General features: G+C 32.8%; 4 protein-coding genes across 9 annotated transcripts; 2 read left to right on the plus strand and 2 right to left on the minus strand.

The window, feature by feature from the left end:
• Window positions 1-11,397: 11,397 nt before the first annotated feature.
• Window positions 11,398-18,196, minus strand: LOC125830050 (delta(12)-fatty-acid desaturase FAD2-like). Of its 2 annotated transcripts, none has more exons than XM_049509268.1 (2): window positions 17,994-18,196; window positions 11,398-12,807 (listed from the first exon to the last, which is right to left on the minus strand). In XM_049509268.1, the coding sequence occupies exon 2, from the start codon at window positions 12,794-12,796 to the stop codon at window positions 11,642-11,644; it is 1,155 nt and encodes a 384-aa protein (XP_049365225.1). In that variant the 5' UTR covers window positions 12,797-12,807; window positions 17,994-18,196; the 3' UTR covers window positions 11,398-11,641. The 2 variants fall into 2 exon arrangements, with proteins under 2 accessions (XP_049365225.1, XP_049365226.1); XM_049509269.1 differs by having other exon boundaries at window positions 11,398-12,802; window positions 17,990-18,117.
• Window positions 18,197-26,269: 8,073 nt separating this feature from the next.
• Window positions 26,270-44,545, plus strand: LOC125830040 (uncharacterized). Of its 5 annotated transcripts, XM_049509255.1 has the most exons (14): window positions 26,270-26,577; window positions 32,704-33,015; window positions 34,624-34,803; window positions 36,322-36,457; window positions 37,139-37,470; window positions 37,703-37,832; window positions 38,706-38,834; window positions 38,964-39,008; window positions 40,217-40,293; window positions 40,852-40,948; window positions 41,034-41,123; window positions 41,234-41,284; window positions 42,783-42,848; window positions 44,076-44,545. In XM_049509255.1, exons 1-14 carry the CDS (start codon window positions 26,273-26,275, stop codon window positions 44,226-44,228), a joined length of 2,103 nt encoding a protein of 700 aa, XP_049365212.1. In that variant the 5' UTR covers window positions 26,270-26,272; the 3' UTR covers window positions 44,229-44,545. The 5 variants fall into 5 exon arrangements, 2 of the variants coding, with proteins under 2 accessions (XP_049365212.1, XP_049365213.1); XM_049509256.1 differs by lacking the exon at window positions 38,964-39,008 and having other exon boundaries at window positions 44,076-44,234; XR_007443123.1 differs by lacking the exons at window positions 42,783-42,848; window positions 44,076-44,545 and having other exon boundaries at window positions 41,048-41,123.
• Window positions 44,546-46,008: 1,463 nt separating this feature from the next.
• On the plus strand, window positions 46,009-48,469 carry LOC125830070 (uncharacterized). Its single transcript, XM_049509294.1, has 4 exons — window positions 46,009-46,043; window positions 46,127-46,247; window positions 47,937-48,009; window positions 48,185-48,469. Exons 1-4 carry the CDS (start codon window positions 46,019-46,021, stop codon window positions 48,431-48,433), a joined length of 468 nt encoding a protein of 155 aa, XP_049365251.1. The 5' UTR covers window positions 46,009-46,018; the 3' UTR covers window positions 48,434-48,469.
• A 2,726-nt stretch (window positions 48,470-51,195) lies between these two features.
• Window positions 51,196-53,074, minus strand: LOC125830045 (glucan endo-1,3-beta-glucosidase 8-like). Its single transcript, XM_049509261.1, has 2 exons — window positions 52,644-53,074; window positions 51,196-52,378 (listed from the first exon to the last, which is right to left on the minus strand). Exons 1-2 carry the CDS (start codon window positions 52,979-52,981, stop codon window positions 51,196-51,198), a joined length of 1,521 nt encoding a protein of 506 aa, XP_049365218.1. The 5' UTR covers window positions 52,982-53,074.
• Window positions 53,075-72,089: the final 19,015 nt, after the last annotated feature.

Here is a 72,089-nt window from a genome sequence, read left to right on the forward strand (position 1 = left end):
TTGATTTAATTACAATTTTATGTTAGAAAGTTAATGCTTCGTCGTAAAAAAAAAATTGTGATGCTTACAAATAATCTTGATATTTCATTTCTTATAAACATCCTTTCTTCGAAAATATTGCTCTATACTTTATATAAATGAAGGTAATAATATGTCACATTTCAAAACTTGTTCATGCTTATCCAAAAGGCTAGTGAATTTGATGTTCATGATGTAATAATGTTACTTTCATCAAATGGTATTATTTATAAGTGTTATTGATCAATTTTTTGAATCTTCATATAATAGTAAGTGAAAGTACTCATTTTATCATCGCTTATTTCGAAATTCTTAAGACTGTTGTTGATCTTGCTCACTTTATTTCAAGTACATAAGATGAGTACTTTTATTTAGCATTATATAACATTTGGAAAATCAATCGATAATTTCAAATTGTTTTATGTAAATAAAACTATTCAAATATCAACATTACATTCTAATTTACTAGCTTTTTTGTATAAGCCTGAATGATGTTTTGAAAATGTGACGTATTAAGCATCTTCTATCAACGGGGTTGTTGGCGTCCTTTCATCTATATCCAGGTATGTATTTACTTCTTGTTAACAATAAAATTTCTTGGAATTTTTATAATACCCAATTAGTTGGGTGTGTGAACTTTCACCTTGTTGGTGAGGTTCTAGCTATTCTCCACCTTGTAATTATTCCCTCCCAAATTTTATCTTCCCCCATTGCTTATGTAATAAAAAATTTGATTGCAATAAAGAAAATCATTAAAAAGTATCGCATTATTCACATGAATTAATTACCAAATTAGAACACCAATTGTGTGAGTTTAAAGAACGCATATCCATGATTCGTTTAATTTGTTCAAGAAAATTCAGACGTTAAGTATTGTTTACTGCTAACAATGAATTAGCTCTTAGTATGGCTGGAAAATGTATATATATACCTAAAATTCGTCCTAAAAAGGATAAGAGGTTGTAGCAAATATAATTCAATATTTATATGCAGAATTGATCCTGAAAGGAACTTTTTCTGTCATACTTTCCGATGACAAGTCAATATTTAACAAAAGTAGTTTTTGATGATTGAAAACGCAGATCAAATTCTAAAAATAATCATCACAATAAAGTCACGTGAGAATAAATTAGAATCCACGTAAGGTTATATAAAAGGAGTAGCCGATCTATTGAAGAGCATCTTACGGACTCAATTAGGATTTTCAGGACGCGCAAAACAGGATGACTATAAAAGGAGAAAATTGAAAAATGAAACTTTAGATTTTGCACACAATGAATATCGTTGTTTTCAGCAAAAGGCAAGAAGTGGCAGAAGGAGCGTACAATAGCAGAAGAAAGAAGAACTAGGGTCAGGTTTTCAGTCTAAATAAATTTATTGTTAAAGTAAATTGGAATCATTATTGAATTGTAATAATTCTAAGTTTGAAAGTGAGTCTGCGAGAGTTGTAACAAGAAGTTGTTGTGACTTCTTGGAGAGTAAATATAACAGTTATAGTGTATCGTTGGAGTTGAAGTACTAGAGCTAGTTCCTTAGATTATAGAGTTGTAACCTGAAGCTGCTCTGTGAAGTTAGTGAGAAGCTGTTGAAACTCCTAGACGATGTAGGTCATGATTTTTGTTCCTTTGAGTAAGGAGGCTTTCCCCAATAAAATTTCGTTATTGTGTGTTACGAAGTTATGTTAAAGTACTACAAGAACCAGGTTCTTATATCAAATTGGTGATACAGATTTCATCACTTTCACCAAGAATAATTTAATCAACTTTTTCGAGTTATAATATTTTCCTTTCCATGTTTCATATCCTTTAACATTTTTACTTATCTTTTTGTATCTTCACATAAATTCAATTGTTAAAGTTATATTCATTTTCTCTATCAAATTCAATGTTCGATTTGGATGAGACAAGTTGATTATTAGTTTATAATTATAAATGAATAATTAGCGGAAAGTAAAAGAAATTACCTGATTGAATTCTCAATTTTAACTAAACGCATTTTTGAAAGTACCATTTCCCAAAGTTTTCTAAATGAATTAGGTGTATTTTGTATATTAATATATATATTTGTGTGCTTATATTCATAATTCCATTCTTTCACTTGTCTTTTAATAAATATAGTATTGTTAATGTTAAACTTTAAAATCGAACTCAAATTTTATTTCAATAGATCTCGTGATTTTTAACCCACTTTATTTTATCACTAGGTCACACCCATTAATATTTTATTAATATATATATATATTATAATTGTGGTGACCATATCAATTTTATGTGTATCTTAACTAATTTCACGAAATATATGTTACCTTATACAAGTAATAAGTACTAGATAACTCTATTCACAGTGATAGAAGATGAAAAAATTCATAGATCTAGTGATTTTCAACCACTTTGTTAATAACTAAGTCAAACCTTTAAATATTATAACTAAATAAAAATAAAATAACTTGTATGATTTAATTGCGAGAAAATTACTAATAATAATTGGAATATTCTATTAAGTAATTTGTGTCATTAATAATTTTAGTCAATCTTTTACTAATATATTTAGTCATGGCTTTAACTCATAGAGTATAAGTGTATGATATTTTCATAATATAAATGGTGTAAGTGTTTATATTTTAAAATACAAGAGATGTATTCAGAAATTAGATTATATTAGAGGAATATTTAATTTAATAAATCTTTAATCTCATTAGATACCTTTAATCAAAGATAAGTTGAGACTTTGATTTGGTTGCTATAAATAATGTTTGAAGATTTTTATATTTTAATTAATTTTCCTTCCAATTACATTTTCAATTATTAATCATAACCTAGTAATCCAAAAGTAACAAAATTATGTTTTGGAAAAATTTCAAAAAAAAAAATGGTAACTAGTATTTGGTCATATAATTGGTTATCCCAAGTTTCCAAGTTTTAGAAAAAAAATAGAATTTGAGCCAGATTTTGTATTCGCGAATTTAAAAAAAAAAAAAAATTATTCAAAACAGGCGCCTACTAAAATATTTTATTAAACACCGAATATTTATAATTTTAGACAAAAAATTATTCCTAGTTTGTTGTACAAAATTTATATCGTTATATACATATTTTATACAATTTTTATCCCAGCTTACTCTCCGAAGTCACTGCCAATTACAAGTAGTAATAGTAGTTTTTCGTACACAAACAAATGGTATTTTCACTTAGTTTTCTTCTTCTTTTTTCAAACTCATATTATTTATGTTCGTCGTCATTACTTTTCACGAAATATTTTCATTATAAAATGACAATACAAACTTATGAGTATTTTTAATAAATTCTTAGAACTTATAGGTATAAAACATTTTATTTTTAAAAAAAGTCAAATATATCTCCCAAAAAAATTTGTGGCCAAACACATAACAAAACTTCACCCAATAATGACTTGCCAAAATATTTGTAAATTTGTAGCCAAACACATGGCAAAACTTCACCCATAAATGACAAAGATTTAGAAACTTGTGGTCAAACACATGGCAAAATTTTACTAAAAAATAATTTACCCAAAATATTCTGAAATATATGGTCAAACGCTAACCTAGCATTAGGTAAGTTCATCAATAATTTACCTATTTAAATTTAAAGTTCATATCTCATCACAAATATCATATCAATTTCATTTTTCTTCTATAATTTTTTTCCATGAAAAAGATTTGATTTAATTACAATATTAGGTTAGAAAGTTAATGCTTCGTCGTAAAAAAAAATTGTGATGCTTACAAATAATCTTTATATTTCATTTCTTATAAACATCCTTTCTTCGAAAATATTGGTCTATACTTTATATAAATGAAAGTGATAATATGTCACATTTCAAAAATTGTTCATGCTTATCCAAAAGGCTAGTGAATTTGATGTTTTTGATGGAATAATGTTATTTTCATCAAATGGTATTATTTATAAGTAGTTATTGATCAATTTTTTGAATCTTGATATAATAATAAGTGAAAGTACTCATTTTATTATCGCTTATTTCAAAATTCTTAAGATTGTTGTTGGTGTTGCTCACTTTATTTCAAGTACATAAGATGAGTACTTTTATTTAGCATTATATTACATTTTGAAAATCAATCGATAATTTCAAATTGTTTTACGAAGATAACATTATTCGGATATCAACATTACATTCTAATTTACTAGCTTTTTTGGATAAGCCTGAATGATGTTTTGAAAATGTGACGTATTAATTGATCATCTTCTATCAACGGGGTTGTTGGCGTCCTTTCATCTATATCCAGGTATGGATTTACTTCTTGTTAACAATAAAATTTCTTGGAATTTTGATATTACCCAATTAGTTGGGTATGTGAACTTTCACCTTGTTGGTTGAAGGTTCTAGCTATTCTCCACCTTGTAATTATTTCCTCCCAAATTTTATCTTCCCCCAATGCTTATGTAATAAAAAAAAAATTATTGGGAAAAAGAAAATCATCAAAAAAAGTATCACATTATTCACATGAATTAACTACCAAATTAGAACACTGATTGGGTGAGTTTAAAGAGTGCATATCCATGATTAGTTTAATTTGTTCAAGAAATTCAAACGTTTAGTATTTGTTACTGCTAACAACGAATTAGCTCTTGGTATGGCCGAAATATATATATATATATATATATATATATATATATACCTAAAATTCGTCCTAAAAAGAATAAGAGGTTGTAGCAAATATAATTCAATATTTATATGCATAATTGTTCCTAAAGAGAACTTATTCTGCCATACTTTCTGATAACTAGTAAATATTCAACAAAAACAATTTTTGATGATTGACAACGCAGATCAATTCTAAAAATGATTATCACAATAAAGTTGCGTGAGAATAAATTAGAATTCACGTAAGGTTCTATAAAAGGAGTAGCCGATCTATTGAAGAGCATCTTACGAACTCAATTAAGATTTTCAGGATGCGCAAAAGAGGATGACTATAAAAGGAGAAAGTTGAATAATAAAACTTTACATTTTGCACACAATGAATATCGTTGTTTTCAGCAAAAGGCAAGAAGTGGCAAAAGGAGCGTACAATGGCAGAAGAAAGAAGAACTAGAGTCAGGTTTTCAGTCTAAATAAGTTTATTGTTAAAGTAACTTGGAATCATTATTGAGTTGTAATAATTCTAAGTTTGAAAGTGAGTCTGTGAGAGTTGTAACAAGAAGTTGTTGTGACTTTTATAGTGAATCGTTGGAGTTGAGGTACTAGAGATATTTCCTTAGATTATAGAGTTGTAACCTGAAGTTGCTCTGTGAAGTTAGTGAGAAGTTGTTGAAAATCCTAGACGATGTAGGTCATGATTTTTGTTCCTTTGAGTAAGGAGGTTTTCCCCAATAAAATTTTGTTATTTTGTGTTACGAAGTTATGTTAAAGTACTACAAGAACCAGGTTGTTTTATCGAATTGGTGATACAGATTTCTTCACTTTCACCAAAAATAATTTAACCAAATTTTTCGAGTTATAATATTTTTCTTTCCATGTTTCATATCCTTTAACTTTTTTACTGATCTTTTTCAATCTTCACATAAATTCAATTGTTAAAGTTATATTCATTTTCTCTATCAAATTCAATGTTCGATTTGGATGAGACATGTTGATTTTTAATTTATAATTATAAATGAATAATTAGCGGAAAGTAAAAGAAATTACCCCGTTGAATTCTCAATTTTAAGTCAACCCGTTTTTGAAAGTACCATTGCCCAAAGTTTTCAAAATGAATTAGGTGTATTTGTATATAAATATATATTAGTGTGCTTATATTCATAATTCCATTCTTTCACTTGTCTTTTAATAAATATAGTATTGTTAATGTTAAACTTTAAAATTGAACTCAAATTTTATTTCAACAGATCTCGTGATTTTTAACCCACTTTATTTTATCACTAGGTCACATCCATAAATATTTTATTAATATATATTATTTTTTTTGATAATTGTTGTGACCAAATCAATTTTATGTGTATCTTAACTAATTTCACGGAATATATGTTACATTATACCAGTAATAAGTACTAGATAACTCTATTCACAATGGGAAGATGGGAAAAATCATAGATCTAGTGATTTTCAACCACTTTGTTAATAACTAGGTCAAACCTTTAAATATTATATAATAAAAATAAAATAACTTGCATGATTTAAGTGTGAGAAAATTACTAATAATAATTGGAATATTCTATTAAGTAATTTGTGTCATTAATAATTTTACTCTATCTTTTACTAATATATTTAGTCATGGCTTTAACTCATAGAGAGTATAAGTGTATGATATTTTCATAATATAAATGGTGTAAGTGTTTATATTTTAAAATACAAGAGATGTATTCAGAAATTAGATTATATTAGAGGAATATTTAATTTAATAAACCTTTAATCTCATGGGATACCTTTAATCAAAGATAAGTTGAGACTTTGATTTGGTTTCTTTAAATAATGTTTGAAGATTTTTATATTTTAATTAATGTTCCTTCCAATTACATTTTGATTTATTAATCATAACCTAGTAATCCAAAAGTAAGAAAATTATGTTTGGGAAAAATTTCGAAAAAAATTGATAACTAGTGTTTGGTCATATAATTGGTTATCCCAAGTTTCCAAGTTTTAGAAAAAAAATAGAATTTGAGACAAATTTTGTATTCGCGATTTTATAAAAAATTTAAAAATTATCCAAAACTTTTATATTTTATAAAACACCCAACATTTATAATTTTAGATTAAATTTCATTCCTATATTGTTGTACAAAATTTATACCGTTATATATATATTTTATACAATTTTTATCCGAGCTTACTCTCTGAAGTCACTTCCAATTACAAGTAGTAATAGTAGTTTTTGTACACAAACAAATGTTATTTTCATTTTGTTTTCTTCTTCTTTTTTCGAACTCATATTATTTATGTTCGTTGTCATTACTTTTCACAAAACATTTTCATTATAAAATGACAATACAAACTTATGAGTATTTTTAATAAATTCTTAGAACTTATAGGTATAAAACATATTTTTTTTTAGGGAAAAGACATAAAATCCCTCCTGAACTTGTCCGCACAACTTACTTTAGCACTTTAACTATACAAGTGTTTCTTTACTCCCCTCCCCCCCCCCCCCAATTTAATTTGAATTGAATTTAATTACCCCTTATAGAATGATGTGGCAAAATTTGTATCACCAACTTTTCATAAGCGCGTGAGAAAGGAAAAGACACCAAAAAACTGACACATGCCATCTTTTTATTGGATAACATAAAAGACACCAAAAAACTGACACATGCCATCTTTTTATTGGATAACATACTTAATAACTTATTTTACTAATTTTTAAATATTTTATTTTGAATTAACTTTTCTCTCTCTATATTTCTTTTTCTGCATCTTCTTCTTCAGTTTTTTTCCATTTTTGTTCTTTTTCTGCATCTTATTCTTCATTTTTTTTTCTCTTCTCATAACTCTTTCTCTTTTTTATTCTTTTCATTTAGTTCAAGTAAACATTTACTTCCAAATATATCTTCTTTCACATTTCTTCTTCTTTTCTTTTCTATTTTTAATCATTTCTTTCTTTTTTTTATAAATTTTTTGGTGTTTGATTCACCCACCATTTTTTACGTCAAAGAAGATTATTAGATCTATCAGTTTAAAGTGTTATCAGAATAAAGTTGACTTCCATTAAAAAAAATCGAAGATATTGTTGGCAAAAGATTAACTATGGAGATTTCGCCCAATTCATTAATAATTTTTCAATTTTATGCAAATAATTTTTTAAATTTTTGAGGAAGGTGGTATCATATAACTAAACTGAAAATGCAATTGAATTGAATTATAGTTTGTATATTGAGGAGTAAATTCATTGATGGGTTTAATTTTTGGCTCAATATTTTAAAAAAAATTATTATGGAGATTTAAGCAATTAATTAGGAATTTTGTTAATATACACGTGGACGAATGAAAACGCGTGTGACTCAACAACACTCAGCCTTCAACTGGGCTGGTGATGGGAGGGTTGAAAAAAATCACTTAAAAGATGTTAAGGGGGTATATAAGCACCAGTGTAGTTTAAGTACTAAAGTAAGTTTTCGTGCCAAGTTCAGGGGGATTTTTATGTATTTTTCCTTTTTTTTACAAAAAAAAGTCAAATATATCTCCCAAAAAAATTTGTGGCCAAACGCATGACAAAACTTCACCTAATAATGACTTGCCAAAAATATTTGTAAATTTGTAGCCAAACACATGGCAAAACTTCACCCTTAAATGACTTGCCAAAAAGATCTAAAAGTTTGTGGTCAAACACATGGCAAAATTTTACCAATAAATAATTTTCCCAAAATATTTGGAAATATATGATCAAACGCTAACCTAGCAATAGGTAAGTTCATCAATAATTTACCTATTTAAATTTAAAGTTCATATCTCATTACAAATATCATATCAGTTTCATTTTGCTTCTACAAATTTTTTTCATGAAAAAGATATGATTTAATTACAATATTAGGTTAAAAAGTTAATGCTTCGTCGTAAAAAAAAAATTGTGATGCTTACAAATAATCTTGATATTTAATTTCTTATAAACATCATTTCTTCAAAAATATTGATCTATACTTTATATAAATGAAGGCGTTAATATGTCACATTTCAAAACTTGTTCATGCTTATACAAAAGGCTAATGAATTTGATGTTTATGACGGAATAATGTTAATTTCATCAAATGGTATTATTTATAAGTAGTTATTGATCAATTTTTTGAATCTTTATATAATAGTAAGTGAAAGTACTCATTTTATTATCGCTTGTTTCAAAATTCTTAACACTGTTGTTGATCTTGCTCACTTTGTTTTAAGTCAATCAGCTGAGTACTTTTATTTAGCATTACATATATTACATTTTGAAAATCAACCGATAATTTCAAATTGTTTGAGGAAAATAACATTATTCGAATATCAACATTACATTCTAATTTACTAGATTTTTTGTATAAGCCTGAATGATGTTTTGAAAATGTGATGTATTGATCATCTTCTATCAACGGGGCTGTTGGCATCCTTTCATCTATATCCAGGTATGGATTTACTTCTTGTTAACAGTAAAATTTCTTGGAATTTTGATAATACTCAATTAGTTGGGTATGTGAACTTCCACCTTGTTGGTGAAGGTCCTAGTTATTCTCCACCTTGTAATTATCCCCTCCCCAATTTCCTCTTCCCCTATTGCCTATGTAATAAAAAAATTTGATTGGGATAAAGAAAATCATTAAAAAAAGTATCTCATTATTCACATGAATTAATCACCAAATTAAAACACCGATTGGGTGAGTTTAAGGAGCGCATATCCATGATTAGTTTAATTTGTTCAAGAAAATTCAAACGTTTAGTAATTTTTACTGCTAACAACGAATTAGCTCTTAGTATTGCACGAATATATATATATACACACACAAAATTTGTCCTAAAAATGATAAAAGGTTGTAGCAAATATAATCCAATATTTATATGCAGAATCAATCCTAAATAGAACTTTTTCTGTCATACTTTCTGATGACAAGTCAATATTCAACAAAAATTATTTTTGATGATTGACCATGCAGATCAGATTCTAAAAATGATTATCAAGTAAAGTCGCGTGAGAATAAATTAGAATCCACGTAAGGTTCTATATAAGGAGTAGCCGACCTATTGAAGAGCCACTTTCAGACTCAATTAGGGTTTTCTGGACACGCAAAACAGGATGACTATAAAAGGAGAAAGTTGAATAATGAAACTTTACATTTTGCACACAATGAATATCGTTGTTTTCAGCAAAAGGCAAGAAATGGCAAAAGGAGCGTACAATGACAGAAGAAAGAAGAACTAGAGTCAGATTTTCATTCTAAATAAGTTAATTGTTAAAGTAACTTGGGATCATTATTGAGTTGTAATAATTCTAAGTTTGAAAGTGAGTCTGTGAGAGTTGTAACAAAAAGTTGTTGTGACTTCTTAGAAAGTATATATAACAGTTATAGTGAATCGTTGGAGTTGAGGTACTAGAGTTAGTCCCTTAGATTATAGAGTTGTAACATGAAGCCACTCTTTGAAGTTAGTGAGAAGTTGTTGAAAATCCTACACGATGTAGGTAATGATTTTTCTTTCCTTGAGTAAGGAGGATTTCCCCAATAAAATTTTGTTATTGTGTGTTACGAAGTTATGTTAAATTACTACAAGAACCAGGTTTCTTCACTTTCACCAAAAATAATTTAATCAACTTTTTCGAGTTATAATATTTTCCTTTCCATGTTTCATATCCTTTAAATTTTTTACTTATCTTTTTCAATCTTCACATATCAATTGTTAAAGTTATATTCATTTTCTCTATCAAATTCAATGTTCGATTTCGATTTCGATTTCGATTAGACATATTGATTTTTAATTTTTAATTATAAATGAATAATTAGCGGAAAGTAAAAGAAATTACCCGGTTGAATTCTTAATTTTTAAATTAAGTCAACGCGTTTCTGAAAGTACCATTGCCCAAAGTTTTCATTTTAATTATTTAATTAGTTAGTTTGTTCAATTATCCTAACATCTAAACTTGTGTTAATTAAATTAACAATCAACCTTGCATATTTGATTTACTTGTCTTAAATAAAATTTTGAATTCTCTATCACCTAGCCGTTTTAGTTAATAATTAATGACTTTTATTTCTCACGTAATTCTCCCACATAATTCACAAATTTATTGGAATGGTTTCCTAACGCACCTTAATTTGTTATGTGGCAACTCTTCCATTCTCTTTTAACCTAAAAAAAGTTATTGCATCAATGGTCTGTCTTTCACAAGAAAAATAGGGCACAATAACTAAACAATTGATTTATATTGGACTAAAAGGGTACTAATTTTCAGTAGTGTTATTTTTTGAGATTGGTAATTCATTTCCCTAACGGAACTTAACTGTTTTTCAAAAGTAATTTGTTATTTATGTTACTTTCAAATCTATTTTCTTCTTTTGAACAACATTATCTATATGTGGTTCCCTATGCTTGCACTTTTATTTCAGACTAGTCTTTTTTAACTTTCATGGTGTTCCGCGTAGACCAAGAGCGAACACTCATCGTTTACTCCAAACTATTAGCTTCACTAACACACACCAGCAAGAAGCCGGCCGGTGTTTGTTCACATCATTCGGTGCTTGTTCACACAGGCTTCCGCGCGCCCAGGGTCAAAGCGCGTTCATTGTTGCCTGTATAGCTTTCTAGAGCAGAGATCTAGCAACGCATTCTAGGCACAGATCATTGGTATTGGATGTATCATTAGGTTGTGCCAAGTCAAATCTGCTCCCTTTTTTTTCCGTTGCTGAGAGGATTTGAATATTGTGGAAGATAAAGTATGAATTATAGTCATTGAACTTAAATGGTGTCTTGAAATATATGTTAGGCATATTTCCCTTTACACAAAACATTGTGACTTGGGAAAATAAAGCAGCATTCACAGTTGTCTAAAATCAGTGAAATAACAAAATTACTTAAACGAAAACTGGAATCCACTTTCGATCAAAACAAGCCTAAATTTCAAGAAAATGGAAGCAAATCCCTTCTAGCTGGGGACTTAAACTTACCAGCCTTGCTCATGGTCTAGTAGCAAAGTCTAATGAAGCTTGTTTTTATACCAAAAGACACCCTTGTTTTGGTCACCTTCATCTGGCTCGACATAAACACACTCTTTAGCTTCTCTATACATGGCCTTCCAAATTGATGTCCCATCAAATTGATAATAGTCACCTAATATTGGTTTTATAGCCTTTGTAGCTTCCATTGCATGATAATGTGGCATGGTTGAAAACAGATGGTGTGCTACATGAGTGTCTGTGATGTTATGGAATACCTTGTTGAGAATTCCGTAGTCTCTGTCAACTGTAGCAAGAGCACCCCTCAACCAGTCCCATTCCGATGTGTCATAATGAGGCAATGAAGGGTGTGTGTGCTGCAAATATGTGATCAATACTAGGAATCCATTCACGATGAGTAATGGACATCCGTAAACACAGACAACCCAGGCAAGTCCTTTTGCTGCCACAAGAGTGTAAAGTACATAGAGTACAGCAAATATACCAGCATCAGATACAAAGATCTGAAGGCGTTCACGATCTGTGTAGATAGGGCTATTGGGATCGAAATGGCAAGCAAACCGATCATAAGGTCTCCCTGAAACATTAAACATCAGGTATAAAGGCCAGCCTAGAGTGAGCTGGACAACAAGTATCAGGATTCTTCCTGGTGGGTTGTTGAGATAAGTAGAGAACCATTTCATACTCGACTTCAACTTTGGTACAAATACTTCATCACGATCCATTGAACCTGTATTGGAATGATGGCGACGATGACTATATTTCCAAGAGAAATAGGGAACAAGTAGAGATGAGTGTAGGACAAGGCCAACAGTGTCATCAAGCCATTGATAGTCACTGAAGGCATGATGACCACATTCATGTGCTATGACCCAAACTCCTGTTAGATTACAGCCTTGGCAGATCCAGTAAAGCGGCCAGGCTACGTAGGATAAATTGTAAGGGAGGAGATGGAAATAGTTAGTTGCAACATAGTAAAGGAGAAAGGCAATTACGAGGTCATAAAGAACGAAGGAGAAAGAGTGTAGGACAGATCGCTTGAAACAATGGGGTGGGATGGCTTTCTTGACGTCACCCACTGTGAAGGGTGGTTTAGAATAAGGAACTCTTTGGAGGACATCAGACTGAGACTTGTTGCCCTCAGAAGGAGTGGACATTCGACCTCCTGCACCCATTGTTCAGTAACCTGCATTATAACAAACTCTTGATGTTTTCAAAATTTGAATAATAGATATCAGAATATAACAACAGGGCATGAACTTCTAATTAAAGACGCCAAAAGTCTTGTGGTACCAAAACTTTATTTTTTGTAAGGAAGATTACATCATACATCCCAAATGAAAAAAATCTGAGAAAGAGGGTAATTTGAACTTAACAAGCAGTATGCATATAAATTGAAGATATAAGAGATAGTACCTCCCAATAACAATATGCAATATCAATTGAAGATTATAAAGAGATTGGTATATACCTCTAAATTAATATCTCCAACTCCTTAAAGATACCTTATTGCAAAAAGTTGCATCTAAATAAAACGAAAGTTGTTAAAACTAAGCCCTCACCTGCACCTCAAACCCAAAAGGTAAAAAACTAAAAGGCATGGCTGACCTTGAAAGTTGATTCATTCAAAACTACAAAGCCGACTATGTGCATGGACAATAAGGAAAGAGACAAGCAGCAAGCATATATATATATACACAATAAAGAGAGCAAAAAACTGGTTAAGATAATTCTCCTAAGACTGCTTTTTTGACTTTGTGTATTAAGTATTCCTTAATATAATCAAGTTGCCGTCAAATTCAAGATTAGCAATCAAGAATGGTTCAGCCGGTATTTAATTTAATATTCACTACTTTGAACTTCAAATACAAAACACATGGCATTTGCAAGCCTGCATTAATAGGATCAAAACTTTCTTGGTTTAACCCATGTCCGGCTAAGTTGTTCGGACTCTTCACTTTCAGTGCCGCATCCGTATAGACACAATGTGGGTGTGGGATCTGGTCAACCCGTTTTGGGTACTTGGTGTTGGGTCACTTTGACCAAATTCGAGAACATATTCAATGATTTTTATAATCAAAACAAAAATTAATGTGAAATTGAAGAAAATAAAATACCTTGTATATATAAATTTATATTGTTATTCTCTTTCCTGTTATCTCCTTCTAGGATTCTCCTCTTTATCAATATTTTCTCCTCAAGTTTTCCACATAATATCTCATTATTTAGGTTTTATAATTTATTTTTAGATATTTGAATTATCTTTAGTCGAATTCCCGCATCCATATCCATACATGGATCCGTATCCCTAAATCTTAAAATTTAAATCATAGAGGATCCAACCTCTTGATCCGCACCTGAGTACTGCTGTTTTACCGGTCTCGCATCGGGACATTGGAAATTTTTTTTTGGTTTCCTAAACTGTGTCTATATCCACATTGAAGTCCGACTAAATTCGAATTCACACTAGCACATTGAGGGGTAAATCACTCCATATCATAGACGACTGCGTACCCAAGGGACTCAAACCCGAGACCACTCGTAGTTAAGGATGATGGAGTACTTACCACTCGGTCATTCTCCACAACCCTTGGTGGTCCCTTGTAGTTATTTTTATTCATATATGCCCCTTGTCCTAACGGAGATAAAGGGTCAAACTACAAACAAAGAATTGAGGTAAATTTAACCACTTTCTCAAAATGCAAGAGTCAATTTAATTTTTTCCTTAAAATAAATGGATAAATTTACACTCTTAGATATGATTTTCTTATTATTCTTTCATCACATATTTATTCTACTTAATGGTCTTCTAAAGTAATTAAACTTCAACAATAGAGAAAAAAAAATAAGATTTAATAATTATCTAAATTTATTAAAGTATATACTAAAAATAAATAATAAAATTTTTATAAGAGCCACATTTTATTAAATTAAAATATATGGTAGAGTCGTATTATAAATCGTGCTAAAGAAATATTTCTATTATAGTTCTTAATTTTTCATCACATAGTTTTTCACGTAAAATCACAGATGACTTACTTTAATAGTCTTCTAAAATAGTTAAACTTCAACTCTAGAGAAAACAAAATCAAATTTTAATACGCTTCTAATTTTCTTGAAGTATATACTTAAATAAGAGCCTCATTTTATTAAATTAAAATCTATGGTTGAACCATATGATTAATTGTGTTAAAGAAATATTTACGTTATTGATTTTATATTTCATCTAGTAGTAGCATTTTTATTATTTTAATAAAAGGTAGTTCTTATAATATTTTTTATTATTTATTTTCAATAGACTCTTCAAGAATATTAGGCAACTATTAATCTGGACTTTTTTTCTATATAGTTGAAATTTAACTACTTTTGTAGATCATTAAAGAATCAACAACTAGCCCACCTCTCAACTACTTCCACTAGTCTATATGTATGATATATTCTTTGAAAAAAAAAATTTAAGGATAAAAAGTAAAAATTATTTTTTACTATTATTCTTTTGAATATTTCTAGTGTATTAGTTATGTGCATTATTTCTTATTTGGTGTATTAGCATGCATTGCATAATTTTTTTTAAAAAATATCAATTTACAAAGATATCCTCCACAAATATAATAGAAAAGATATAAAAAAGATTTTGAGGAACAATTAGGTCTTTAATCATGTTAATGCATGTATTAAATCCTTTTGCATTACTAATACTCCCTCTATTTCAAATTAATTGAATTGTTGAAGTATTTCACATCCTTTAAGAAAAAAAGATTAAGACATAAATTAGACATAACTTTTTGTTTTTCCCCTTATTAATTAAACTAAACATTAATTAATAACTAATTCCAATACTAACTAATGAAGGGTAAAATTGAAAAAACATTCTAAAAATAGTTTCGAAAATTGAATAATTAAGCTAATTTGAAAAATAAAAAATGTCTCAATAATTCAATTAATTTGAAATGGAGGGAGTACCACAGATTTTCATGTATTAATAGTAATACACTCTTCAATACACAATAAAGTGTATAACTAATGCATATGTTAAAAAAATGTACCAAACAAGGTACTACTAATACATAAAGTTAATGCATGTATTAGTTCTTTTAATACACTCTACCAAACAAACTCCTTAATATGTACTTAGAGAGATATTAATTACTACATTATAAAGAACCTACGTGGATGGTAATTAACAAAGCTTAAGCAAGAGTGAAAATTAAAGATTAAATAGTGTGATGGACCACATAATCTAGGTAGAATAAGCTAAGAAAGACTGAAATAATTAAAAGAGCGATGGACCACATAATCTGGGGAGCAGAATCAGCCAAATTTTTAATATAAGTGCTTCATTTAATGCAAGAAATTCAATACGCATATATGCCCATATATTTATGTCTTAATTTATGTGACATTTTTTATTTTTTCTAAGTCAAACAGTTTATGTTTAATCAAAAATTTGCACAATGAAATCTTCAAATTTTTTAAATGAAATTTATATATTTATAAACTACATAAGAAGTTCTATAAGTCACAATAATTTACAATTCAAAATATTTAAAAGATATATGAAAAATTTACGATAAAAAATAGACTTGTTTAAATTTCGAAATCTAAAAAATGTCACATAAATTAAGACGAATGGAGTGTTATTATATTTATTAATAATACATAAAAGCATAATATTACAACGAGCAGCCCATGTTCACATAACACTGCAATTTGCACTTAACAATAACAAGTGCCTCTTAGTTAACTAGATCTACACACTAATACTGCCATCACGTGACTGAACAAGATCTGAGATGTCCTAATTGCTAAACAAATAAAACAGAGATTTGCTCCAATTAGATTAACCTAACAAAACATTTAATAGGTTGGCATTAGAAAATCTAATATATATATATAGAGATAAGTGTCAAAAACACAGCTAAGTTATTCCCTTTTTTTGAGTTTCATACCTAAACTATTAAGAGTGTGAGTTTCATACATAAACTATCACTTATTAGTTTGATAAGTGACAATACTATCCTTAATATATTGAACCAAATAATAGATAAAAAATAATTATAATATTACTATACTCTATTTAGTATTATTCTAATATTGGCAACCCGTAGATTCAAAGGTAAATATTTGTCAAGAATCAAGCCATACATTCAAAAGACCATGTGTAGAACATGCAAAATGTGCAACTGCCTGTAGAAATGAGGGCTTACAATTTGGAGTGAATAGTAACTCCAAATGCTACTGCACAAAGCCATGTCCTCCCAATTAATTAATCTTCAATCTCCAATAACAAATATTTGCTTTTATTAGTTTTTAATATCATTATATTTTTATGAGGCAAATACATATACATGTTATCCTTTATTATCCTTTTTTTAAAAAAGAATATATATATATATATAAGCCATAAACTCAATAATTATAGCAGCAAACAATTTATTGAAAAATAGAGTGATAAACTTTATTTAACTTCAAAACAAATGAATTTTAAAAACCTGAGCTCTACAAAACTACTAGTAATAAGAACTCCCAACTATAAAACTTAAATTTTATTTGTCATGTCATATTTTTTTTAATGATTTAGTTGAGTGATATATTTAATACAAAAACTTAAATTGAATAATTTTATTAATACAAAATAAAATTTAATAACTTGGATGAATAAATTGACCTTAAAAACCGCTAACCCGTGATTGGATCTGTATCACTCAGGCAGTTATGTGCTTCAAGATGTATGTAATAGCAAAAATAAAGTAGGAACAAAAAAAAAATTAAGCAAAATCTGGACCACTTGTTCACATACTCAACGTTCCCTCCACTTGCAGCTTTTCACAAGCTAAAACAGGGCAAAAAAGTTCAACTCATGCTCAAAACAATATTAATTCTGCAATAAGCAGATCTCAAATCGTATAAACATAATCAAACAGGCTCGACAAAACTTACATTGTATATATAAAAAGTATTTTTATGAATTTTTATATCTATATATTGATTTTGAACCTCGATCAGAGGTAGGCTGAGTGGTCGAGGGGTTCAAAAATTTCCAAGTTCAAATCCTAGACACTATTCTCAAAATTCCTTAATGAAAATTCTGGATCCGCCACCCTACACAGGTGACTCACTATATCTTGTTCCATCCACATTGAAATCACTATATTTGTCTTAAATATTTGAGCCTAGAGGGTATAGGTATGTTTATAAAAATGATGATAAAGCATGGATATAAAAAGCACTCAACACCATAGATCCATAACTATTGAATAAAAAAATCAATAGGTGATTTACAAAAATACATCACATTGTAAACCTGAGATTCATGAATTTTGAGAATGAAAAGAAGCAACAAAAATCGAAAATGAGAATATAAAAAGGTACCTGGGACAACTTTAGTTGCCAAAATGAGATTTTCTTTATCCTCTCCTTTCTCTGTGATGTATGTATTTGTGGAAAATAAGAGGAGAAAGAATAGGTATTTAAGCTTTTTAGTTTCCCTCCTCCGGAATGAATGCCCTACCCAACGGGTCCAGGAAATAACATGGGGACCACCATCCACTTCCTACTTATTTTTTTATTATTTTTCCACACTAATGGAAATCTCCTAGCACCCACTTCTTTGTAGACTATGATTGACTCTATACAACTAAAATTACACCTTTGTCCTCTTCAATTCATATTTGTATTAGGACCAGAAATTTTATTATTTTATGTGGTACTATTTGACTTGATATGGTGTTTTAAAAAAATTAAAATTTCTAGTCGAAAATAATTCTAAAATATGTGTGTGATTGTAAACATTTCATCAAGGGTAAAAAGGGAATTTTAAAGTTAAATTATTTTTAATTATAGTAAGATGATATTCGTTTTTAGACGGACTAAAAAGGAAAGAATGTCACATTAAATGGGACGCAGGGAGTATGTGTTAGGTAGAAAGTATTACTCCCTCGTCCCAATTTATGTGACTCAAATAATGTAAGTTTGACTGAGAATTTGCTCATGGAATCTTCAATTATTTTAAAATAAAATTTATATATTTGTAAACTACGTAAAAGTACTATAAGTCACATTAATTGACAATTCAAAATACTTAAAAATATATGAAAATTTTACGATTAAGAATAAACTAGTTTAAATCTCAAAATTCGAAATATGTCACTAAATTGGAACGAAGAGAATATGTGGCAGACTATTTGTATGAAGTTCTCTCGTATTTTGCCAAGTAGATTATTGGATCCCATAATGGGCCAAAATTCATTTGTCTTCCTTATTAACTTTTTTTCTTTTTGGTTCATTTTTTCTACTATTTCCTATTATAATTATGAGAAAAGACATAAAGTAACACCTGAAGTTGTCCCGAATTTTTAAAAAGATATTTTAATTATGCTGGTTTTCTATTACCTCACAAAAGTATTAAATACCTTTATAAATAAAGCACTTGACCCATTTTCACATCTATGAGCAAGTGTGTGATTCTCACCCCTTATAATAAATTAATTCAATTTAAAAAGGGGGTTAACCCGATCCGAATCGTTTCAAAAACAAAAATTCTTCTTCAAAGTTCCAATCTTTATTCAATAACCCACAAAATTCTAACTCAAATTCATCAACCCACAAAATTCTTCTTCAAAGTTCCAATCTTTATTCAATAACCCACAAAATTCTAACTCAAATTCATCAACCCACAAAATTATAACTCAAATTCATCAATTCATTTCACAATTTTACTCCTTAGATCGATTAAATGGACTCGGAAATCTGTAGCTATTGCTCATGCTATATACAACAATGACGGCTCTTTCCCTTTCTCCCTCTGTGGGAACAACTTTTCTTGTCACCATAGCTACCCAACTGGTTCTTCTTCTCCCTTACTGCTTCTCCAACTTTGTTACAAAACGACTTCTAATTAATTTTTTGGATTGAAAATTAAATTAAATTCTCATATTTTTTAGCTGATTTCATTAGAGAGGGTGTTGATTTTTTTTTAAAACCTTCAACCAAAGGCTCTCTTGAAATTTTGGGGAAGATGGTGTATTTAAAATGAATTAATTAATTAATAGAGAAAACAATTGAAACGTGATGCTTTTTAATTGGTTTTTAGAAGCAAAATGATACCTTCACGTGTTGTCATCGGCGTGTTCACAAACAGAGAGAGAAAATTGGTCAAAATGATCTATTTACAAAGATATTTAATACTTTTGTGAGGTAATAGGACACCTGAATAGTTAAGATGTACTTTTTAAAATTTGGGACAACTTGATGTGTCATTTTATGTCTTTTCTCTATAATTATTTTAAATTTTGTTTTTCTTATTTTAAATTTTTATTCACGGGTGTGAAATTTAATATTTCTTCTCGAATTCATCTTATTTTTAACATTTTGATATTATTTGTTCTATTTATATTACTAAAAATAGTTAGTTAAAATTACTTGTCAATTAATTTTTATTTTTATTTATAATTCTTTAAAGGACGTGTAAAAGAAAAAGTGGACAACTGATATGAAAGGTATTAGAGTATAAAACTAATTTGTTCTCTTGTTCTTCTCTCAACAATGTCATAATTTCATAAATACTTATATCCATCAAATATTCTCCAACAAGAAAATATAATGAAAAGAGCATCAATAATCTTCATAAATAATTACATAAGATTTAACACAATTTTCATGAAATTCAAAAATAAAAAGCATCCATAAACATTTGTATAGACATGCACTCTTCATAATGACTTATATAGCTGAAGATATGGAAGGACATTACGACTAAACAAGTGCCCGTAATGACTTGTAATAGTCTAACTAATACTAAGACTATCATGACATTAAGGGGTCGTTTGGTAGAGTGTAATGCTAAATAGAGTGTATTAGTAATGGTTGAATTAGCAATGCATGTATTAGTTATGCTTGCATTAATTATACATAGATTATTTTAATGCATTGTTTGGTTTGATACATTTAAAATAATATGTATTGCATTAAAAAATGTTTTGAGGGGTAATTGGGTCTTTTATCATATTAATGGATGCATTAAAACCATTGCATTGCTAATACCTAGAAATTCATGATATTAGCAATGCACACCTTAATACACAATAGAGTGTATAACTAATGCAAGCATTAGTTATATATAGGTTAAAAAAGAGTATCAAACACATTAGTTATACATAGGTTAAAAAAGAGTATCAAACAAGGTACTAGTAATACACAAGGCCAATACATGCATTATTTTTCCTAATACAATCTACTAAACGACCCCTAAGTGTTTGTACCTTTTGCATTAGGTGTTTGTGCCTTTATATAAAAAAGGTACAATTGATCCCCTCTAATGTGGGGCTCTTTCTGGCCCTATTTTATTGGTTGTTGAGCACGTGAAAGGTTTTACATCTCCGTGTAAGTTTTAGTTATTGCCTTTACATATACTCAAATCAAAAGTGGAACCATCACTCATTCTCTCAACTCTTACTGATCTCCATCAGTTTTATACTTCTGCAGCTCATCTCCTTCAAGCTTTAAGTTCGTGGATTTTGGGTTTGACCTTTATTGCTTTCATAGATTTGTGACTTTTAGGTCCTTTTATTTACTTTTTATGCAGTTCTTTCTTGATTCTGCTTTTGTGAAGAAATATAGTAATAAAATAGTTTTGTCTTCCCTTTTGTTAGCTCCACTGATTTTTGAAAAAAGTTTCTTTCACACTTCTTTGTTGTTTCTTCTTTGATGTTTCAACTTCTATAAAGAAATGTTGTACTAATATTTTTTTTTGTCTTTTTCTCTCACTTTAATTTTTTGATTTGTTAGCTTCTATTGCATGTTAGTACTATTATTGTATGTGCTTTGTATTGTACAAAAGGTGTTTGATGATATATTGTAACGAACTTTCTCCCTTTCTTTAACGGTAAACACATACAAATTCTACATTTTAAAAGTCAACACTGAAAATTTTCTGTACTGAATCTCCATAAGAATTATCTCCAATTATATATCTAATTCAAAAATTTACAGTACTTAATCTTACATGTGTGCCTTACCATTAGCAAGAGTTTACAAATTCAAAAGAACTCTAACTCTTGTGGCTCCTGATTCTTCTGTCCCATATTATTGTGAAGATAAAGACATATGTCACTAAGATTCAATATTGAAGTAATGACAGCTAACACTCCCAATTGGACTTGCAAAGTCCAAATTATGGACATGAGCAGACCATGACATAGTTTGGAGAAGAAAATTATATTTCAAAATCTGATTTTGGAATAAGAACAAATACTCTCACTTATTATTATCACATCTCATTCTTTAATCATAAATATATTTTTTATCTGTATCTCACAAAGTTCTCTGACTTTACAGGAGCAACAAATTAGGGCAGCTGCATATGGTGATGATATTGAGTATTATGTAGAGAAGTTTATACTGTTGGATACATATCTAACCTCCGTTGCTAGAGTGGAAGTTTCACTATCTTCGTATGAAAGATTAATACATAAATTTTACTGTCTACTTGATAAAGAAATTTTAGTTGAACATGTCAAATCAAATGACGAGCTTGAGAAACCACTATCTGCTAAATACCATAACTTTTGCCAGTATTACTCAAATGACTTCATGACCTGCTGCATAAATTGGTATATCCCTCCTACCAACCATCAGTTAGCTGAAAATTTATATACCCACGTGTAAATAACTCATATTTCTTTATTACTTATTATCAGATATTGTAGGAGTTGTTCTCCGTTGTGGCCCTTCAAAATATGCAGACCGCAGTCAAAATAGATGTCGTGAGGTTACTGTTGTTGATGATCAGTTAGTAGAATCTTCTGTATTATACATTGTTATTTACGTTTTTAATTTTTTTTTCACCATCTTACGATAGATTCGAGAAAAAATGGTACTGTATTCGTCCTGCTTTTAGAAGAAGCCAATTTCTGCTCACTTTATGAGTGACTAAGGAGAAATTGAAGAAACTAAATTGGAAGCTAAAATGAAAAAGGGTAAAGAGTTCCCTGTAATCCTTGGAAGGATCATTGGAATCTCTCCTTGTCATGACATGCGTGAATTACATTGTTTTACTTAAATATCACTTTTTTATACCATACAGTATTATAGAATCATTCAATGTACACAGATTTATCCTTGCAAACCATATTCAACTTGACAATAAGCATAAATCATACTTATTACTCCCTCCGTTTCACAAAGAATGATCTAGTTTGACTTGACACAGAGTTTAAGAAAATAAAGAAGACTTTTGAATCTTGTGGTCCTAAATTAAAGTTATGTCAAATGTACAAAATTGTCCTTGAATCTTGTGGTCCTAAATTAAAATTATTTAACTACTTTCTTGATACTTGAACAAGGCAAATCTAATTTATTTGTTATGATAAGTAATTAAATAATTTTGGTGCAATAAAGTTAAAATCGTTATTCGTAAAACTAATCACAAATATGATAGATAAAAGAAGGAAAAGAATCACCATGTGTTGTGAAAATTTTGACAACATTGGAGAACTAATATTCTCTCTTACTTTGGAAATAATAATACTATTAATGTTATATTTTGTTCATCAATAAAATTAACTTTAAGAAATGAGAAAAAGAAAAAGAGAAAAGTAAACGACTTTTATCAAATTCCAATCTAAATTTACTTTAACCAAATTCAACCTAGATTAAATAGAAAAATGGAAAGAATTGGGACAAAAACGGTAAAAGAATGACAAGTCATACAAATAAAGGGAGAGAATATAAAATAAAATATAATGTGAGGGTGATGGGAATCGAACCTTGAACTTCAAGGCAAACACAAAGATTATTGTGTCACCTTTTGCCACAACTCCCAGATCACATTTGTCTCTATGGGTGCTCACGGTTAGTATAATATAAATTTATTATAATTTTCTACATCGATACACGAATCTACGCCAAACATTGTGGGTGCATGAGCACCCATAACCATGGGTGTGGGTCCGCCCCTGCTAGTACCTATTGAACACCTAAAATGTTCAAAATATGTACCTATTAAACACAAAATGTTGATATAGAATAAAAAATATTTTTCACTTTTCTTTGGTGCGTAAAGAAATGTGGAATTGTATTTTATTTTATTTTTTTTCAAAAAAACTCACTCTTTTTCTTTTTCCATTGACACTTGGTATTATAAATAACTTTAAACAAATTTTAAAATATTTTTAAAAATAATAATTTTTTAATCCTAAAAAAGAAGCCTCGTCTTCTTCACCTCATTTAGGTTTTCAAAGACAATTGCATCTTGTGTCTATTTTTCTTCTCAAAAAAATCAACTAATTGGATTTGCAAAAAGAAATAACAAAGAAGATTTTTGAACATTGGAGTAAAATATTTAGCTGACATTCGTCCAGTTCCATTTCCTGCCACCTCCAAACAAACATCACCACTCAAATTAAAATACAAACTCATTTAAGTTATAGAAAATAATATCAGAGAATTCGGTAAAATTTATTTGGGTCTTTTGATTTCTCTTTTCGATTTTAAAATGATTATCCGTTAATAAACTCCGTTTCTTCATCACTCTTGTACACGTCTCTCTACATCTTTCTCTCACATATTAGATATGAAAAAAAAATTCTTTTAAAATTTGAATATGTAAGTAATTTGATAAGATGCTAAGTTTTGTGGTTTGAGAAAAGAAATGTTGAAAGGAAGAAGATGAAGAAGAAACGGGGTGGGATAGCGTGGGGTTGGGTAGAATGGGTAGAAAATGTATTTGAAATAATTTTTTTAATTTAAAAATAATTTTTGAGGCCCACTTGCCACATGTCGTCTTTTCATTAATCATTTTGTCATGTCATGAGAGTGTATGACACACACTTTTACATTTTTTTTTGCTGATTATAAAAAATGTCTAATAGGAACAAGTTTTGAATAGATAAAAGTGTTCAATAGGTAATAGTCCTAGTTGAGATGTCTACGTGAAATATGCGGACAACTTTAAAGGGCCGTCGATGACTTAAAAAAGTTTTTCCTTTTTAGGTCTTTTGCTCGCCTTAATGAGAGACACTTTTCTTTCATAATATTTTTTCCTAATTGCATTTAGTTTTTACATTGTAATTTGGGTTAGGCTGTGTGAAAAAAAGTCAAAACATTTTTGAGAGTGATGGAAGAGGAAAAAGTGGATGCAAAGCAGGGGCGTAATTACACTAGGCTTAGAGTATCCAACCAGACACCCTTCGTTAGAAAATTACATAAATAAAGATTTTTTGGACACATTTGAAACAATCAAGTTTCTTAGCCCAATAGTTTCAGTTGTTTAGCTGGAGCCGAGTCCTTTGCAACCTATTGTGCGCGGATTCGATTCCCCTGATTGCACTTTTTATTTATATTTTCAAAAGAGCAACTAATTAATTTCTTTATCATAGTTAATAAATATCTTATTTTAAAAATAATTCAAAAATAATATTATCTATTAAAGTAATCTTAAATTAGAGACCTACAACTTAAAAATTTAAAGGAAAAAAATAAAAAATTAGTAGTCAATTGAATTTTTAATCATTTGACTTTTGATCTTTTTCTTTTTATTAAAAATTTAAATAAAATTTTAAAAGTAATTATTTAATTTAAGGTTAATAAGCAAATTATATATTTTTTACTATAAAGCTACTAAAAATGAAAAAGCCTCATACATAATTAATTTATAACTCGTTTTATTGTACTCTCTATTTTTCATATCTCATTGTTAGTTTGTGTTTGTGAAATTTTGAAGCATAAAAGTGATTTAATTGTAAACTGAATTTTCTTTCTTTTTTTCCTTTGTCTGTTTACTTCCTATTAGATAAACATGAACATTGAAGCTAAATATTATGTAGTGCTTGATTTAAAGTTTTTGGTATATTTTTAATTACAAAAATTAATCATTAATGTTACGTAGTTTGATTTACAAAATTTAAGTGCACTCATTCATTAAATTATTTTTATTACCTATGATATTTTTGGACACCCTTCGTGAAACTTTTAACTACGCCACTGATGCAAAGGATCATACATCTAAATTACCAATGCAAATTTGGCAATACTTTTTGACTTTTTTTTTTTGGTTTCCCACCCGGTGTCCGATATCCACATTGGAGTCCGACAAAATCCGAATTCGCGCCAAGAAGTCCCACATTGGAGGTAAAACACTCCGTACCCAAGGAGGCTCAAACCCAAAACTTTTTGGTTAAGGATGAAGGAGTAGTTACCACTCCATCACAACCCTTATTGGTAATACTTTTTGACTTTACTCCTTGCTAAACATGTTGTACAAGTGAGTATATTTTGCAAGAAAAAAATAAATTAAAGAGTGTAACTTTATAATAGAACCTAACAAAAATGAAATCGTTATTTATTTTATGGTGATTGCTCTTATTAGATAATCATTCTTTTTTTATACTCTGTCTTTTTGTGTATAACACATATTTTTGTTAGTTTGCTCCTAAAGGCTAAAAGAATGGTATCGAAAACAATTTAATTTTAATAAAATGTTACCATGACACAAATATTTAAAAATTTTGTATCAAAGTTAAATGATAATCACTTAAAATGAAAGAAGGAAATACTTGTTACGTGTTCAAAACAAGATAAGTTGTCACAAAAGAATAAGAAAGAAATAGTGATGGCAAACGTTTCGTTTTTCTGAACTACTACTACTACTACTCATGTCTCTGCAAATGACTACTCCTCTACCTTTTCCGCGGTCATCATCTCAGTTACTTTCTCGGTTTTTCACAGTACCTAATTGCTCATCAGTTCGCTTCAATTCCCTTCCTATTGAAATTGAAACTAAAACTAAACCTAGCAGTAGCAGTAGCAGTAGTGGTTCACCGGAGAATGAAGGAATTTCTGGAATTAAAGTGCCCAGACAAAGATATATTGCCGCTTCTAAATCGCAGCTGTTGGATGCTATCACTACCACTATGTTTACCTCACCTGATGAGGCCCATCAATTTCGCCTTCTATCATTGTACTTTTGTTTTCCTTCAATTCTTTCTCTTTCCATCTTTTACATAAATCATATTCACTCAACACATACTGCATTTCTAATGCTCCTACTTTTTAGGTTATTTTTGTATTCACATTGGTGGCAACATTTTGAAGGTTTTTGGTGCACCAATATTACCTGAGCTCTAAGCTAAACTTAAAATAAAAATAGTGAAAAAGGGGCTTTAGCTGGTTCAAACCCTTGTCTTAGGCGGGCACTAGGCACAATTAATTATATCCTAGTTTCTGTCAGTCTCTCAAGATAGATATACATATATACATATGATTTTTTCCGAAGTCGATGGGTGCACGTGCACCCCCATTTATAGGTATGGATCCGCCTCTACGTAAGTAGTATTGGGAAAATCTTACTTCACTACTTTATTGATGGAGAGTTGGGGAGCTACCTTTCATGGTAATAGCTTTTTGTTCTCTAATGTATTTGACAAAGTGTAGTATTTTGTATGCATGTGAGAGATGACAAAGTGTAGTATTTTGTATGCATGTGAGAGGTGTTATTCTCTGTTGGATGCCTATCCAGAGAGGTAAGAGCTCCTTTTATAGTGGAGAAGAGTTCAAATGCTCATTACTTTTGTAAGTGATAGTTGAGGTAAAATGGAGTCTTATCCCTGAGAAGTAGGGGGTGGCTCTGTTTTTCATGGAGCAGCTGTGGAGCCTTGTTCCAAAGAATGGTAAAATAACTCAAGTAGTTCTTCCTCCTTGAATTGGTCTTAACTTAAATAAGTTGACCCATATGATTTGCGGGAAGTATGGCCTATATGTCTGGTGGAGAATATGATCCACAAAGGTTGTTGCTTATATCACTCTTCAAAAAACCCTAACAGTTTCGTGAGGTATGGTAACTAAAAATTGTTAGCTAATAACAACTTAGAAATAGCCATGCCTAAAGATTACTCTTCCATACTTTTAGGAATAAGTTAAAAGTGCTCTCACGTTTACTGAGGAGAACTTCTCCAAGGTTTCACATTTTTGGAGAGGCTTTTTTAGGCAGTCTTGCCCGTAATTGATTAGGTCGCTAAGCATGGGAGATAATATGATATACTTTGTGGTGGGTTTCAAATCTTATGACATAACAAGGATTGAGTCAAGACGTCAGACTTGGTACGATTGGGTAGAAAGAGGTTGCAAAATGATGACAAGAACTAGTTTCATCCAGAAGACAATAGAGTGGCTGGATTACACTCTTTAAGGAGGCTTCCAAAGTGCTGGGGAATTCCGTTAGCAGGTGGAAGCTTCATGACCATTTCACTGAGTTCTTTTGTTTGAGGAACTTTAACAAATATGGTTGATATATAAGTATCATTAATATGCAAGATCAGAAAAGAGCAGTAATCATCATTCCTAAGAGCAAGAGGGCATTCAATACGGGCAACATCAGAACTCAGAAGCAACATCGACAACAGAAAGTTAAGGCCACCTCGATGATCAACATCGCATTTGGCATATCATTTTTGTTAGATTCTAGTTCTTATTTCTTGCATTCTTGTTCTAGTTGTAAGGATTTTGTTTTGATTTTGATTATTGCATAAGATAACCCTAGGTAAACAACCTAGTGGCCTTTAATTAAATTAGAAAGAAAAAAGTTTATATGATGTCCCTGTTTTCCATTTCTATGAATTTGGATAAAAGAATGGATGCTCTGAGAATGAAGTTCATGTGGCAAGGCAACAGTGACATAAAAAAGATTCACTTGGTTAGTGGGATGTGCTAACATGTAGTAAGGTAGTAAGAAGGCACGAGGGCTGGGAATAAGGAACCTGAAAATCTCGAATCAAAGTCTAATAATGAAATGACTTTGGAGACTTGCATCTAATGAGCAATAACTGTGGAGTGCTTTAATCAGGATGAAGTAAGGTGTTACATTAGGCTTTGGGCCTAACCCACACCCCAAAAGTTATCTCAAAGGGAGGAAGATGCAAATGACATTGTGCTCTAACATTTGAAGGAGAGAGAAATAGAGAAATGAGACTTTTTCATTCTTCAACATCCCACCTCACGCCCAAGTTAGACATCTGAGTCGTGGACAAATTTTAGTTTAGGGGCCTAACATCTCGTGGGATGAGTCTTGCTCTGATACCATGTAAAATTAGGTTTTGGGCCTAACTCACTCTCCAAAAGCTAGTTTGAAGGGAGAAGGATTGTCCACGCCTTATAAACAAATCATCCATCTTATTAACCACCGATATGAAACTTTATTCGTTATAAACATATGGTATGGAAAGTAACTGGGCAATTAAACCTGTTAAAAAACCCTATGGAAAGCTAGCAAGAAATAGGAATTTAATAGCATGAAAATATTCTTGTAAGATCCAATTGGCTTGGCCAAAGGACACAAAAACAACTCTACTTACAGATCTACAACTTAAACCAACAGCAAGATGCAACAGCCGGAGAGGTCTGACCAAATCAAGGATGGAGTTTGGCTTCTGCCAAAACAGGCAATCTTGACTCACGATAATCTCACCTAAAGGGACTACCATTTATGTTCTAGATGTTATTTATGTGAAGAAGAGACAATGACAATCAATCATCTGTTTTTTCATTGTAAAATTACTAGTCGATTATAGAGGATGTTCATTAATATGAAAGGACTGATTTGGGTAATGCCCGGGGAAGTACTTTAAGTACGGGAAAACTGGAACAAATATGATAGTCTTTTCGGTCAGAAAGAAAGATGGAGAATTGTCCCAAGTTGTATTTGGTGGCCAATATGGAGAAAGAGAGAAAACAAAGACGTTTTGAAGACAAGTGTAGTTCTACCCAGAAGATGAAGATTTTTTTTTTTGAAATTAGTAATGTTGTATTCCTCAGCAGCTGGTGACCTCCAAAAATTCGTACATAGAGGGGCTAGGAAGGCTAATTACAAAGATCCTAACATATCTACTAGTTGCTCTACCTCCTCTATACATTCCTGTTTACACCAAAACTACAAATATGCAATGCAATTTTCTTTGACTTTCTGTATGGAGTTTGATTTGTTCTCATAGCATCTTCCATTTCTTTCCTTCCATACTGACTACCTTATGCAAGTTGGAATAATTCTCCACCACTTTTTTTGGCTTTTACTGTCTCCTCTCCTGATCCAGTAACTCAACAGGTCAACAGTATGTTCTGGCATCGTCCAGCTGTTACCAGTGAGCCTAAAAAACAGAGACCATAGTTGACCTGTGACTCTACAGTGTAGAAAAAGATGGCAGTTGGTCTCATTTGTCTCATTGCATAGAAAACACCTTGGTACTAGTTGTACACCTTTCCTCTGCAGTACCTCTTGTGTCAGACAAGCCCTCTTAGCTACCAACCATACAAAACATTTGATCTTGGTTGGTGCTTGGCTTGTCCATATATATTTCCATCTAGCCAATCTGAGGCCTTGTTGAGTTACCATTTCCTTCTTATAGAGCTTGTTAACTGTGAATCTTCCATCCTCAGAGTATACCCACGAGATTGTGTCTGGCCTTGCAGCAAAACCATTAAACTCATTGATTACATGTAACAATTGTGCCACCCTATTCATTGAAATGTCTCCTGAAAGATATATCTCAACCATTTTCCCAACTCTCAGCTAGAGGTGATATCTGGATTGCTACAGAAAGAAAATAAGTTAGGGAAAGATTGCATTAATGCCTCATGTCTTACCCAAACATCTTTCCAGAATAGTATTTTAGCTCCATTTCCTATTCTGAGTTTGATGTTTCCTGCTAGTTTGGTCCAGAAGGATCTTATTGTTTTCCATGTTGAAACTCCATATGGTATAGTGACCTCATTGGTACACCATTGGGAGTCCTGGCCATACTTGTGATGTATAACTTCTCTCCAAAGAGCATGTTCTTCTTCCACATATCTCCACAGCCATTTCATCAAGAGGCACTCATTATGGATTCGAAGATTCCTAACTCCAAGACCACCTGAGAGCTTAGGTAGTTGCACTGTTTCCCAGTTAACTAGATAGTACCCCTTCCTTTCTTTGTTTCCAAACCAAAGAAAGTCTCTTCTAAGTTTGTCCAATTTCTCCAGCACCTTAGCAGGAAAGGGAAATAGAGACATGACATAAGTGGGGAGGGAGTCCAGCACTGCATTTATTAATGTTTGTCGGCCCCCAAGTGACAAGTATTGAGTTTTCCATATGGCTAACTTCTTCTCTGACCTCTGGATTATCCCATCCCATATCAGTAGTTCTTTATGATTGCTTCCCAGAGGCATTCCCAAGTAAGTTGTTGGGAATTGCTCGATCTTGCACCATAGGATGTTAGCCAATCTTTGCATCTGTGCTACTTCCTTGATAGGGAATAAACTGCTTTTCCTCCAGTTAACCCTTAGACTAGAGACAGCTTCCAGGATTACAAGTATCACTCTGATATATCTAATCTGGTCTTCTTTTGCCTCGCAGAAGATTACAGTGTCATCAACATACAACAATTGGCAAATCTCCATACTCACACCTGCCCTGCTACTAACTTCAAATCCCCTTATCCATCTGTTTTGAGTAGCTATCCTCAGCATGCTATTCAGCCCCTCCATGACCAGTATGAATAGGAAAGGGGAGAGAGGATCACCCTGTCTCAAGCCCTTTTCAGATGAAAAAAAACCCACCGGGTGAATGGAGAACCTGACGGTTTTAATACAAAAACCTATCCATTTTAACCATTTATCTCCAAACCCCATCTGTCTTAAGATGTTTAGAAGGAACCCCCAATTTACATGGTCATATGCTTTTTCCAAATCAAGTTTGCACATGATGCCTGCTTTCTCTCCTCTTACTCTTGTGTCCACACATTCACTGGCTATTAATGCAGCATCCATGATTTGCCTGCCCTTAATAAATGCCATCTGGTGCTTGTCCACCAGCTTGTTTATCACCTGTTTGAATAGAAGATGAAGATTTAATGCCCTATCTTGTTTTATTTTTGGTGTAAACAGAATACATGGAAGATTTGGATACCAAAGGTGTCAAGAAAGATGTGCTTCTTCAGGTGTTAGCTACTAGAGGGGTGATTTTGATGGCAGAGAACCTTAGGAAGCGAAAGGTTGTCCACATGAGCTGGTGTTTCCTGTTTAAGGAGACTGGTGAGGATGTGAGTCATATTTTATTCATTGCAAATTAGCCACGAGGTTATGGGATTATATGTTTACATAGTTTGGCGTCACTTGGAAAATGCCAAGATCAAGGGGTTGATGTTCAGTTAGAAGAGTGGAGCTAGGAGAAGAAGACACAAGGCTTGGAAGGTTACTCCTCTAGCTCTAATATTGGTCATTTGGAAAGAGAGAAATAGGAGAGCTTTTGAATGGCTAGAGATTAGGGGTGGCAATTGGGCGAGTTGGGTTAAATTTGGGGGGGTCATAATGGGTTTCGATAACTATCAGGTCAAGACCCAACCCAACCCAAATTGGCTTGGGTCAAAACGGATTGGGTAATGGGTTATATAATGGGTCAAGACCCAATCCAACCCAATTTTTACTAAACTTAATTGTTTTGTTTGTTCTTTTAAACTATTTTAGTACCTAATATTTTTTTTTTTCTTTATTATGACTATATATAACATATCAATTTGAAAAACAAAGTTCTTTAAAAATATTGACAAGATTTTTCATGAGCCAATTTGGGTTACATATCAACCTAATTTTTAATGGTTTGAGCTAATGAATGAGCGGGTCAATAACTAACCCAAAGTAAAAACGGGTTGGGGGGGTTGAATGGGTTGAGTTTGATTTTTCCACCTCTACTGGAGATGAGCTTTACTCAATTGAGGAGTGATCTCTGATCCTTATTTTCTTTTGGTGCATCCATCTAGTTCCTGTTTGTATAGAGGATTGGGTCTCTTTTGGAGAGAACCATATTTTGTAGGTCTCTCCTTTTTGGTATATCTCTTGTATACGGCCAAGTTGACCTTGTTATTATCAATGAAAACCTTACTTGATTAAAAAAAAGTATGTTTCATGAAAGTCAGAATCCTAGTGACTCTCTTCGACAGTTGTGTAAATTGTTTCCCTTTTTTTTCTCCTTTAAAAGTTAGAACATTAATTATTAAATACTTTTTGGTGTTTCAGTTTCTGACTTTTGCTAATAGAATTTCTGTAATTGTAATTGCAGATGCCTGGACCTGATTCTCCATGCTGAACACAAAGTTATCTTAGAGGAAATGCGAGTTGAATATGATCGCTCTCATACCAATGATAGTAGTAATAATACTGCAGTTTCATCTGGCCAAGAAAGAAATTTTACGCCAAATGGAAGGGGTTCTGACATTGTCACTAGTGATGTTGAGAAGGTTGAAAACATGGATAAATATGGCAGGGACATGGAACTGAAGAATCTATGGACTTCAGGTTCTAATCAATTCTCAGGATCTCCGTATGTTTCTTTTCTCAAATTTGTCAACAAAGACTCTCTTGAGGAGTCTAGGTATGTTGCTATCTTCTATAGTAGTGTTTAATTTCATAAAGTTCAATAATTACTGGGAGAATATTGGATAAAAATATTATTGAATTGTGTATTTACATTATTACACTGAGCTTTGTTTATAGATACTACAATCCTTCTCCAAGTAGGATACTATATACAAATGATATTTCTATCTTATTCTAACACTCCCCTTAAAGCTGGTGCATACAAGTCATATGCACAAAACTTGCTACAGATGTAATTAATATGAGGATTAACAAGGGACTTGGTGAAAATATCTGCAAGCTGATCACTCAACTTCACAAATTTTGTAACAATATCTCCGGAGAGTATTTTTTCTTTGACAAAGTGACAGTCAATCTCAATAGCTTAGTACTCTCATGAAATATCAGATTTGATGTGATATGGAGGGTCACTTGGTTATCACATGCAAGTTCCATTTGACTGATTTCTCCAAATTGTAGCTCTGTAAGCAACTGCTTAATCTAAACTAGCTCATAAGTTGCTACAACCATTGCTCGATATTCTGTACTAATCGAGTAACCACACTTTGTTTCTTACTCTTCTAGGACACCAAATTACCTCCTACTAGAACACAATATCTGGATGTAGAACATTAATCACAAGGTGATCCTACACAATCAATGTCTATATATCCAAAGATCTACAAATGACCTCGATCCTCGAAGAGTTGTCCTTTACCTGGAGCTACTTTACATATCATAGAATGCAAACAACTACATCCCAATTACTATCACAGGGAGAATCCATAAATTGACTTACAACACTTACAAAAAAGAAATGTCAAGTCTGGTCACTGTGAGATAATTCAACTTACCAACCAAATGCCTATATCTTCCCGAATCACTGAGTGGCTCCTCCTGTCCCGGCATGAGTTCAACATTCGGATCCATAGTAGTGTCTATGGATCTACATGCACCATTCCAGTCTCCTCAAGAATGTCTAAGCATACTTGTGTTGGGGAATAACATTACCTGATCTGGACTGAGCAACCTCAATACCTAGTTTTACTTCAGTCTGTCGAGGTCTTTAGTTTGAAAATGCCAAAAGAAATGTTGCTTTAAATTAATGATACTACCTTGATGATTGCCGGTAATAACGATATCGCCAATATAAACCACCAAATAAATACACAAATTTGGAGCACAGTGTTGATAAAAATAAGGTGCATCTTGTTGTTTGCCGAATTACTTTCCTAATTTTGTTTGTCTAAAAGCTTACTCTTATAATGGAAATACAGAACAAATGAAAGAAGCTGAAAAAACATGAGGAAATTTGATATGGTTTTAGACTTTAGACTGCTTCTAATTTGGGCAACATGACAAGAGACAAGGACAGATCACTGACGATTTTTTTTTAAAATGCCTTAGAGAAATGAGAACTATCTGAACTTAAAAACAGTGCTTTGTTGAGCTGAAGCAAGAGATCTATGATGACAGCAAAAATGATCACACGTATACATCAAATATCTATTAGAACTCTTGCAGTGTTTAATATTATATGCTTTTGCTTTGTACATGGGCGTTCTCATGATAACAATTTGATTTTCTTAACTATATGTGACTTGCCATCTGAAATTTCCTGTAGAACTGCCGTATCCAGTCGCTTTCAACATGCTTTCCTGCAGCTTCTTTCCAACGCTGGATTTGAAGAATTGTCTGCTAGAGATCTGAGGCTGACATCTGCTCTAAATACTGATTATCTTCTTACTTTGCCAATATCTGTTGACTGGAAGAGTGCATCTCAGTCCAGTGCCATATTATTCAGGTTCGTGTAGATAATTTTGCTGAAATAGAAGAGGAAAGAGGAAACTCTTGTTTAAATTAGTTGTTACAGCATACAAAAGGGCTCCTTATATAGGAGCATTTGGCTGTACAAAGTATGAAAATTATTCTTAATTCTTTATCCAATTAATACCTTGACTTTCAAATAATCTACAATAATATTTTACATAATAGTCTTAATGATTTTCTAGACTTTCTCCTCATGCACACCCCCTCAAGGTGGTGAGCAATTTGGGTTTCACGCTCCAAAATGAAATGAGATGTTAACAGTACCCGACACCTTCCAACTTGCACCAAGCAAACTGATTTAGTGTAGAAACTGCCCACCTCGCCCATGTATCTCAACAAAAACAATAACATACCCAGTGTAGTCCCACAAAGTGGGGTCTGGGGAGGGTAGAGTGTACGTAGACTTGACCTCTACCTTGCCCATGTATCTCAGTTCATTAATTTATTTTACGAAAACAAATAGATTTTGAAAGTCTGGTACAAATGTAAATCTATAACAAGCGGCTCTTTATGGCCAAACATTCCCTTTAAACATATCGAAAAAAATATAATTTATTTGCGATGTCAATGAATACCTCACCCCCAAAACATAACTCGACACTAATTATGGAGTCTCTATGACACTTTAAAAATAATGAAAATAAAGTTACGGGCTTAACCCGACTATACAAAAGAATGGAATACTCAATGTGCTCCCAAGATCCAGAATGTGCTCAACAATAGTGGATGTAAATAGGATCCTACTCGTACGTGGACCGCCCTGCTACTGACCAATGCCTGAAACTGACAGAAAAGTCAACATTCAGAGAGGGAACTCAAAAGCAAACTCTGATGACTCTAAAAAATAAAATAAAAACTCTGATCACTCAACTCTAGTATCTTGAAGAAAAAGAGCAGAACTAGATTTTTCGATGTTCAGATGGGTTCAACATCCAAATTCTATTACCACGGGAAAAAAGAGAGATCTTTCAGAAACAGTGCTTGAAGAATCAGCAGCAGAAGAAGAGGTATGTGCTGTTGGAAACTCACCTGAAAGAAGTGGTCAGTAAAACATAGAAAATAAAGAGAAGTTTGGCCGGACCAGTTGCATAAGGCCGCTTGTCAGCTGGAGAAGATACCTGTTGTTAAAGTCTACATCAGATGTACAGGGGCAACTAATGAATCTATAGAGCTCGTGATCCGCTATTACCTTATGGTTCTGGGTTAAATGCTCAAACTCTTTCACATGTAATCAGAGCCAACTTTTAGCAAGTCCATTCTTAGACTAGTAAGTCTGTATTCAGAGTTCACGAATGAATCCCGAAGTTGGATTACACTTGTGGGAGGGTTTTGAGATATTAAAGTTCCAAATGGAATATATGAGGATATCTAAACGGGTTTACACTTGTGGGAGGATATCTGTTGAAATTCCTATCTCATTACACTTTCCCTTACACCTCTTTTTTTGACTTGTTCTCTTTTATGTATTAAATTCATGAATATTTGCATGCAGGCGTGGTTATGCAACTGAGAGGCAGAAGGGTTTGCTAATTGTTGAAAAACTAGAGTACTTGCAGTCAAAGTTTTTACAAGGAGTTTTCTCTCTGATAGTCAAACCTCTGAAGAAAGTTAGTATTTGGTTGACTGAGGTATGTTGGTATCGGTAAATCAAAATTTTCCTTTCTATAGAGATAAACTGAAAAGTTGCTTTCTAAGGCTCCTCAATATTAATTGGGAGGGGAAATTTTGTTGGCTTGGTAGTTTTTGTCGTGATTACATACGAACCTGATTTCTTGGATTTGATGGCCAATCACAGTTATAGACTTCCATGTATCTCCAAAAGAATTGGAAACATAAACCAAGTTAGGGCATTTTCTTTTAAATGAGCTTCTTCAAATCTGCAAAAAGAAGCCAAACCAAGAAGTCATTAAAAAGATATATCTGTGGTCAAATGATCATCATTTCAAATATTTCACTAAGACACTCGCTTAGATAAACAGGATTATTTTAATTGAAACAGACATGGCAAGATTACTAAAAATCTGAAAGTCATGTGCTAGGGAAGCAGAAACAGTGGCAGAATTAGGCAGTACATGTAAAGGCTGCTGCAACTAATTCTCAAGCTCAATCATTCTGGTTTTTGTTTATTCACGATTACATATATACTTGAAACCATATTGATTTGATTTATGATGAATTGATGATGATCCGACTTGATCATATAGTTCTTTTTGCTAATGCATTTAGTGCTTTGATGTAGATGCAAAAATTTCCATTGATTTTGAAGGTCGTTAGAATTGTTCTAAAATTTCTATCTATTCTTGAGTCAGGTTTTGGAAAGATCTATCACAAAAGACGATGCTCAAATTTGGGCCAAAAAAACCAAGCTTTGGTTGAAATATTTTTCGATTTTTCAGCAAACATCTAGTGACAACCAGCACATATCAAATAAGCCATTTGAAGTTGACACATTATCAGAAAATGACTTCCCCCTTTCGAAAGCTGCACAGAATGCAGTAACTCGTTATGAAGAAAATCTTTCAGCAGCTGGGCCTCGTGGCAGGCTTCTAAAAAAGCTGCTGGTGTTGATTGGAGTTCTACCTTCAACACATAAACAGCAAGTTGATGAAATAGATGTTACTGAAACCGAGTCTCATTTAAGGTTTGTCCACTTGAGTATGAAATTTTATCTTGCTGTGTGACTGAGTGTATGTGTTCTAGTAAGACTTGCATACACTCTTATGTGTAAGAAAAAACTCATATTTTAGGAAGTTTTTTTTTTTTTTGTTGTTCTTGCTACTGCTGCTGTTGTTATTTTCTTTGGTTAAAGAATGAGATTTAAATTTCATTGATTTTTGAAATGACTATGTCATCAAAGATAATCTTCTGTCTAGGCCAATATTTTTGTCGAGGATATCACTTAGCGATATATGGGAACCTGCATCACGCAAACTATGTGGAAATGATTTTTGGAGAATGTTGAGAACTTCTATTTCCATTCTTCTCTCAAAATCAACACTCCAGGTAACTTCAATTACATTGAAGTTCGGTTCTCATAGCATATGACATTAATGCCTTACTATCCTATCTTTGTCCTCATAATTGCTTGAAGCACAATGAATATCATGGGTTTGCACGGTCTTCAATTCAAACTACTTAAAAGATGTTATTCCCTCCATCCCAATTTATATGAGTTAGTTTGACTTGACACGGAGTTTCAGAAAATAGGAAAGATGTTTGGAACTTGTGGTCTAAAATAAGTCATTGATATTTGTGTGGCTATAAATCATTTCATTAAGGATAAGTATTTTAAAGTTAAATTGTTACTAAATATAAAAATGTGTCATTCATTTGGGACTGACTAAAAAAGAAGGTAAGTCATATAAAATGGGACGAGGGGGTACAATTTATTCTGTTTCCACAAGTCTTCCTTTTTTCTTTTCTTTTGAGAGCACCTTACCTTTTTATCTTATATATTGTTTATAAGCGCAGTTCTTTTATACCACTTATCCAACTGCAATTCATTCTTTTTCTCTCCATTTCCCCTTCTTAAAACTGTACATTTTTTTGCCTTGAGTTACTCCCAAATCCTTTCATTATGAACATTACATTTCTTTTGTCATGGTTAGAATATTACATCTGACTGTAGTGCTTGAAATAATTCATTGCAACTGTTGCATGTCCTATGTTACTCTGTGTTATGAATAGCCTGATCTCTAGCAATAGCAATGGAATACTGCACCCTTAAGAGTGCTGATGCCTTTAAAACTGATCTTAGTTGAGACTTTGAGTAAACTGTCAAAGAAAACATTTAAATACTTATGTGTTCATCTTTTGCTAGATAACCTTATTCGCAGGCTCTGCATCCTCATATAATGTGATAGTTGCTTCTGATAGGAGCCAGCTTACCTAGAGTTGATTTTGCTATACATCAAGGGAACTTGTGAAGGAGGTGACGCTGATATAGCCGAGTTTCCCTCCTTACAGCTGAAGATATACGAGAGAATCCCCATTCCAGATCTACCCGTAAATCCTTGAACACAGAATATACTTGATCAACTATTAAATCACTTGAAGTTTATGATTGTATTTGTTCTTCGTCCACATTTTGATTTAGTATCTACTTCAACTTATCATGCTTGTTACTCTCTGTAGGTTGTTTTTCCACACAAGAAGTTGTCTTTCCGCATACTAGACTCGGTATGAGCTGAAATTGAACTTTAACATCGTTTCAGTATGGAAAAAATGAATTTTCTACAGTTTGATCATGGATAATTTGACAATGGTGTTCTGCATTAATGACCTGAGATGAAACCTTAAACTATTACATTTTGATATCAAGAAAAAGTGGGTGAAAGGAAAGTGCACAAGTTCTCATAAGTTGTACCATAGGGCCCTCTAGGAATTAGCTGTTTGTGTGGTGCGGTACAGATATAGATATTAAATTTGGAATTGGCGACAATAATAATTTGTAGCCTGAAAATACGTAAAAGTTAGTATCAATCTTCTTGGATAACCATTGTATGGTAGGCATCAAATTTTCTGTAAATTTTAGTTGGTTTCTAAATATTGATCTGACATGATTTCTGTTTCCATCTTGTGACATTTTTCTGGGCAAAAATTTAAAGAAAGAAGAATAAATAGATATAATCCAACACATATTTGAATTGGATAAATAAATGAAAGACATAAGCACATTGGAAAAACAATAGTTCCTAATGTAATCAGTAAATCAGATATAAGAAAGGCATATCATACAAAACTTAAGGTGGAGTTCTTAGTAGAAAATTCTCGGCATAAGTTGTATCAGAGTAGCCACTATACCTGCTTACTGAAGTCTTTTTCTTTCTCATGACCGAGGCCATGGAACTTTCTAATTGTTTGATGGTTTAATTTATCCCATGTGTGCATTGCATTATACACACATTTAGGAATGCAAGTCAGTTTTTTTTCATGGGTCAAGCATGTGAAAATATTCTTTGATAGAGGATGGTGGTGAGATTTAAAGCCAGAACTTCTGTATACTCTAATGCCTTTGTTAAATTGTGTGTCCATCTCATCTAAAAACTTGAAAATGTCATTACTTTTATTTGCTTAATTATGTCTTCAATTTTGGGAATTCTAGAGGTCAAATGGTAGAAGGAAACCTTAAAAGTCTATATCATTTAGATCACAAACTACTTGTGGAACGAATGCAATTGTCATAGCCCTTTCCACCTCGACCTTATTTGTGTTTGAAGAAGATATAACTATTTTCCTTTAGTCACTGGACTGAGAATGCTCACTCTTAATACTATTGTTACAATTATTTCATGGAGGTTTATAGTGTTTTGAATGCAGGGTGCTGTTTTTTTTTGTTTTATATTTCGCTGCTTATCCTGAAGAAGTACTTTCACTTTTGTTTGTAGGTACGCCTGGACATTGCCTCGGTTCTTGGACTTCTGGCATACTTCATAAACTACAAGTTCGAAAACATGTTTTCACTGTATGATTGGTCAACTTTTTCGTGATCTCTACACAATTTTCAATCCATGGTGTAGTTGTCAAATAATGCACAATGTCTTGTTAGGACATCATCTTTTCTTTAATATCCTGAACCGACTCAAAATTCTTTTATAAAGAGAGACAATCAATACTTTTAAGGCACTGCTGTCATCCAACTCCTCTTTTCCTCATCTTGGTTCTTAAAATAAGTGTGCTTGGCAAATTTATTGTTCCGAGTTTTACTTTTTTTCGTACATTAGTAAAATCATATCTAACATGCTTATTTGAAGCTTATCTTATTTTTTCAGTATTGTATTCTATTGGTACCTCAGTTTGGTTTTGGTTTAGTGTTAGAATTATAGGTCACTGTGCACATGATTTTGACATTTAAGATTCTCAAACTTGTGGGTCAAATCAAAGTTGCATCATCCTCTACTTGTTAGTCATGGCTTCTTTGGTATAATTGTTTTTCTTTGATGTTAAAATCATTGTAAACACAACTAGTCTGATTACTATGTGTGCTTCAATTGCGTAAAGTAACTTGATGATCTGATTACAGATCCGCAATACTTTTAGATGTGGTTGCAGTCAGTGCTCTTGTGATATATGTGAGCCGTGTGGTCTTGGGTTACAAGCAAACATGGGATAGATATCAAGTGAGTCCATCACTTCCATTCTCCATTTCTTTTTATGAAGTTCTAAATTTTTTATGCCTACTCATTTTTTTAAAGCTATATTTAGCTTCTGGTCAACAGGACACTTAATGAGAAAACAATAGCAAGTGGCTTTGGTTCTGTTTACTTTCTCCTGGATGCTTCTGAACAACAGCAGGTAACAGAAGCCTCTAACACTTGTATCCGTTTTGTCTACACAAGTGAATGTAATTGCTTTCTTGAGGAAATATATAGGCACCTGATTCTTGCATTCTTCCCTTCTTGCAGTACAAAGAAGCCATTTTGGCATATGCAGTCTTGCTGAAAGAAAACATCCAGGTTTTCCATGATCTTATCATTACTCCTAGAGCACTATGTTCTCCTTGTTAATTGTTCTACTAGTTTCTTTTCAATGATCTTTGATTTGTCTGTATAAATAAAATCTTTTTATAATTTCTTATTATGCATTCTAAGGTTTTCATTTCTTTATAGCTACCGGGAGACAGTGCACTTAATAGAAAGTAACAAGCACAAAATTTCTGATAATTTTATTTTTCTCTGTGCTTCATTTTTTCTACTTGCTCATTTCTTTCCAGATTATTTCACTTCTTAGGATTGATCAATTATATAAACCAACCCACACCACCGCGATAGCCTACGCTTCAAAAAGTAGCAGCTGATTCGGTCTTCCTTTTTTAATTTTTTTCATATTTTTCCTCCATTATATTTAAAGCTGTAGTTTATAGCTTTATCAGTCAAAGCCTCACTACCTAGGGGCATCACCTCTTTTGATATCATCCACTCTTTGCTGTTTGCATTGGAAATAGATTTCTAAGAGTATCACTGTTAAATTGCAATAGCAACAGAAAACAAATAGACCCACTTCCACCTGCACCTTCCATTTTGTATTTCCCACTGTTCTCTTCAGTGCGGTGAAAACATAATCCGTTTGTTGTTTTCCTTTTCAATTAATCCAAGTGTGTGATCCTTGGCAAATCTCGATGGAGGTGCCTAGGTAAGGAAATTTTGGGAATTGGGGCGCTAGTGAGTTAAGAGAGTTAAGCAGGGACTAATCTCATACTCATGAAACCTTAAAGTCTAATGAAGTCTTCTTCCTACTCTTAGTTGGAGCTTGAATTGGATCTAGAATCCCTGAGGGGGTTGCCTGTCCTAAAGGAATGAAAGAAATTAAGAAGAGCTTCCTAATATGGTGGTTTCAAGTGCTGTGATCGCTTCTTGGATAATGCACAATTGCACATATATTAGTGTTCTCTGTTTTATCGCGATTTTGTTTTTCATTCTTGTGATGTCAATATTTTAAAGCCTAATTGAATTTCTGGATTCCATCACTTCCTTTAAATGGCATAGCCGCTAAGGATTTTTACAGAACACCATTATGTGAAAAATGGAAGCATTGCACTTCAGGTGCACTTTGGTTCGATTGATCTTCTTCTCTTCTAGTTACATGATCATTTAGGTGTACATGAATTACACTATGATAGGAGAACATGATGATAGGATGAAGTGTCATGTTATGAATTCGGTTGTCACTTTTAAAAAAATAACGCTTTTTCCCTCTGAAGGTTATGAAGAAAGTTAGCAGACAAAAGTTTTGTTTACACTTGAAGAATATGATAAAGCAGTTAGTAGGTATATTGATGCTTCCCACTTATCACAAGTAATCCAAATGCTTGTAGCTCCTTAGCTTTACATGTGAAAGGCCTTGAAGGTGTAGGCACGGGCTTGTAGTCATCACTTAAGCAAAGATTTCCAGTTGGTTACAAACTTCTGTTGAATTTAACCATCTGAGATCTTGTTAAAAATAATTTGAATGCAGGAAAGTTGTGCTAGAAATATCGGAGCCAGATGTGAGAAGTTTATTTATGATCTATTGGAAGAAAAGGTAACTTGGTGATTTATTTATTTTGTAGTTGTATTTTTGGCGGCATTGCCTTGGAGACCCTTATACTTGTTCCGGTTTGTCATCCCGACCCCTCAACTACACAGTTTTATTTGAACACGTACGTGTTCAGAACTCAGAAGTAGTATTTTAAATCCCTTGGACCATTGACCAAGCTTGTGTGGCATTTGGTTTGCTGAGTTGTATGAAGTGTGCAGTTACACATGCTTAAAAGCCCGTGAAAGTAATATTTTGGCGGAAAAAGTATTAAAATCAGAAACAAATAATAATAAAAGAAAAAGAAAAAGAAAAAGAAGAAATTCCGCAAATCCTCCCATCTTCTTCTTCTTTTTCTCCCCACCACCACTAAACAAGCCTTCCACTTCATTTTTCCTATTCATCCTCTCCTGATTCACAAAGAATTAAAAAGATCACAAATAAAGACAATAGGACAAATCAAAGTGACCGTCACACTGTCAACGTGTATAGATATTGAATGGTGGTTGTGTATTAGCCTCGGTGATGAAAACCCATCCGTTGTGTTCCTCCAACTCTGTGTCGGCCTCCATTACCTTCTATTTTACTCCCTCAGATTACATCCCGAACTCTTCTTTCTTTCCTCAAAAACACTATTTTTTCTTATGTTTGTGGGTGTTGACATTCAAGGCGATGTCAAAAAATGGGTCCAAAATTACGAGTTTGTTCATGGCGAATTCAGTTGATTTGAACCAGTTGGCATTGATTGTTCCTGAGAGTGAAGATTATGGAAGAACGGGGTTGAAGAGAATGGCATATGAATATCTTGAGGAAATGAAGAAGTTATTGGATGTTAACTTGAGTGAATTAGATGCTGAGAATTTGTTGTGTGAACAACTGGAGTATGCTTGTATTGTGTGGATGTCTTTTAACTTGGAATGAGCTTGTTCCTAAGATATTGAACAGATGGGGGAAGAACTAAATGCAGGGGATTTCCTAGAATAAGTTTTAATTTTATTCTTAAAATTTCTTTTCATTCTTTGATATTTTTTTAATTTGGCAAGTGACGTGGATCCGATGTGTCGTTCATGTCAGCGCAAGTGAGGGGCATTCATTCTCGGACAGATTTTGAACAAGTAGAAGTGTTTGAATGAAACTTTGTGTAGTAAAGGGGGATCAGGATGACAAACTGGAACAAGTACAAGGTCTCCCGTATATATTTTTCCATCTTGACACTGATGCATTTATGTGCAGGTTGAAATGCCTGTAGACAAAGCCATAAGTACTTTGGTGAGGCTGGGTATTGTAACGCAGGATTGTTTAAATGGGTACACTGAACTGCAGGCAGTCCCTTGCTTCAAGGCACATGAGATTCTTAAACAACACTGGAATAGCTTGCTTTGCTAAGTTCAACGCATACAAAGTTGTACAATTTTAGCTTCTAGTTCTCAAAGAGTTCAATGAGAGAAGGTTACAGAAAGTTGCTAATCTGTAAAATTAAGTGTATATTTGGCAGTTTGAATGCAGTAAGAGATGGTGTACCTAAACTACAATTAGGAAGAATGAATTGGACCCAAAGAGGCTAATGTCTTTAGAAAATTGATTTTGGCCTGATAATTATGGTTGGATCTGTCATTTACTCAGTTGGCAAGCAATAAGCCAATACTCAATGTGTAAAATTTAATGTGTTGGTATTCTTGTAAATTCTTATTTCATGGTCCTTATTTTGAAGAGTGATAGACATACTGCTGAATTTGAGGTCATATAAACAAAGTTTTTCAAAATTAAGATTTGTAAAATGTTGCGTAAGGCGAAATAACGTATCAAGAAAGAAACTAAATTGGTCGATAGAAAAAAGATTGTACTAGATTCAAATTTGTGTTTTATGATATTTACCTGTTGTTGCTACTTACTATTGGGTTAATGTGATGGATTTCGGGTTATATATGTACCATCGAAACTTAAAATAATTTGGAGCGTAACAGGCATATGGCTTCCTTCTTAGGTGTGTTTGGCATGAAGGAAAATGTTTTCCAAAAAATTCTCATGTTTGGTTGGTTTGAATATTTTGGATAATGTTTTCCAAATCAATTTATTTTTTTCAAATTTAAGGAAAATGACTTGCCTTATAAAGTAAGGAAAATATTTTCCAAAATCTTTTGAACCTCACACCTCAGTTTTCTATACCAACTTAAGTTTCGGGTATTGATTTCCAATGTTAATTCTAAATTCGACTTTTGATTCACGATTCAAGACCCAACTCTTGAGTTCCAAATTGAGTCGAAGCCGGATCTCGAGTTAGGATTAGGTTGAATTTAAGATCGGGTGTTGAGGTCGGGTCCCAAATTAGGTGTTGGGATGGAGTTTTGAGTCAGGTTTTGGATTGAAAGTCGAGGTCGGGTCTTATATCAGGTGTAGAGTTTGGGTTTTGAATTGATCGTCGGGGTCGGATGTCTGGACCGAATGTCGAAGTCGGATCCCGTCTCAAAAGGTGGGTCCGAATTGCAATCGAATTTGGGTGTCAGGATCATATTCCAGTTCGAATGTTGGGTCTGGGGTTGGGAGTCAGGGTTAGGTCCTTGGTTGGGTCTTGGGATTGTGTTTCGATTCAGATCATGATTAGGGTCGGGTCCCAATTCGAATATCGAGTCCCATGTCAGGGGTAAGGTCGCGGATCGGGTGTTGAATCAATTATCAGGGTTGGTTTCCAGGTCAGAAACTATTGTCCTAAAAAGTATTTTCTACTCTCTAGCCAAAAATAAAAGATATTTTCTAAAAAAATCTTTTTCATTCACCAAATCAAACATGAAGAAATAACCAACTTATTTTCCATGCAAAACATTTTCCTTCCTACCAAACACACTCTTAATTGGACTTGGAAAAAGAAATTAGTAGATTCTTCTTTGAGGCAAAAGTTATAGTCCATTCAAGTTGAAATACAATATTTTGGCATGCATAGTCTTTTGGTTGTCTCAAATGTTAAAGAGTAGTGATCAAACATTCCTTCCTTGGCTACCAAAAGTCATATGTATCAATTTGTACATAGAAAAGTGTCAAAAGTGTTTTTGCTTCATGCTCAAGATATACTCATCCTCCTTTTCAAGTCTCATTTTACATTAATAGATCATCTGTCTTAATTTGAGGTAATATATATATAAGTCTTTGTTCTTGATCATTTCACCTAATATTTGCATAGTATGGGACAATCCCTCAAGAAATTTGGTCTATCTTCTTTCTCTCTATGTTGCACACCTCATTTCTTTTCATGTCAATTTTTGTAATATTTTTGCTTTTTTTTTTTGCAGCAAATGGTGAGCAGAGTGATAATATTGGTCCAATAATAGACAATTGCTACATCACTCATTTTAACAACACTAAGAAATGGAGCTTAGCACAATTTTGCCGTGCAGTCTGCCAAACAGTCGAGTAAGTAACACTACATCAAAAATGATCTTTAGCGGCAATTAATTAATGGCAATGACTTAATTGCCACTAAATATGTACTTTTAGCGGCAATTAGCACTCTTTGTATATGTCCTTAAAGCTTTTAGTGACATTAGATCCAATGACAATTAACTAATGTCTGTAAAGGCTTTAACACTCTTTGTTAATGTGTATATTTATTGCCGCTAAAAGGTGTTTTTGTTAAGTGTGATCTTCCATGTTCCATACACTATCATTTCAACATGATTTTTGTTCATGCAAAATGTCTTCAAATGTGTCTGTGCTCCACTTAACTTAGGCCACCTTAAGCTGCTTCAACTTTTGTTTAAACACAACACACAAAATTAAAAAAGAATTTCCTAGTAAGTCAGTTGTGATTTACTATACCAATGAATGTTTCATGTTGTATCCAAAATTATAAGAAGATGTAAGTCCTAATGATACATATGTTGTTCTTCTTGCCCACATGTTAATACAAGTGATGCATGATCTAAACTAGTCCTTGATAGATGCTCTACCTCTACAAAGACAAATCAGTTGTAGAATTCTTCATTTACCAATATTCTGTCATGTCTTTTGAAGAGCCCTCTCATTTCATCAAGTGGAATAACTACCTTTAACTTCACATGAGACATAACCTGGAAAACATCTTCATTATCTCCCTCCAAAGCAATCTGATTAGTGACCTCAGTCTCTTTTATGGTCTCCATGGAATGTGTAACAAAATCATTCAAAACTTTGTTTGAAAAATACTTTTTTAATGTGTCAGCACATATCTTGGCTACCCCTGACTCTAGACTTTCTATGGTATCGTTTACCTCCTCTATTTGTAATGGGCTTAAATGTCCATTATTTTCTGTTATGTTTTCTCCATTCATAAAACCTTATTCATTCGCTCTTTTTACTTCTTTAAATACTAATCCACTCTATAGTTTGAAATAATGACATATTCTCTCACTTATTAGTAATTTCAAATCAGATTTCAAGTCAGATATACCACTCCTTCAAATTTCAAGTCATATACATGTATCTTTGATACCATATATTTTGAAATACAAATTCATAGGGAGATAGACGAGCTAGAGAGGGAGAGCAAGCAAGAGAGTCAACATTGACACTAGTTACATGTAATACATTTTCGAATAAAGATACATAGGGAGAGAGGCAAGCGAGAAAGTCAGTATATCCAAATACATGCGAAATATCACGCTTGGATCGATACAATGTATCTGAAAGAAATTACACTTAATTTGACCCACATGTATTCAAGATACATGCATTTGAGCGCACCAAATATACATATCCGGCGAAGTAAATATGGTACAGAAGATTCATGTCATTAGTGTGAAAAATAAAGATGATTATGGTACAGAAGATTCATGTCTTCGTTCCAAAATTCTTCCTTTTAACTTTCTAGCTTCCTCTTCTTCTTTAGTTGAATTTTTCGATCTTAGTTAAAGATCTTGAGCTAGCAGAAGGTCCCCATTATACTTTTCTTCTGCTATTCTCTTCGATTAGAGCCTACAAATTTAATGACCTTACAATTGTCTGTCATAAGCTATTATAAACCTTATTTATTTTCCGTTTAATCTAATCTCTATCGAAGAATTGAAACAACAAATGAAAAGTAAGTTTAAATCTCTTTTATATTCATGTTATATTGTTTGACAGAGATATCAACAAAGAGCTAGGGTGCACACAGTTAAGGGTGCCAGGGATTGCCACACTCGAGCGGCTGCACCAAGTAAGCATGCAAATGACACTTTTGTCTAACAATTGTGGTTATTCTTTTCACATTAACAATATGTTTTTCCATACGTAAACTAAAATCCTTAGGGAGCAAATCAATATTTAGTAACAAAAATAGTTGTTTACTCTTAAAGGACATGATATAATAGATATTTTAATTCAATTTTCAGGAATATGAGATTTGCAGTGGAAAATCATTGAAAAGGGAAGAGTATCACAAAATGCTTGTTGAAATAATTGGTGAAACAAAAATCACAGGGTTGGGAGCCAAAGACGTATTGTTATACTTGTTTGGAGTCCCATTCATTACATTATTCATCAAGCAAAGTGTTATTCCACAAGCCATCCCTAATTACATCTTTATTCCTGGTGTCACTTCAGCAACTGTTTTTCTTCTAGCCAAACTCCATATGATTTGAATATCTTATTATAAAAATGTTATCTCCACTTCTCTACTTGTCTTTTATTCCATCATCATATTTTAATTGTGAAATATATATGATCATTATATTTGTGTGTATACTTACTATATATATGATCATTTATGGTTTCTAAGCAACTAACATGAACCAACTACTATCCTATCCCAAATTTCAACAATCAACATGCATTCACATTCTCGAGCTCAATCAAAACGACGGGAAGCCATAGCCTACCTCAAAGTAGACCACACGCGCTCTAAAATCATAATTCTGGAGCTTTGAACGCTGCCACGCTATCAAAAATAGAATCACAACGTCAATACGGACAGTTTGACACCAAAAGCACAACAATTGGAGCCGGACCCAAAATCAAGTCAAAAATGAAAATATGGGATTCGTGTCGAGAATTCCAAAATTGACTCTGTCAAAACGCCCAATTGAGTTTAGTGAACTTGTGTCCCAAAATGGGCCACTATTCAAGCTTGAAAATCTGGAAATTTAGCTCATGCAACACAACCCAAAGAAAAACTCCATTAGTGGTCAAAGAGAGGTCAAGGGAGCAAGAACTAATCTCTGAAATGAACCTACAATGCCTTCCCGAGGGTTCCCACACAATGCTTCAACAATTTCCAGCAAGAAATATTAATTCCTCCAGAGAATCGAGCTGAGAAAACTCAAAATCGAACTTAACACAATGGTGAAAAAGACCCCCAAATGGTCTTTAACTAACTGCATGTGCCGCAAAAGCGGTCACTAACGCTTCTTAAGCGGCACCGCAAACACGGCAGGCCACCCAGACTGACCATCTCTTAAGTGATCCCCTGGCCGCTAAAGCGGCAAGCGCTTAAGCGAAGCCAAGGCCACTAAAGCGACTGACCCCTCGCTAGCCAGGTCTGCCACAGTGAAGAGCCGAAGACCACTTAAGTGACACCAGGGCTGCGAAAGCGACTGCACCATGAGGCATCAGAAAATATAGCCAAGTCCCACCGGACTCTGCTTAGGTGCTGGGGATTGGTTGGAAACCCCGTGCACACAAACGAAATATGCTACCACACCAAATTTAGCATTTTGGACTCAACGAGATCTCGATAAAAGTGGGTCACACACCCAAACTCCATTTTATGTCAAATTCCACAAGGGGGCTCAGGATCCGCACCAAGGGTCTTCTAAACCAAACTCGGTGTTTCGAAGCTGACGGAACTGTCATAATTTCATTCTGAAACCATATTCCTAAAATTTTTGACCTCTCGTTCAAGTTTCAGAAGCTTCAAAATACAAAGACTTGCACAAAATCCAAATGAATGACAAGGTAACTAAACGGTCAATTCCAGCAAGTCACAAATGACTTGAAATTGCTATAGGAATGCTCTAAATAATGAAAAGAAGGTAATAACATAGAAATGACCTAGAGGGTCATAATTACACTAACTCAATATTTGTCTCAATTGTTGCAGAAATAATGAAGCTTACAAACCAAGGCTGAAAGCAACAACCCTCCTATTGAAGATGCCAGATTGGGCCTCTATCAGTACATACTACATACAACATGAAATATATCTCCCTCAAGAAATTGGGCATCAACAAATATAAATGACTTGTAAATTCTCTAGATATGAGTAACATGACTACTTTGACTCAAAATGTAATAGTAGACTCGATGGCGATCATGAATACGATTATCAATTCTCAATATGAAGCTTCACAAGTAATTCCTAAGATAAACAAAATATAAGATCGCAACAATATTATATTCCAACAACCAGTTCAATTTCTATGATCTCAATATATCGCAACATAATAAAGGCATACTAACTCTTTGATTTTTATGGGTAGAGCATATAAGGGTATCAATAAACCAAAAGTGTATCGAACTCATTGATTTCAAGAAGTGGATTAATTTCAATCAGTCCATCAAATTAAAAAATGGCAATGAGATCTCTCTACATATTGACCGGCACCACATGTGGCTGTCACGTGTCCACCGCGGCCAATTTTGTCCTATGTGTATTCAATAGTAAAACATACACATATTTTTACTTTAATTTGAAGATATATGTATGAGTGTTTTGATTTTCTGAAAATTAGACTCAATGATATTGAATTTGATATATAGTATGGCCTCTAACTCTATATATACCAAGAGATATTCTTGTTCCAAGTTAGACAATGTTTGAAGGCTCCCGTTTGCTTCTAACTAATTTGGTCTAACACTTGTAGTGATAAGTATTTCTTGATATAATTTCCCATTGAAAACCTTAATCCTATGATATCATACCAATTCATCGACATTTACAAGTTGTAAATATAATTTAAGTTGCGGGGTATTATGGAATGGTGTGTGGTGTTCCACCCACACCCCTTATTTATTCGAGAAATGTTATGTCTTTTCCTTCTTCCTTAACACTTTGTATTTCTCTTTATTCTCTATGGGATTCGACCCAAATGACAAAAAACATCATAAAATCCATCACATGGTTTAAAGATTTACAAAAATTTATAGAAAGTGTGGTAGCATGTACTCTATATATATATATATATATATATATATATATATATATATATATATATATTTAACATATGTAGTACACATACAATAAAAAAATGATGAGTTTGCTTGCCAATCCAAAGGAGATCAAGCAACATCTCATGATCCATACATTTTATTTGAAAAAAGATTACATTTAAATATCGACTCTCCACAAAAATAACAATCCTATAGGGTAGAATCACAAATTATTAAGTAACAAAATAAAATTCATCTACATGAAAAATAGTGAAACAAGAAAAGAGATTCCCATGGAAGCAAAGGCTAAAAATTTTGGAGTTGAAGGAGAAGTTGATGATGATGATGATGAAGGAGCCTTAGCGTCTGAGTGATCGGAAGAAGGAAGAGGGGAAGGAGAAGGAGAAAGAGAAGTAAGTGACTTGAAGCCAATGGTGAAATTGCAAGTCCCTTGAGATGGATCCTTTGTGGTTACTGTTGCCTTGCCTTCAAAATTACAACTATCATCTTTTTGTTGGTTGTTTTGGAAATAGGCATTCACGGCGTATGAGGCCTTGGCAGCGTCATTAAGGCTTTGGCAAGATGATCCATTAGTAAGAGGTGTACAATCTGCGCGGTCACAAGCATATGTCATAAGATAAGTAAAATTTTTAACATCCGGCTTGATCACACACCATTTTTTGGAGAGTTTTTCTACATTTGGCACGGAGACAAGAGTCTTTTTATTTCCATGTAAATCAAGAGGGAACTTTGGCGTTCCATCGTCATAGTAAAGTCCCCAATGTGTCTCAAAGTTTCCTGGGAGTGTGCTCTTCCTATCCTCATCAAATAAGGCAAATAGGTATGCCTCAACATTTCCAGGGCGACGTGGGCTACCTTTTCCTTTAGCAAGATATGATACAAATCCTTTATAAAACTTTTCAGCCAATGTCACATTACCATAATTGTTTCCATCTGTAGGCCATCCCATTTCTCCTACCATAATGGTCATGTTGCCATACCCTGCTCCCGCCAGAGCAGCTGCACAAGTGTCAAGATTGGCATCAAAGCAGTTGGTGTATTCAACACCATCTTTGTCCTTAAGAGGATTGCTCACACCATCAAAGAAGGCATAGTCAAAAGGGAAGGCACCATTTCCATAGAAAAGACTAAGAAAAGGATAAATATTGACCATGAAAGGAGCTTTATTCTTGTTCAACACCTTAAGAATATAGTTGAGTGGATCAATGATGTCAGCGCGAAAAAATCCCCCAGAAGGTACAGGATTCCAGCTTGGTGACAAGTAAACATCAGCATTTAGAGGTACAGTTGCCTTGGTGGTGTCACCAAGTCCAGCATCATTTAGTGCATTTTGGATATTCTCTAATGCTGGCCCTGTAACATTTGTCAATGTATCCTTGTAATCTCTCAAGAATGGCTCATTACCAACACCTACAAGTCTGCACCAATTATAAATACATTATTTATGAATGATGTTTAATGATACACATAACAGATAAATGTGTCCTTTAGCTTCGCCAATTTTGGGTGGACACTTAAACTTGCATCCTAGGTGTATTAGGACATGTTTAATTTTATAGGAATTTAAGTACCTAGTTATGTACATTCAAAGTTGGAGGGTATAGATGTAAGCTGACATCAAGTTAAAAGGCATGTTTATGTATATGACAAATGATGAATCAAAAGGTAAAAAGATGCACTTACGTGATATTAACTCCTTTAGGAGACTTAGGCTCATAGCGTGTGACGTTTTCTTTTACCCATTTCTTGGCAACATCAGGATTGACCAAATCCTTGAGGAGTTGATTAGAGATGCCAATCATGACCTCAATGCCAGTTCCAGCCAAGGCATTCAAGATGGTCTCATCATTATTGAAAAGCTTCACCTTCTTAATGCCATTTTCTTGCAACATTTTGACTACATCTTTAGGAGGCAACTTGTGGGAGGAGATGTCACCCCAGTTAACCCCAAGTCCTTCCACATTATGCCCCAAAAACACCAAGAATGTTACTAGGAAAACATTAACTAAAAGTTTTCCCATTTTACTTTTTTTTGGGGTTTTGTTGTTGTTTTATTTTTTTTTGGGTTTTCCTGCTGGCAGGAGGGAAAGGGGGTATGGATTCTTAGACACCTGCCAATGCAAACAAAAACAATGGAGATGGATTTATAGATGAATACAAAGTGCCTACAATATTATAGAGGCATTGAATTAACCAATCATTACATTAGAGGCCTAATAATGTCAAAGATTAAGGAATGGCTTTGCTTATAATTAGGACAGTTTGAAAACTAGAGAACATAAAAAAATTAATGATAATATTTTTAGTTACTCTAAAAATTACAACCACACATGAGTAGTTTAGTTGTCTTTTAATAAAATATGATATATGATGGCGTTTTAGTGTGGTGATTTTATCCACATGTGTAGTTTTTAATTTCTAATCATTATATTTAAATTATACAACAAATCTTTTACATAGTATCCTTGTACACAATAAGTTATATAAAAGGTTTTGGCACACACTTTATGAAAATCATTTATACCATTAATTGAGAGGGGTTTTCAAAATTATTTTATATTAAGCTACTCATAGGAAATGTATTGTTAGGACCCGAAATTGGGTCATGATCATAAACCACCCAGTAGGTAAATATTCAACTTCAAACGATTACGTACGCGGAAGTAATAATAATAAAAAGAGGGGCACATACCATAGATGTGTATATAGAAATACAAAATCATATATTTTACTAAAAGTGGGAAGTTCCAAAGATGAAAAGTTAGATTACCATTTTACCCCTAGGCTAAATTAAACATCTAATTAATTAAATATTAAATACTAATATATTTTAATTATTTTTTGAATAGTAAGTTATTCATTAGAAAGACAATGAAAGAATCATTAGTAAATTGTAAGTTACAATGAATTGTTTAATATACTTATTAATTAATTAAATATTAAATAATAATATCTCAATTATATTTCAGATTATATATATAGGCTAAATTAAACATCTAATTAATTAAATATTAAATACTAATATATTTTAATTATTTTTTGAATAGTAAGTTATTCATTAGAAAGACAATGAAAGAATCATTAGTAAATTGTAAGTTACAATGAATTGTTTAATATACTTATTAATTAATTAAATATTAAATAATAATATCTCAATTATATTTCAGATTATATATATAGGCTAAATTAAACATCTAATTAATTAAATATTAAATACTAATATATTTTAATTATTTTTTGAATAGTAAGTTATTCATTAGAAAGACAATGAAAGAATCATTAGTAAATTGTAAGTTACAATGAATTGTTTAATATACTTATTAATTAATTAAATATTAAATAATAATATCTCAATTATATTTCAGATTATATATATAGGCTAAATTAAACATCTAATTAATTAAATATTAAATAATAATACTTTAATTAATTATAAATATATTACTAAAAGTGGGAAGCATCAAAGATGAAAATCTATCTTATACGTGTAACATTTAGTAAATTGTAAGTTACAATGAATTTTTTAATATACTTATTATTTTAACCCTATACTAAATTAAAAGTTTAATTAATCAAATAAATATTAAATAATAATATCTCAATTATATTTCAGATATATGTATATAAAGAAGCTCCTATCTTCAACGTTGGGTTGTTATTTTGCCCCTAATTTATATCAAAATATAATAAAAACATCTAATTATCTATCTTATTTATGTAACATTTATATTGCAATTAAATTCATTAAATACTTATAATTTTATTAATAATTGTTGTATTACCTTTACTAAAATGTATGTATGCTCTTCTCTTTTTCCAGAAAATAATTAATTACATCATTATTTTACGCGTTAAAAGCTCAGTTTTATAATTATCATATATTTAATCTTCTTATTCTCATTTCTTAATCTTAACCTTTCAAATTTCTCACACAAATAATAAAAGAATACAAATGAGTAATTATTCCTTAAAGACAAGAAATTAAAGTAGATACATGTATCTTTTAAAGTTAAATTTTATGATCTATCTTTTTTATATTTATTTTAATAGTAATTGAACCTTCAAATTTCCATGTGACTTTTCATATTTCCATAATTTTTGTTTTATAAATTTAACTTTTCCAAGAAAGACTTTTATTTACTACTTCTAGAATTCTTGTGTGTAGGAGCTCTAAACTGGTGAAATAATGTCACAATTTGTAGTGAAAGTTGTGAGATCCCCTTATATAGTCACGAGAATAGACAAGAATTTAATTGTTAAAGCATTGGAGCTTAGTGTGTTAGTTTTATACTTATTTGTAGAAATTATAATTATTATGAGACTTTTCTATCTCTCTTTATATAGTTGAATTGTTACTTTGTTAGCAACTTGCTTTAATTTTATATTTTTATTTTGTATGCTCAAATGTATACTATTTGTTTAGTTTTTTTTTTTGTTTCAGTTTTCATTATAGAGACAAAAGCAAAAAGAAATGCCTAATTATCTTGCTCATGTGTATCTTTTTTTTTTTGTTCTATGTACTTATAATTTACATGTACATTAACTTTCATATTTAAGAATGATTGTGATAGAATGTTTACTCTCCTTTTTTTTTTGGAAAAAAAGAAGGTGAAACATATAACATTAGATTAATGGCGGAAAAGTTATGTATGAAAATATTATTAAATTCTAATAAAAATAGTAGTTATGTTTATAAATATTCTGATTTTCAAAATATAAATATTAAGACTTTTTACACCTTAATTTATAATTAAATAATTAGTTTTAAGTGCTTGTGGATAAAAATCTAATATAATATTTTGAACACATTCATTATAATTATTAGGAGATTCAAAAGGCAAAATAAAAAAAGTTGAAAGATTTATCTTTTCCTTTCGGTCAAAGTTAATCTTACACCATTTTTGGTACAAAAAGTAAATAATCTCCTATCAAGCATTTAATTAAAGAAATATTAATGTTGCACTACGGTTTGCAGAGGATTAATCCCATGCAATCTTTTTATCTTTTCCCTTTTGCTTTACAAACTCATTTTTGACTTATAAATAAAGTTTATTTTATTAACTTCTCATATTATTATCTCAATGCATTCACTTGTCAGGTCATGAAATTGGAGTGTCACAATTAGTAGTGGGACAAAGTAAGAAACCTCAATTAGACACATTTTATTAAAAGAAAAACTCAAATCATATTATTTAATAATATTTTAAATTTTTAAGAAATAATACTCATTAATACAGGTTACACACGCAAAACGCGTGCTCAAAAACTAGTATATAGAAAGGCCCCGAAAGTGATCAAGAAAGACAAAACAACATACAAGAACCAAACCCAGTCCTTGTGCCACCAATACAAGAATATCTAAGTACAAAAGGGATGATATACAACAATTCTGTCTAATCAAACTATAAAATATATAGACACTACAAAAGACAGAAAACAGTAAATCTCCGTATGCCAAGAGCTCACCACGATTCAAGAGCGACATGTCTTGAAAGATTTGGAATCAGCGGGGTTGGATCGTAATAGGTGTTGCATCAAAGAAAAGATGTAGGACTGTGTTATGAGTACCAAAACATGGGGTACTCAGTAGGCATCATAGATCGACTGAGCTCAAATAGAAACTATATAAATCAAAGATGCACGATAGTGCTAACACTACAATTCAACATATAGCTAGAGTCATACACACCGCTATTGATAGTAAAGTTAATAATTATAATGAAAATTCGACACCTGAATACAAGTCAATTACAGACAGACATATAATGCAAGGCGATACAATGCATATGTGGCCAATGCATGTATAAGATTAAAAGTGTCAAAATCATCTTACTGGTCACCCCGTCGGCTCCCTAAGACAACTATGTAGACCCGTCGGAGCTCATCAACATATGCAGTAAAAGTACAAATCCAAAATTCAATTTGTGGGTTGTCGAAGATCATCAGCATATGCAGTATGCATGAAGTGCAACCTGAAATATTCCCTCGGGGTCATGGTATCAAGTAAAACAACCCATATTTCAACAAAATAGTAGAAATACATATGTTTTAAGCGTTTCTCTTTTTTCATCCAAGCTCTTAGAAAATGGTATTTTTCCTAAAAATATTTAAGCCTCGATAGTAAAACCAATAAGTTTAATGTGAATACATCTTTAAAACAAAAACCTTAGAAAATGATATAATTCTTTTCAAAATTTCAAGTTTCCTCAAGTAAACCAGTAACACACTCCCTAGGAGCCCAAAATAATTAAAAATTATGACAAATTTGTTTGAGGGTCTCAAATGGACATTTCTATCTCAAAACATGTTAAATATGGAGGTTGTGTGTATGAGTGCATACCAAACACAGTCAATTCATTTTCAATACATTCACACCACATAATCAGCAGGGTAACCACCCATCATAATACAATCATACTAACCTCGAACTCCAGCCAGTTTAAGGTCTCAGTCCCACAATCACGATAATATTTCAAAGAAAAGATTGTAACCTACCTCAAGGATGATATCTTACTCAAACTTCTATCTATGAAATTTTCCTTTCAGAGTATCCTCTAAATGATGCCACACTATCAAATTACAATGTAGATGTCAACACGAGCAAATAGTTACCCAAATTGTTATAAAGGGCTAGAACCTAAAAACTAGGTCACAATAGATTCATGGGACCCGTGCATGGAATCTCATAATGATTCCATCACAAAGTCTCAATTAGCTCAAGGAACTTGTGCCACAAAAATGGGCACAATCCGAGCACAAACGAGCTCAAAATAGCCCAACCAAGGAAATCTAAAGAATAATCAAGATATGAACCAAAAGAAGTGAAACTGAGAGGAACTTACAAGATATACATGAGAATAATGACCCAAGCAACGTCCCAATGCTAACTATCAACACTTCCAAGTGATTCCCATTGTTTTCACTCAAACTTGAGCTCCAAAATCGCAATAATATAGTTAACTTTGAGCAAATGAAAGATGAAATTCATGTAACCGATTATAACTACCAATCAATTACACATTGAAACCGCAGGTTATGAGTAGGTATTTTAAGGACTCATTGGACTCAAATTTATGAATCATTGTCATGTTTTAATACTAGTTGAAGAGATTTTAGGTCCTAGTTCTCTTGTATACATGCATCATTTGAAAAAAGCAAGTTTGATAGATTTGAAGCCAAAAAGCATTGAAGCACACGACAATGGAACTAACTTGGATCCCGTAGAAGCCAATAAATGTCTCACCGACTAAACGTCGTCTTGAATGGAGCTTTGATGCCTCAGTACCAGCATGAAGTTAGCACAATACAATGACTGATTGGTGTTAGCCGATCTTAGAGTAGAAAATCCTGATGAAAATTGAAGGTTGATGCGATGAGGTGATTGTCACACTACTTTCTCTGATCGGCGTCTCACTGATCCAACACAAGCCTAAAGGACGAAAGCTGAAGGGCCAAAATGCAATTTTGAAAAAAAGAGTGCTTCCTTTGGGATGTTTTAAGGATAGAATAGGGATTTGTGCAATTATGTACCTTTATTTTCTTCTCGATTAGGGAATTGGACATATGAGATGACATAATATGATATAAAATAGAGTGTAAGGCAGAGAATAGAAGAGTAGTAACAACTTCTTAGCTTGTAGAGAAAGAAAACTCAAATTTGGGCCAATTCAAGTTTTGCTTGTCAATATTTATTGGAATGAAGCTTTCCCTTATGAGTATTGTCTATATTTAATCTTTTATGAGTATCTAAATCCTTTTCTAGAGGTGTGTGTTCTAGAGGGGGTGTAAAACCATGAATGGATGTTGATTAATCAACTTATTGTATTGTATGGATCTATTGTTGTCTTGAAATTTGAATCTAAAATAAGTGGTTGCAAACATTGATTAATCCCTCTAACACCATTTTGACTTGGGAAAGCGTAATGGAGTTGGGTAAGACTCAATAGTGAGGACTTGATGAAATTTATATTGTGGATTAGAGTAAGAGATGAGATAATTCGAGTGGTTTCACATTTAATGATATTAGCTCGGAATAGTCTATTCACTCAAGCTTTGTTTGGTGTTTTAATTGAAAGGGTCTTGGAGTTCGTGAGAATCAAAGGGACATACACTTGATATCTCGGGACACCCCCTTAGTCTTTTCCAACTTGTTTGGCTCTCATTTGTGTTAAACCATGTTTTGTTACTTAATTTTGTCAAAATCTTAGTTGTTAGCTAAAACCCCCTATTTTCATATGTATGTTTGTTGAGAATTCAATTTGCTATCATGTTTGAGCGGTGAAATGAATAGAAGAAGAGTTCCATATACCAATCCTTGTGGTTCGACCCCGACCTCATAAGCTGGCTATTTGTTTTACATATGACCACATATGCCCTAAAATATGGGACATAGTTGAGCGTTTATAAAAAAATGACATCGTTTCCGGGCATTGGTTAATGCTCATTTTTTTGTTGATTTCTAAATACAGATTTGTGTGCATTTTATTTTCTTGCTACTCTATTGTTTGTGTTGTTTTTGCCCAAATGCACATGAGAGATGGAGGATATTTGTCTCCTCGATGAGGCGATGAACATGAGCGGAGAATGTATCCAGCTAAAACTATTTCCATTCTCACTAATGGCTGAAGCCACAACATGGATGGGTGATCTGCCCCAAAGATCAATTGCATATTAGAGACATGGAGGAGATTTTCCTTGAAAGATACTTCCCCATACCCTTTTTATTTAAAATTCAAGGTGATATTGTATGTTTTTGGCAAAATCTATAAGAATCCCTCTATGGAGTCTGGTTAAGATTTAAGCAAATATAGCGACGTGTCCAAATAACATGTTACCCGATGCGATTCCGATGCAACATTTCTATAGATTTGAATTATCGAAATAAGTTAATGGCTAATGTGTTGGTAGAAGGGTTCTTAATGGATTATTCGTGGAGTGAAATGAATGAATTGTTCAAAGGAAATACGAAGAGAGATCAAAGTGGGAACAAGTGTGGATCCTAGGGCGCTTTTGTTGGTGCTCAACCCATTGTTGATGTGGAGCTTGGTGAGCTCTAATTTAGAGTTGGTGAGGAGCCACTAAAGTTCAAGGTTGACATGCTGTCATGATCCAAAGTATACCCTAGACATGACATGGCGAATAAGACCAAGAGAGATCCTAGACAAGCCACTTGACATAAGGATGACATAATAAAATACAACAAATGAGAAATATATGCAGTATAAGTCTCAAATCTTAAGATGACATAAAAGATACCAACAAAGTACATAAGAGAATACACAAAATACTACTAAGTCTGGAATAAGCCTTCTATTCACAGAACTGACTAGGACAAACCCCTAAGTCACCAACAAAATCTGAAAACTAAAGGACATCAAAGAAATAATGTAGTCCATGGCCTTGCCCTAAAATCATGAGGATTCACCAATCCAATTTGTAGTAGAGAAATCCTGATCTAGCCAAGTCCGGGAGGAAAACAATTGGACCCTATATATGAAACAATATTGGCACAATATGCATTTTGTACTTTGAATGTACTGAGTATAGGGATATGCATAAAACGTAGGCATGATAATATGATGAACTTAAACATTATATGCATGGCCAAGTACGTAGTAAAATCATTTAAAGAGATATCATAAATCATTAACAAGATCAATGCATATTGAAAACCATAGACAAGCTTTGAAAAGTCTTTTGAAGAGTTCATAATTCATTTATGGGATATTTGCCGTTAACCAACAATAAGACCATGTGAGCTATAACACGAAATTTTGTGTAATTCTCACACCGAAAAGACAGAGTCTACTTGCCAAGGTAAGAACTCTGTATCAATCGTTATAGCTAAAGTAGATCCACTAGCCTAGATCATTTAAGACAATCCTATGTGGCCAAATAGTTAGAGACAAAAAGATTGTTTCTAGAGAACCGAACTCTACTAACCGGAGAACCTCCATCTCAAAATCCTCTCGGTGCTAAGTAAAATCCCAATGTAAATAGTCATAGTTTTAATCCTATCTAAATACTTGGAAAGAAGAAATTTAAGACTACCAATCCAATCATAAGTTCATATTAGAATAGCTTCTTTTTAAACCATAATTTTATAATTTGTTCATTAAGACACTTAACCTATCTAAGCATCCAAATCATAATTTCGTTCATATATGAGAAAACCTTTCACAAATTATTGATACTTTATCTTAAAAGCATCCTTTAGTCATAGATCATCAATTTCATAAAACATGCATAGATTCATAATCATAATTCATAAGCATAGTTCATATTCATAGAATAGTCATAGGCATGGGTCCATATGAAATCAATTGAGAATCATGTAATTGAGTTTAATCATGCATAATTAGATTGAACCCATGGAGAATACATAAAAACCCTAAGAGAATTAGGTGAAATTCAATTGAAAAACTAAAATTCTTTTGGAACCCAATGGATGAAAGGAATCCACTGGTGAAGTTCCCACATACCTTGAGTAATCAAAACCCTAAAAGTGAAGAATAAATTTTGAACTTGAAATGACATATTTTACGGGTTAAATAGTTAGGAAAAGACAAAAACACCCTTAAAAAAATTCTGCTGAAAGACCCTATGTCACGACCCACGGTACACCCTAGACGTGACATGATATATAAGACCCCAAGAGGTCCTACACAAGACACTTAGCAGAAATAATACAAGATAATAGAAATAAAGAGTCCAAATTGATAGTCTTATAGCATACAGAGTTCGACAAAAACGGAAGTCAAACATAGTCTCAACTAGCCATCTATTACATCAAAAGAATTGATTGGGACGTAACCCATACATCACATACAAAGTTTGAAAATGACAATAAAGAAAAACATATAAGAGTGACATCATCCTCAAAGTATGAGGACTCACCAAGTCTTCAAGTCTCTAAAATATTACAATCAACTAGCCACGAACGGAGGGAGAAGAGTCGTCAAGCCTTACATTAGACATTAGTAGAACAATGTAGGCACAAGTATACATTAGTACATGGAATGTACTCAGTATGAGAGACATGCAATAAAACATGAGACGTGATCATAATAGGATAAAATCGAAAACATTAAATTCATGACCACGTTAAAGCATAGTAAAATCATTTAAGTGGATTTATAAATCATGAACATGGTGAATGCATCTTTAAATCATAAAGAAAGCTTCATAAAATATTAGTAATGAACTTAATTTGTTTTGTGGGAGTTTACCATTAACCACCATTGACCATGTGAGCTATAACATGAAATGCGGTGTCTATCCCATACCAAAAAGAGATGTCCTTACTTGCCAAGGTAAGAACCACACGCTTGAGCTAAAATGGATCCACTAGCTAATGTCTATCTAAGACAAACCTATGGGTGCACATAGTTATGAGATAGATAGATTGCTATTAGAAACCCGACCTCAACTATGGGAGAGCTTCCATCTCAATATCCTCTCGGTTCTAAGTATAAATCCCATGGAGTAGTCATTAGTCATATTCATATTATCATCCATGGAAAGTACAATTAATATACTAAATCAAGCTAGAAATATCATAGAGTAGCTTCTTAGACCACGCGTGAGAAAACTTTTCACCATCCATGATCTTTTCATAATAGCTTTACAAGGCCCATAGTCATTAACTTCATACTAAAAATTCCCTACTACTAATGGAAATAGTTTTAAAAGTGTGATCTATAATCATTTATTGCATATCCGGATACCATACTAATCGAGATCTAATTTAGGAAAATAGCCCAAAAGCATTAAGGTAAAATCTAGATGTTATTCATGTCATGTGACCAAGCTTCATAGAAAATATAAATAATTTCATCTATAAGCTTACTTAATTCATACACGTTTCTTTTATAAAAATATGCACGATTTCATAAAAATATATTGATATATTCAAGCTTCTTTATAAATTCATGTAACTTAGGGTTCATAGTCAAAATTCATATATCAAAGCATGTGTTCACATAAAATTAGTTGACAAGTATGCAATTAAGACCAAATCATCAAAATAAGATCATAATCAATCAATCAAATCCATACAAATAGAAACGAGGAATTGAATAAAAACCTAAATAATTTTTGGGAAATTGAATTGGGGAATTCAAGAAACTTTGGAGACTCAATGGGTGATTGGAACCCATTGATGAACTCCTTACATACCTTGATTAAAGCCCTAAGAAATTATGTAGAAAGGAGACTTGAACTTGAAGAACCCTAGATTCTTCTTCCTTGATCTAGAGAGAAGATTTTTGGAGAGAACCTTGGAGAGAATTCAGGAATTTGAGAGAACGAATAATTTGGGGGAAATTTCTAAGAGTGAAGGGTATTTATAAGGCTTATATTTAGGGGTAAAACAACGTAGTGTGGGGTTAAAACAATTAGGAAAATACCTAAAAGCCCTATTTCTTTATCCCATAGAGTCACTCATATTGATCTAGTAGAGCTTGATTTGTTCGATTTCAATGTTATCCTTGGTATGGATTGGCAGTATTCATGTTATGCTTCTATTATTTGTAGAACCCGAGTAGTCAAGTTTTGGTTCCCAAATGAACACATCTTAGAGTGGAAAGGGGGAAACTCTATGCCTAAGAGTCAAATTGTTTCTTGTCTTAAAGCTAGAAAAATGATCTCTAAGAGGTGTATATATCATCTTGTTGAGGTCAGGGATATGGATTTCGAAACCCCTACTCTAGAGTCGGTTCCCGTTATTAATGAGTTTCCAAAAGTGTTTCCTAATGATCTACCATGTGTTCCTCCCGAAAGGGAAATAGATTTCGGCATTGACCTACTCCCAAATATGCAACCTGTCTCTATTCTTCCTTACTGTATGGCTCCGACAGAACTTAAGGAATTAAATGAGCAATTGAAAGACTTATTGGATAAGGGTTTCATCCGATCGAGTATCTCTCCATAGGGTGCTCTAGTTTTGTTTGTTCAGAAGAAATATGGTGCACTTTGTATGTGTATTGACTATCGACAATTGAACAAGGTTACCATTAAGAAAAAATATCCTCTTCCAAGGATAGATGATTTATTTGATCAACTTTAAGAGGCAAGTTATTTCTCTAAGATTGACCTCCGGTCGGGTTACCACCAATTGAGGGTGAAAGAAGATGACATTACGAAGATGGATTTTTGAACTTGATATGGCCATTATGAGATTTTGGTAATGTTGTTTGGTTTGACTAATGCTTCAGCCACATTTATGGATTTGATGAATAGGGTGTTTAGACAATTCCTTGTATGTTCATGATCGTGTTTATTGATGATACTTTGATTTACTCAAGGAGTGAAAATGAGCATACCAATCATTTGGAGATTGTGTTGCAAGTCCTCAAGGACCAACAACTCTTTGTAAAGTTTAGTAAATGCGAGTTTTAGTTGAGATCCATGGCTTTCCTTGGTCATATTATTTCTGAGAAGGGTATTGAAACATATCTTAAGAAGACGGATGCAGTTAAGAGTTGGCCTAGACCTCTATCCCTTTCACATATTAGAAGTTTCTCAGGTTTGGCTGGTTACTATAGAAGGTTTCTTGAAGGGTTTTCTTCGATTGCCTCTCCATAGATGGCATTGACCCAAAAAAAGTTAAGTTCATATGGTCCAAAGCGTGTGAAATGAGTTTCCAAGAATTAAAAGATAGACATACTACCACTCCAATGTTGACTTTACTTGAAGGAACCGATGGGTTTGTTGTTTATGGTGATGCCTCAAGAATTGGGCTAGGATGTTCTATCATGCAAAATGGGAAAGTCATTTCCTATGCCTCAATGCAACTCAAAATTCACGAAAATAACTATCATACCCACGATTTAGAATTAGTGGCAATTGTTTTTGCCTTAAAGATTTGGAGGCATTATTTGTGTGGTGTTCATGTTGATGTCTTTACCGACCATAAAAGTTTGCAATATGTGTTTAAACAAAAGGATCTAAATCTTCTCCAAATGAGGTGACTTGAGTTCTAAAGGATTATGACATGAGCATTCTCTATCACTCCTGTAAAGAGAATGTGGTGGCCGATGATCGTAGTTAGTTATCAATGGGTAGAGTTGCTCATATTGATAATGGTAAGAAGGAGTTGGTTCAAGATGTTCATAGATTGAACTGATTGGGTGTTCGATTGGTTGACTCCACCAAAGGTGGTTTTATGTTCACAATGGTTCAAAATATTCTTTTGTGGTAGATGTGAAAGTCAAGCAAGGTCCTGACCCGATCTTGGTTGAATTAAAGGAAGCGGTGCTTAAGAAGTCAGTTGAGGCTTTTTCCCAAGGGGGAGATGGAGTGCTTAGATATCAATGTCGTTTGTGTGTTCCCGATGTAGATGACTTGAGAGAACATATCTTGTCTAAAGCCCATAGCTCTCGATATTCTATTCACCTTGGAGCCACCAAGATGTACCGTGACTTGCGAGAGGTCTATTGGTGGATGGGATGAAGAAAGATATTGTCGGATTTGTGGTTAAGTGTCCTAACTATTAACAAGTGAAAGTTGAGCATCAAAAGTCGGGAGGTTTGTCCTAAGATATCAGTATTCCTACTTGGAAGTGGGAATATTTAAATATGGACTTCATTTTTGCGTTACCTCGCACCCGGTGACAACACGATTCGATTTGGGTTATTGTGGATCGAATGATGAAATCAACTCATTTCATCCTCGTTAAGGTTTCTTACTTGGCGGAGGACTATGCCAAGTTGTACTTAAGAGAAATGGTTAGGTTGCATGGAGTGCCCTTGTCAATTATCTGCGATCGAGGTACCTAATTCACTTCTCAGTTTTGGAAATATTTCTAAAAGGGGCTTGGTACTCATGTTAAGATTAGTACGCCATTTCACCCACAAACCAATGGGAAAGCAAAACGTACTATCTAAAGTTTGAAAGATATGTTGAGAGCATGTTCAATTGACTTCAAGGGTAATTGGGATGATCACTTGCCTTTGATTGAATTTGTGTATAATAATAGCTACTACTCAAGTGCTATTGGTATGGCTCATTTGAGGATCTATATGTAGAAGGTGTAGATCTCCTATAGATTGGTTTGAAGTGGGGTGAAGTTGTTTTGATAGGTCCTGAGTTTGTACACGAGGGTATGGAGAAAGTTTGGCTTATTAGAGAAACGTTGAAAACAACTCAAAGTCGGCAAAAGTCCTATGCCGATGTTAGAGGAAAAGATTTTGAGTTAGATGTGAATGATTGATTGGGTCTATTTGAAAATTTCACCAATGAAGGGTGTAACGAGATTTTGACAGAAAGGGAAACTCAGTCCCCGTTATGTGGGCCCATATCATATTTTGAGGAGTATTGGTAAGATTGCAAAAGAACTTGAATTGACTAATGACTTGGCACCGGTGCATCCAGTTTTCCATTTATCTCTATTGAAGAAATGTGTTGGAGATCTGACATCTATAGTTCCCTTGGAAGGTTTGGGAGTTAAAGAGAATCTTTCTTATGATGATGTTTCGGTTGAGATCTTGCACCGGAAAGTTTGGAAGTTGAGGAATAAAGAAATCGCTTCTGTGAAGGTTATTTTGAGGAATCAGTTAGTTAAGGGTGCTACTTGGGACACCGAGGCCGATATGATAATCCATTATGCTCATTGTTTTCCCTCCGTTCCTACTCTAGCTTAAGGTATCCAGTCCTCCATAGTTTACTCTTTTGGTTTCACGTGTCTTTGATATCTCCATGATTCCTCATTTATGCATGTTCATAAAAAGCTCAAATTTTGAGAAAATGAGTTAAATTGATTGATTTCTTTATGTTTATGTGCATTTGAGTATGACTTGCATATAGACCTCATGAAATGATGTTTTGAACATGCTTTAGCTTGGTGAGTATATTTCCTCCTCGGATATGTGCATTTTGTGACTGCATTCATGTTGGGGCTATTAGATCTAGTTCCTACCCTCCTTTTGATGTTTTGAATCTCATTCAAGGATGAATGTTCCCCAAAGGGGAGATAATGTAACACCTAGGGTTTGAAAAGATGGAAAATTTGCAGTTTTCCTACAATTGGTGCCAGTACCAACAGAACCACAAACGGTCTGTGGTCTGACTTGAGGATCGCAGGTGGGACCGTGGGTGGAAAATCGAAAAATTTCTATAATGTCTAGTCCCAGTAGTTTTTATACGGTTCACCAGGATGGTCTGTATCCAATTTATGAGTCGTAGATATGTCTCGTAGGTGAGTCTCAGACTTAGTGATGTTTTAAGAGATTTCAATTGGAGCACGGAGGCCATGTATCCGTATGTTGACCAACAGATCATAAATGGGTCTCATCAGTCAAGGGTCCCAGAAAAAAGTTTTTGAACCCATCGATGGTCGACCATGATGGTCGTAGGTGGACTCATGTACCGTAGGTCCCCATTGTTGATGGAGGTCGACAATTATTTTTAGGAGGACTTTTGGGATTTTCCTAATTATTCTAACCGAATACTATGTCGTTTTAGCTTTTATTATAGACCCTATATAAACATTTTTACCTCCAAATTTCCCAATTGATCTCATTCCCCTAAATTCTCATAATTGATCAAAGTTCTTCCCCAATATTCCTCTCTCTAAAAGCTTGAAGAAGAAGGATATGGTTTCAAGGTGAAGTCTCCAAATGCACCATTGATTTCAAGCCTCTAACATCAAGGTATGATAGTATTCACCTATGAAGTCTTTTACTCCATAGGGTTCCTAAATTCTTCAATTCTTATAAGGTAAAATCTCCAATTGAAGTTAGAGTTTTTCTCAATCTCATGGGTTCTTTCCAATTATGATATAATTGATTGTTTTATGTCTTTTTATGCATGAATTGAAGTAATTTCATGTTTCTAAGTTGAATTCCCATGAACCGATGTGAAATCCATGATTCTAGACTATGATCATATGAAGAAGCTTTTGAACTATGAAAGATGAATTTATGAAGATGTGCATGTTCTTTATGAAATAGATGTAAATATTTTATGGATGCTTTGAGAGTGAAGTGGCAATGTTGATGTTGTTATCATGAAAGGATTTTATCACATAAAGAATTCATAAGGTTGAAATTGTTATCATGAAAGGATTTTATCACATAAAGAATTCATAAGGTTCGATTTACTACTTGATGTGCCCTTCCATGAGAAATAAGACAAGCGGCGAATGCCCATGTCTTATGAATGTTAAGATAAGTTAAGACTAATGAATATTCCGTGAGATTTATCATTAGCACCGAGTGGGAAGTGGTGATTACCCATGTACCATAAAGTATGTGCCACCATAGGTTTGTCTAGATAGACATTAGCTAGTAGATCCACGTAAGCTAGAATTTCATGGTTCTTACCTTGGAAAGTAAGAACAATTGTTTTAGGTGTGGGGTAGACACCGGATTCCATATTATAGCTCACATGGTCTCTATGTTGGTTAAAGCTAAATCTCCCACAATAATGAACTAAGGTTACTTCTAGAAGTATCTCAAAAGTGTTTAGCTTGCATTGATCATGTTTTATGATTTATGTATTCTAACCTTCTATCTTATGAGTTAGCTTGGTGATGGCTTGTCATGTAAAATCCTGTTTAGCATGATTTTATATATTTTAGGCATTGCTATCATACTTGGTACATTCCATGTATTAACACATACTCTTACCTATATTGTTTCACATATGGGGTCCGACGCTCCTATTCTGCATCTCAGTGGCTAGTGATCACTTAGTAGATATTGAGGATTAGTGAGTCCTCATGTTTTGAGGACCGAGACCTCTTTATTGCTTATTGTATTTACTTTTCAGTATTGTATGTGATGCATGGGTTACGTCCCAATCACTCTTGATGTACTAGATGACTTTGAGACTATGTTGGACTTCCGCTACTTTTTGTCAACTCTTATGATATGAATTGTCTTTTAAATTCTCTTGATTTTCTATTATCTTCTATGATGTATGCTAAGTGGCTTGTGTAGGGCCTCTCAGAGTTCTATACACCATGTCACGTCTAGGGTGTACTTTGGGTAGTGACAGTGGTATAAAGTATTAAATAAATTAACAATTTATTCCATTAACAACTAATTAAATTAATCATTTAAAATTAACCATCAAATAAATAATCTTAGTTAACATATAGCTCTAAAATTCCCAAAACAACTTCACTGATTGATCAAAATTGACTCAGGGCAACTATCGAGAGGGGTAAAATTGTAAGTTTTATGAAAATTTCTAAAAATGACCTTCTGGGTCATTACATAGGTTATGATTTAATTTTCTCTTAGACTTGGTTAGTCATACTTTATACATCATAGAGTTGGGAGAGATAACATGTTTAGGTCTAAGAAAGGGAATTTGGGTGTTGACCTTTAAAATAGTATAAGATGAATATCTTTATATCATTATGATCTATATGTGTTGTTGATTGTATAAGTGAACTTTTGAATAGTTATGCGAACGAATTCTTTGAAAACTACATAGAGTTTTAAAGACGATAACAAACTTGGAAATTAAAGAAATAGTCTAGCATGTAATTGGTTTATAGTTGTAAAGTTAATAATGGTGTGGTGTTGATCTTAATGATGATGTAAGGGTCGTATTGTGGTCTGATACTTATTTTATATAACAAACAAAGGAATTTGCTAGACTAATGTTTCATGAATGGTTAACAAGGGAAGAAGAATTATCTCCAATAAGGATTAAAGAGGTATTGTTAATTAAATGGTTCTTAAAATAAGTAATGAGGAAGTTAACCTTGAATTGAATATTGAGTCAGCGACCTTGAATGAGTTCCATGAATTAGGTTATGGCTTACTTGGAGTTATACTTTGCCTAGTTTCTAGAATGTAATATGAGTCGTAATGCATGTTGATTGGTCTTTGGACGGAGTTAGTCGTTGTTGTATTTGAATGAATGACTACTTGTATGAATAAGCATGTGAACTATTGAATTGTCTATTACACTGATGTTATGAAATATGAATTATGACTTTTCTATACTTAATGTGTTATCCTAAGAGAGAGAGAGAGATAACTAGAGAGGATAGCATATTGAGATATACACTTATTATTTAGATGATGAGTGGATCGAGTTCGATGTGAGCTTCTAAACGAGAGGTTATGTGTGTCTTCATATCAGCTACCACATCGGTATGATATAGAAAGACCCAGGATCCCCTAAAAGTCATGACTAGATGGGAAACATTAACACCCTTCTACATATGTGCATAGATGACAGTAAGATTTATTACTCTGAGAGAGTAATAGATCTTTCAGCAAAATACAATGATTATATAGTTGTGAGGCCAGGACGGACATGATTTACATGATCATGTTAATTTGTTTGTATTTGACAAGTGTGGTGGTGTTTATAATTATAGGTGACTATTTCTTAGTGTTTGATAATTATATTGTGGTTGAAAATTTATTGATACATGTTTGATAATTGTGACACGTTGCAAAGTATATTCATACGTTTACTGTTATATTATTGTTAATTTTGAAAGTTTGTATGATTGTTTAGTTAGGATTCAAAATGAGAAAAATATTGCAAAAGGTGGATTGGTTATATAATTATGTGCTTATGATCTCTTATTTGGGTTGTAACTTGGACACATGAGAAAAGATAGGATAATGTAAAATCATTGTTTATACTTCTGAACGTCTTAACATACGTATAAAAATCAAACTATGTCATAAATCATACTCCTAACTTAGTGGAATCGTTAAAACTCAAATCCGACTTTGTTAACCTAAAATATTCACTTTGATCAAATTTTCAGAATTCAAAACTATGGATGAAAATGGGGCGAGGCAGGGCAGGTTACATCATTTGTGGGTTATGGTGGGTTTGAGCTTTGGGAGTGTGAGGCAGTTGCAGGGTGGGTTCAAATGTATTTTTATCAAAATTCATGTGGGGCCAGGGTGGGTTGTGGGTTTGGGATAAAAAATATTAATTTGCAAGTTCACATAAAATATTTTTACCAATTTTACATCTATTTTGGATTTTCTTTTTTCTAGGAATAAAAAGTGGCTTTAATCACCCAAAAATTAGAAAAAAAGAATTATTAAACATTATTACATCACTGTGGCATTCAATAGTTTATTTATTACATCAAATTCAACCAATTCCAACTCCCAAAAAAAGTTATTAAACATATTAATTTTAGCAGTTAAATAAAAAATAAGCAGTTAACAAAATCTGAATCTTTTTGTTAAACAATTATTATTTTTAGTAGTTGAAACTTTTACAAATTTCACGGGGTAAGGCAAAAGAGGGCTTGTGGGGCGGGTCGAAAATAACAAACTATACTATGTGGGGGGTGGGTGGGGGGTTTGAAATCTTTGTGGGTTTGCCCCGCATCCATCTCGCTCTACCCTGTTTTCATCCTTATTCAAAACTCTAAAATAGAAATTAATCCCAGAAACTACTCAGATCACAAGAAGAATTGTATCACCCTGCTCCACAAGTCATAAAATAAATAATAAAATTATGAGAATGTTATCACTCCCCGAGCCTACACCCTGGATGTGGCCGGCACTCGAGAACCATTGTTGGCCCTAAGCGAACTCTTGGCCTGGGTCAACTCTCAGCGGAAGACTTACTCTATATTAGATGAACTCAAAAGTAAAGCTTTAACTCAAATGTCTTAAAATAGATACTTAAAATATTTTAAATAAAACATTCACTAGCCATAAGAGGCAACTCAAGTCTTAAACGTTAACAAAATAAATATGGAAAAGACTCATCAACTACTTCTGTCTATCTATGAAGTCTCTAAATGACAAAGATGGAAGTCGGGACAAGACCCACAAAAACCTAATAAAACTGAAAGATATAAATGGAATCCTCCGGAAGCAAGGAGGCTCACCAAAGCTAACTCGCACTGCTGTGGTATCAACGAAGCGCCTGTTGATGACCCAGATCTCCTGTATCTACATCATGAAATGATTCGGGCCAAATGACATCAGTACATTGAATGTACAAGCATGTAAGGGGAGCACTGAACAAAACATAAAATCTTGATCTTGGAAAGAATGAAACATACTCACCTCATCTCCGGTCAACTCAACCTCAACTCATGGATACTCAACTCAACACAGTATAAAAACAACAATAAAGATGCAGTTTATATAAAGCGTTTAAAATGTAGATAACAACTTAATGTAT

This window comes from Solanum verrucosum, unplaced genomic scaffold, assembly GCF_900185275.1.
Source record: "Solanum verrucosum unplaced genomic scaffold, falcon-dt-bn FXZP01000151.1, whole genome shotgun sequence".
Classification (NCBI taxonomy): domain Eukaryota; kingdom Viridiplantae; phylum Streptophyta; class Magnoliopsida; order Solanales; family Solanaceae; genus Solanum; species Solanum verrucosum.

What these genes read in the sequence shown, in the direction of transcription:
- LOC125830040 (XM_049509255.1), top strand. Translation starts at nt 26,273, where the DNA reads ATGTCTCTGCAAATGACTACTCCTCTACCTTTTCCGCGGTCATCATCT. An exon ending in TCTCAAAATCAACACTCCAG is followed by an intron (nt 37,833 to 38,705) that starts GTAACTTCAATT and finishes TGCTTCTGATAG; the next exon opens with GAGCCAGCTTACCTAGAGTT. An exon ending in TGCTGAAAGAAAACATCCAG is followed by an intron (nt 41,285 to 42,782) that starts GTTTTCCATGAT and finishes ATTTGAATGCAG; the next exon opens with GAAAGTTGTGCTAGAAATAT.
- LOC125830045 (XM_049509261.1), bottom strand. Translation starts at nt 52,981, where the DNA reads ATGGGAAAACTTTTAGTTAATGTTTTCCTAGTAACATTCTTGGTGTTT. An exon ending in CCTAAAGGAGTTAATATCAC is followed by an intron (nt 52,379 to 52,643) that starts GTAAGTGCATCT and finishes TAATTGGTGCAG; the next exon opens with ACTTGTAGGTGTTGGTAATG.
- LOC125830050 (XM_049509268.1), bottom strand. Translation starts at nt 12,796, where the DNA reads ATGGGTGCAGGAGGTCGAATGTCCACTCCTTCTGAGGGCAACAAGTCT.
- LOC125830070 (XM_049509294.1), top strand. Translation starts at nt 46,019, where the DNA reads ATGGGACAATCCCTCAAGAAATTTG. An exon ending in ACAATCCCTCAAGAAATTTG is followed by an intron (nt 46,044 to 46,126) that starts GTCTATCTTCTT and finishes TTTTTTTTGCAG; the next exon opens with CAAATGGTGAGCAGAGTGAT. An exon ending in GCAGTCTGCCAAACAGTCGA is followed by an intron (nt 46,248 to 47,936) that starts GTAAGTAACACT and finishes ATTGTTTGACAG; the next exon opens with AGATATCAACAAAGAGCTAG.